The 72089-nt window shown below is 34.1% G+C and overlaps 1 long non-coding RNA gene across 1 annotated transcript; it reads right to left on the reverse strand.

Annotated features, from left to right (window-relative positions):
• Window positions 1-39765: 39765 nt before the first annotated feature.
• On the reverse strand, window positions 39766-56785 carry LOC116666304. The gene is made up of 3 exons (XR_004323067.1): window positions 56482-56785; window positions 45303-45307; window positions 39766-39776 (listed from the first exon to the last, which is right to left on the reverse strand). It is a non-coding gene; the product is annotated as an uncharacterized LOC116666304 (long non-coding RNA).
• Between the last annotated feature and the right edge of the window lie 15304 nt (window positions 56786-72089).

Raw genomic sequence — 72089 nt, forward strand, 5'->3', positions numbered from 1 at the left:
TCCCATAAATGAAAAAGTTACATCTTTTCTGTTATTACATCTCTTTGATGTCTTTCATCACACTTTGAATGTTCAGCATACAAATCATGATGTGTTTTGTTAGATTTAGAACTATTTCATTTTCTTTAGCTACTAATTGAGATTTCTTAGCTTCCATAATGTGAGCCAATTTCTTATAATTTCTCTGTATCTATATAATTATATAGATATATCTATATAGATATATATTTCCTATTGGTTCTATTTCTCTAAAAAACCCTGGCTAATACAACAGTCAGCAAATACTAACTTTTCTTATATTCTTTATACTGTGCCGCTCCCTCTAAGTACGTTATGAGAACTAAATGTGTGCTCACTGGTGAGCTAACTGATTTGTGCCTATTTCAGTTTGCTTTACTCACATAAACTCTGCTTCTTAAAGAGCAGTATCTAAAATGCATTATCCCTCAACATTAGAGTAGATATGGCTTCATGAAGCCAAGGTTCTTGATATTATCCATCTATTTGCAACTCATTCCAATACTTAAAAAAGTAAGCTATTGATATTTCCAATCCCCAACCCATTTCCACAAGCAGATCACAATTTGATTATATTCTTAGCACAATACCTACATAATAATCTGCCACCATAATTCTACATTGTATAAATAGCATATTGAATTTATATGTGTTCAACTATACATGTTTTAATAGCTAATGATTTCAGAATGTGATGATTCAGAATATTTTGGAAAATTTTAAAAATCTGAATTGTATTCACTTTATTTATTTTATATTGTATATACTAAAGCAACAGTAAATATATATTATTTATATAGGCTCATTTTGCATTGATATTTTTTTGACCATTGTGACTGGCTCATACAATTTTTGAAATGTTCCCGGTCTCTGAGAAATGTTATAGCAGATAAAGAATGTAAATCTAGCAAAGTCAGAGCACAACTGAATTTGATATTAGACACACAAATAGGTGCAATGGTCAACATGACCATCCATCAGGAAGACCCACTTGACAGATACCTTGAAAAATTTCCAGAAGCATATTACAAAAAATAGAAGGTACAAGAAATAGGTAACCATTGTAAAAACTGGGCAGTGATCTAAATATAAGGTACGCCATATATATTCTTGCTGTTCCTTTGGTATTGCTCAATTGCAGGATTTACTTTATTCCCAAAGTCTAAGAACTATATACTTCAACTTTTGAATGCTGAGAAATACGATTCTGTAGAATCAAGCTGAGGTTGTAACTGCGTGGGAAAGAAAACTAGTTAAAGTTGCAAGGGAAATTCCAGATTGAAAGAATTCTATTCCTGGAATTTATAACACAGAATAAAGATTTCAAATCCTGGAAGAGTTTAAATAGGAGTGACCAAATATGGCATATCAGACATGTCTCACATGAGGCAGTCAGTTGCATGGGGATCTGGTGGGCTTTCTGTGGCAACAGGGGAGATATGTTGGCATGTAGTGGTAAAGGACAGGGAAGCCGGTTAATATCATAAATTTCATAGAACAGCCCTCCACAACAAAGAATTACTGGGCCAAAATTTCAATAGTGCTAATACTAAGAAATCGTAACCGAGACTTCATCATATCTGATCACAATTTGAGGGTCTCCCCACTCAATCTTTCTTCCTCTTCCCTTTCTTTTCAGAGCTGCTTTGTGGTCCAAGGGCTTTCCTAATACATGGTGCTCCATTTCCTCTTTGTCTTTCCAAATGTTAACTCCTCTTTGCATTTCTGATTCAGTCTCTTAAGTGTCTCATTTCTGGAAGGTCCAACTGACACCCTTTAATAAACATTTATTACTTATTAATAGTCCTGTGCTACATGTTAGTATAGAAATGCAAATAAGATATGAGCTATACATCAAGGAACTCATGATTTAGCAGGCAGAAAATTTTATAATGTAAAATACAATAAAATATTATGTAAAAATGGCAGTGGGAGTTCCACATTAGATCATGCAGGCATGTGTGCAGGGCACATCAGGGAATTCGGTCAAGCAGTTCATTCTTGATATGTACTGCTTAGATCTTCCAGTTTAGGGACAGAGTTTTCCCTAGAGCATGGACTCTTTAGATGGGATCAGGAAGCACCTGTGAGCAGATGAGGGGTAAAGGCCTAAGAAGGTGTGGGTGGGGATCCTGACATAGAGTTACACATAAATAGGCATTGCTTTTGCTTAAAAGCAAAACTGATTTTTTTTTTCCAGTAGATTTACTGGCACTCTCTGGGCTAAAGAATGAAATTTCTCCTGCTTCTTGTGCTTTTCAGGATCCTTCCAAATCAGCTATAATCTGTCCTTCTAGATTTGCTTTACATATCTCCCACAAACGTCCTAGATTTCCATTCATTCTTACCTGAGCACCTGAGCATCTGTCATACACCAAGGTTCTGTGCTAGGCAGTGTTGATTTAATAGTTAGCAAGATGGACACGGCCACGCCATTAAGGTTGCTTATTGCCACTGAGCATCATTTGCCTCTATCCAAGTTACCACGCTTTATGTTTCTTCTTTGTCTATGACCTTTCCCATGACTAAACTTCCTTTAGATCTCCTTAGTTGATTATTTTTCTCTATATTTCAAGTCTCATATCTTTCAAAAATGTTTCCTTGACCTCCACTTTAATCAAACCCTTTGTTGTGCTTCTGTTGCTCTTTGTTTGTATCCCAGGTCTCACCTATGTTATAACAGTCTAGTAACTGTGCTTTTGTCTGCTGATTGAAACTTTTGTATACCTTGAAGATATAAGCTGTATTTTGTCTGTACTTGCTTCCCAGGCACCCAGAAAAGGGTCTGATATAGTTAAGCACTCAATAAAAAATCACTTCTGATATATTTATCATCAAATAGTCAACAAAGCAAATAACAGCAAAATTTTAATGTCAAACATGCATTGTATGAACTTTGTTTTTCTTTTTTCTTTGGAGTCTTGACAATTCAACACATGTTTAATCATCATTAGTTCTAGAGCATTTCTCTGTGCTGTGCTTATTCCTTTATTTGCCTAATATAGAATCTTCCCATTCTACAGACATGCTGTCTCTGTAACTTATTATTTCCTAACATCCATCAAAGCAGGCCATCTCAGTCAAAGATAAAGCATGCTGAGGAGGAGAGTGCTTGTGGGACTGGCTCACTTTTTCTCAGATGAACTGGGAGAATGAAGAATCTGTAACCAAGGCAAATTCTCCAGCTTTGAATATACTGTGTGTAATTACTTCAACACTTTTACAAAAAAGAGCATCTAAGATTTAAGATATATTAAAAAATGAGAATACTGGATCAAAGTAGAGTCATCCTTTGGTATCCACAACCCACACATACATCAAAATCTGTAAATAGTCAAGTCCCATAATCTGCCATCTGTATCCACGGTTTTGTGTCTGTGGACTCAACCAACTTCAGGTTGTGTAGCACTGTAGTATTTATTGAAAAAAAAATGAACATTTAAGTGGACTTACACAGTTCAAACCCATGTTATTCACATCTCAGCTGTACTAAATTCATAAACTTAGTTAATGATTAGAACAATAGGACTGTAAGTGAGAAAAATGATAGACATGTATGATGCAAACAACTCTTTTATGTTGAAGCACATTTCCGACAAGATTTTAGGAAGTTTTTAATATTTTCTGTAAAGTGACTATAGCATAGGAGGCATTTGTAATAAAAAAAAAAACATGACATTTTACAACAACAGACACGTGTTTGTGCCTAGTTAGTTGCGTGATACTGTTCAAAACTTTTACCCACTCTGAAATTTAGCTTCTATAAATGAAAGACAGTAACTGGTAATAATAGATACTGCATACACGTGCATAATACTTAAATGAGATAAATGAAAAAAGTTAGCAATATAATAAGCATTTAATAAGTGTTAATTGATCCTAATCTAGCTGTTTTTCAATGTAAGGCTTAAGTGTCAACAGTTAGTAATGTTTAAAGAGGACTTAGGCAAACAGCTCAAAACCAATACAGGATACAACCATGATCTGGGGCTACAAGGGAGAAAATAAACACTTGGTCTCTAATTACATTTCAAATGTAATGTTTCAGTTTAGGAGATATATATAGTCTTAGAATATTGCTCTTTTAATTTTACCAAACGATGTTTAACAGAAAAGTATATCATTAACAGTCTCATAATAACATTTAATCTTAACTAGTAACATAAAATTGTTTCACTTTGCAATAAACTATAACATTGTGATAAAACTTAATTTAAAATTTCTCAATTTTAGAATTGGTGATTATTTAGACTAGACCTGGCATAAAGTTTAACTTATCAATGAGTAAATCTACCATATATCCTAATTCTCTTTATGTGGTGCTAGAAAATTCATGAGACATTCTCACCTCTAAAATGGCATCATACCCGAACATAAGATTATTGGCAAGATTAAATAAAACTATGTATGTGACAGTGCTTTGAAAGTAAAGCACGTTTGAAAGTCTGTATTATATTCAGAAAGTTGGGGTTAAAGGAAAGAGAGGAAAGTTGATTCCCAGATGAGGTTCAAGGGAAAGAGGACAGTGATTCCTGACTGTACACCTCATCCTGACAGTCTATCAGTGAGGTTAGCTGTCTGGAACCTGTGCTGTAGGGTGTGTGGCCTTCCCCAGGGCCCACAGGACATCCCAAAAGGACTCTTTTGGGTTAACCTGTATTTACCTGCTGCGGGAGATTTATCAAACAGTATATTTCTGAAAGTAAATAAATCACTCCCTTGGCATCAGGAAAATTTAGACACATTAATATTTCCTTTACAAATTATGTTTGCAACTATAACTTTCTGAAGTTACATTAATTTTATTCTGAAGTCGTGTACTTCTAGAACAAGATTAATTGTTCTTAGGAACAAGGGGTACAATGAAATAGGCAAACAGTTAACTTTACAATGTGACTGCAGAGCAAAACAGCTATTGCTGCAGTCACTGAGAGTAGCACTCACTATTCTGAAACAGTTATGGTGGTTTAAATGGTGATAATTTTGTTCTTAGCCATTTTCCACTTGAATTACTCCAATACGTTTTTAAAACTGCCACCCTGAATGATATTAATGGTGCAACAAATTGACTAGTATTATAGGAATGTATCTATTATTTTTATGGGCATATTTAATTGTACGTGTTCCTTTAGGTTTCTAATTAAAACCGGCAGTAAAAGTGATGCCTCTGTGTTTAAGTCTGCATTTTTAGACTTAAACGTACCTCATAATTAGCACTAATATACAGATAGTTCAGAAAGATATAATGCTAACATATTAAAGTGGATTGGAAATCCTATTATTAGTCCTATTATTAATACAGACCCTTGTTAGCAAGAAAAAATAAAATAATTATTATACATGGAATATGTGATGCTTCAGTTTCTTTCACAACTTTCTGATGTTATAGGCTGAGTGTCAGAAAGATCAGGGCATAAATGGTGGCAAGATCCCAAAGGGAAGAGTTTATCAGCTCCACTGTATTTAATATTACATTGAACACTGCACATTTTAAATACTGTCTCAAGAATTTACTAAGATTCAAAGTAAAAATCCATACCATTCTGCAGACTGGTGTGACAATTCATCAAATAATGATCTTTAACTATTTTTACTCAGTATTAAGCAGATACCAATTAGAAGACCGAGTTCTCAGAGTCTCTAAGGACGGTTCCACACTTCACATTTTCAGCTGCAAATTGTATTTGACATTTAATTTAAAACCCAAGACACCATAACATGAAATCTTCTAGGCCATTAATGACAAAACATTAGGGTATTCTCCTACCTCCCTGTTGCCTGAGGCTACCTCTGCTATTTCCCAGAAGGCTGTGTCATCACTGTAGCATCATGCCCATGGGTTAGTGTATTCTAAGCGCATAAGTATAATCTGAATACTGGGCACAGTTCTTAGATGCTTAGTTACACACCTCATATCCCGCTTATCAGCAGAAAACCTAGGACAACATGAGCCCTGTAGGCAATAGCTATTAACTGAAATTTTGTTATTGTGCTGGTAGTGATTACATCTTAAGTTTAAAGAAAATGAAAACACCTATTTGTGATAAAAACTCTTACCAAAGTGGGTAAAGAGGGAACATATCTCAACATAATAAAAGCTATTTATGATAAATCTACAGCCAGCATACTATCCAACAGTGAAAAACTTAAAGACTTCCCACTAAAATCTGGAAAAAGACAAGGATGCCCACTCTCACGACTTCTATTCATCATAGTCTTAGAAGTCCTAGCCACAGCAACCAGGCAAGAAGAAGAAATAAATGGGATCCAAGTTAGAAGAGAAGAGGTAAAATTGTCACTATATGCAAATGACAAGATATCATATATAGAAAACCCTAAAGGATCCACACAAAAATACTAGAGCTGATAAAAGAATTTGACAAGGTTACAGGACACAAGATTAAAATACAAAAATCAGTTGCATTTCTTTACACTAGTAATGAATTACCAGGAAAAGAAAGTAAAGAAACAATCCCTTTTAAAATTGCATCCTAAGTAAAATACTTAGGAATAAATCTGACCAAGGAGGTGAAAGACTTATACATGGAGATCTACAAAACATTGATTAAGGAAATTAAAGATGAGTTAAAGAAATAGAAAGATAGCCCATGTTCTTGGATTGGAAGAATCAATATTGTTAAAATAGCCTTACTGCCCAAGGCAATGATGTACAGATTTAATATGATCCCTATCAAATTACCCAGGACGTTCTTCACAGAACTAGAACAAACAATCCTAAAATTTATATCAAATCACAAAAGAATCAGAATTGCCAAAGCAATATTGAAGAAAAAGAATGAAGCTCAAAGAATAACCCTCCCAGACTTCAGACAATACTGCAGAGCTAAAGTAATCAAAACACCATAGTACTGGAATAAAAACAGACATATGGCTCAATGGAACAGAATACAGAGCCCAGAAATAAACCCACAGACCTATGGTCAATCTTCGACAAAGGAGGCAAGAACATACAATGGAGAAAAGACAGTCTCTTCAGCAACTGGTGTTGGGAAAGCTGGTCAGCAGCATGTAAATCAATGAAGTTAGAACACGTCCTCACTCCATACACAAAAATAAACTCAAAACGGCTTAAAGACTTAAACATAAGACAAGACATAATAAATCTCTTAGAAGAAAGTATATGTAAAACATTCTCTGACATAAATCTTAGCAATGTTCTCCTAGGGCAGTCTACTCAGGCAATAGAAATAAGAACAAAAATAAACAAATGGGACCTAACTAAACTTATAACTTTTTGCAGAGCAAAGGAAACCATAAGCAAAACAAAACAACAACCTATGGAATGGGAGGGAATATTTGCAAATGATATGATTGACAAAGGTTTAATTTCCAGAATATACAAACAGCTCATACAACTTAATCACAAAAAATCAAACAACCCAATCCAAAAATGGGCAGAAGATCTAAAAAAGCAATTCTCCAATGAAGATATAAAATGGCCAATAGGCACATGAAAAAAATGTTCAATATCAGTAATTATCAAAGAAATGCAAATCAAAACTATAATGAGATATCACCTCACACCAGTCAAAATGCCCATCATTCAAAAGTCCATGAATGATAAATGCTGGAGAGGCTGTGGAAAAAAGGGAACCCTCCTACACTCTTGGTAGGAATGTAGTTCGGTGCAGCCATTATGGAAAACAGTATAGAGATTCCTCAAAAACTAAAACTAGACTTACAATATGACCCAGTAATTCCCTTTCTGGGTATATATCTGGAAGGAACTCTAATTTGAAAAGATACATGCACCTCAGTGTTCATAGCAGCACTATATACAATAGCCAAGACATGGAAACAACCTAAATGTCCATTAACAAATGACTGGATAAAGAACTTTTGGTATATTTATACAATCGTGTAGTACTTAGCCATAAAAAAGAATAAAATAATTCCATTTGCAGAAACATGGATGGACCTAGAGATGGTCATGCTAAATGAAGTAAGCAAGAAAGAGAAAGAAAAATACTATATGATATCATTCATATGTGGAATCTTAAAAAAAAAAAAAAAAAAGGACACTATGAACTCATCTACAAAACAGAAAGGCTCGCAGACATAGTAAACCATCTCACAGTTAGCTGGGAAAGGGGGTGGAAAGGGATAAATTTGGGAGTTTGAGATTTACAAATGTTAGGCATTATACATAAAAATAGATTTTAAAAAAGAGTCTGCTGTATAGCACAGGGAACTATGTTCACTATCTTATAATAATCTTTAATAAAAAAGAATATGAAAATGAATATACATACATTTATGTGTGACTGGGACATTGTGCTGTACACCAGAAACTGACACATTGTAACTGATGGTACTTCAATAAAATAAATAAATAAATACATAAGGAGAATGAAAAGGCTTAGACAATTAAAAAAATAAGAGTGGACTGCTTGTTCATAAAAACACCCTGCTTTGTTGGAATACTCCCAAATTTATTATATGAAGCCATCACTACCCTGATACCAAAACCAGAGAAAGACACTACAAAGAAAGAAAACTACAGGCCAATATCTCTGATTAATGTAGATGCAGTAATCATCAACAAAATATTAGCAAACCAAATACAACAAATATAAAAAAGGATTATACACTGATTTCAAGTGGGATTTATTCCAAAGTTGAAAGGATGATTCAACATTTGCAAATCAATCATTGTGATACACCACATTAACAAAAGGAAGAATAAAAATCACATGATCATCTCAACAGATTCAGAAAAAGCAATCAACAAAATTCAACACCTATTCATGATAAAAACTCTCATCAAAGTGGGTACAGAGGGAAGGTATATCAACACAATAAATGCCATTTATGATAAACCTAAAACTGACATCATACTCAGTGGTGAAAAGCTGAAAACCTTTCCTCTAAGTTCAGGAATAAGATAAGGATGCCCATTTTTGCCACTTCTTTTTAACATAGTATTGGAAGTCCTAGTCATAGCAATCAGACAAGAAAAGGAAATAAAAGGTATCCAAATTGGAAGGGAAGAAGTGAAACTGTTACTATTTGCAAATCATATGATACTTTATACAGTCTCTCTCTCTCTCTCTTTTTTTTTTTTTTACAATTTCTGAAAGCTGAGAATGCGATTTATGCTTCTTAGCATTTTCAGGACAGGGCTTGGTATTTTTAGTTGTTATGGAATAACTGTTATTTATATATTTATTGTTACAAATTTTATAATTGCTAAATATTTGCTGAAAGGAGCATTGGTGTTTAAAGTTAACCATACATGGTTACCAATTTCAGCATAAAGAGTTGCTTATGATTTGAAGGCTGATAGTCTACTTTATGTATTCAAATGATGCCCCAAAATACAGAGAATTAACTGATAAATGCCATCATTAACCTGAATAACGCTACTTTTGAATACTTAACTTCTGAGGTTAAAAAAGGCATTATAGAGTCATCCTAAATTTTTACCTATAAAATAATTCTTTTAGATTTTATCAATCTCTGTGTCACACACACACACACACACACTTCTCTGTTTTCCACATACTGTCTGATCTATAACTAATCTTAGAATGTGGTCAATAATACTATTTTTAAAGGTTTACTAACTGATAAACTACCATCCACAAGTATAGTAAAACTGGCCTAATTAGAATTCATTTAACTGATTCTTTTTCTCTTTTACACCCTAAAGAAAAAAAAAAAAATGAAGGCGGAATCAAATAAGATGCACAATTTTAGTGAATTAAAAGCAATTCTAAATGCTTTTTCGCTCACAGGATTTAATTCAGTCTCTCACATCTGGAAGGGTTTTTATTCGAAAAGAAAACTAAATATAATCTAGAGAGGCTGGGGTGGAAGAGGAGAAGGGGTAGAGGAGGAGGAAGAGGAGGGGTGACAGAGAGAGAAAAATAGTATTTTTACAAAGATTTTACAATATTTCTCCAACCTGCAAAATATATAATTTGCTGCCTATTTAATTTTTATTTCAACTTCCTAGTTCACTTCAATCTCACTTGTCACTAAATCAGTTGTTCTTACTCTAGCTGTACGTTAGATTTAGCCTGGGAACTTTTAAGACATTCTACATCGCTGAATCAGAATCTCTGAGGGAGGAGTTCTCTAGGTGACTGTAATAGGATTTGGAGTAGATTTTTGGCAATGATATTTTGAGGATCCCATTTTTTTTCTTCTATAGCACCCACAGAGGAGGAAATAGAATTAACATGTGACTCAGTATTAGTAACTCAAATTCAAAAGAGCTAAGACTGAACTTGAATTTGCCTATCCTATCTCCTTATCTGTCACCCTCTACACTCCACATATTTACAAATCCTCATATTAGTCCATCATTCCATTGATATTATAATAGCTTACTCTTATCTATCATTCTCTTTTGCCTGGACTGCTGAAAGTTCCTAATATCTGGTCTTCGAATATTGCCACCTTTCTCCCTCCAGTTTGTTGTTCACGGAACAATCAGCGTAGTATCTTCAAAATTCAAATACATTCATATTACCAAACTCCTAGAATTATTTTATTAGTTTCTGCACTAATACAGACCGTGTTCACCATTATGGCCTATGATGTTCTACATAGTATGACCCCCAGCTGCTTCCCAAGTGTCAACAATAACCGTTCTTTCTTTTATTCACTCCATGCCAGTGACCTAGCCTTCTTTTAGTTCTCTGAACACAGTCAGCTCTGTTTCAATATACTACCTTTTGCATGCCTTGCTTACATCTGGAATGCTCTTATTTCTACTCATCTTTATATTGTATTTAAATTGTCACTACTCAGGGAACCCTCCCAGACCACCCTGATATGGGAATGATTACTTTATTATATGTTCATAGAACTGTATTCTTCCCGTGTAGAATGATAATACCAAACTGGTATCATACATTTAATTATGTGATCACTGAGGTGATACTCCAAATACGTGATAACTTGGATAGTAATATAAAATAATATGTAATTAACACATAAATAAAAATTCAAATATATTCCTCATTCTCTAAAAAACTCACACATATATGTGTAAATGTGTGTGTTTATTTGTAAACTGCCATTTACTAAGTGATCATCTGTAGTACAAATTGTTCATCAAATTATTCTAACAATGCCCAAATTATTTGCTGATTTTTAGAAAATGTTTGTGATCTGTTTAAACTAGCCATCATGAGCTAAGTGAAGTTCCTTTCTAAGCGATGATTTAAACATAGGAATCATATAAAGATCTTTGAAAAATTCCATTAAAATTACAGTCAGTAGGTGACAATATCAATCAGCAGAGAGTTTATTTCCCTTTATATCAACAATACTATGCATGGTACTAAATCCTCTCAGCTACTGCCAAATTAACAGCAATTATATTTAATTTGTTTTTAGCCTTATAATACTATATGGCATTTAAAAGTATACAATTGATGTGTATATTATCGACTAAGTTATGAAAATCATTTATTGGAACACCTCACCAACCTAATCCTTCAGGCTAGATATGTGAGGTAGAGTGTAGCAGTTAGCTCTAATTTAAATTTACAAACTTATTTTGTTCTTGGCCAAAAAGGCAGGCATTTGATGGAATTTAACAAACTTGTTGCATTAAAAGGTAGAAATTAATAGAGATGGTGAAAAGAGGGACTTTTCAGCATTGCTAGGTCTAATGTCCTCTAAAGCAAACCCTGGGGGACTCTCAGCGCACACAGACCTTAGAGTGCTGCCTAGAGCTCCAGCCCCTCTCATTAACACCAGACGCCCGGCTCTCCTGATCTCTCTCAGGCCCTCTGAAAGCTAACATTCTAGTTTCCCTGCAATGAAGGGAGTGGTGAACACTCTGGCTGGCAGTGGCTGCCCACATGGTTGGGGCTACATGAGCTCTGACTTTCGGCCATTGGGGTGCTAGTGTCCTCCCCAGCCACCAGGGGTCTCTGTCTTGTTACCCCACCCCCGCCTCGCTGGCTTTGGTGTAAGTATGAGTGGAGCAGTGCCAGCTTTTAGACGGACAGGCACCAAGCTGCTCCAATGGTGACCCACTGCCTTCCCTTGGAACAAGGCAGGAGACTGGGGGGTGCGATATCTGTCTTCCATTCCCTCCCTTGGATAAAAAAATCAGAGCCCAGGAGATAAGATTTGGGGGGAACTGTGTGGCATTTCCACTGATCAATCAAAAATGATGGAGAACAACTGGAACTGGAGGCCTGATTGCGTGCCTGGTGTTAACCCTGCAGCGGCTGGATAGTGAAGGGGTAGGGAAGGAATAGGCAGTGCCCTGAGACTGCAGCTACTAATCCTCTTTACCAGTGCGTATGTAATTATCAATTACTTTTATCCTGATCGGCGTGGACCCCAGTCAAATATCAGAGCTACGTAATCATTCTTTTGTTTCCAACTTCCAACCGGAGTGTGCATTCCGTAAGTTTCAGGGCCATAACGAGTCTGGTTCCTCTTTTCTAACACGCTGCCTAGTTTAAAGCTGTATCATGCAGAAGGCCTTCAATAAATATTTTGCATTACATGAATCAACAAGAGAAAATCATAATCATTCCCATAAAATGTGGTCTTTCTTTCATGGTTTCATGCTAAAGTGACAAAATTATTTTGCCAGGTGAAATGAGACTGTCACTGGTCTACTGTCACTGGTCTACAGTGTTTCATTACAGATTGATTTCAAAAGGATGAGTAGAATAAATATGCCTGCAGTATTTCTATTATTTTAAGAGTGGGGAGTAAAACTATAAAGGTTCAAGTCAAGGAGTTGGTAAACCTGAGGCTTGTACAATTTCAAGAGCTTCTTTAGAAAAAGAATATACAATTATGACTCCATGATTAGGTGCAAAGTAAATATTTATATGGTTAGAGAAAAACACTTCAACACATTGCTAAATATGTGACAAATATCATAAACATAAAATTCAGAAAAATAACAATGCTTTTATTAAATGTCTAATCATTTTAAATATATTTAGGTATTTTCTTTTTGTTCTTATAGGAAAGCCCGATTATGTAAATATTGAACCTCTCTGCTTATTGTTTATGTGTGTAACATTCTCTAATCCTATTTTAGTTTTTTTTCTTTTCCTTTTCCTTTCTACTTCTATACTCCAGGGTCATTATGGTGTTTTCCACATTGTCTGTTTGACCTTGTTCTCTTTTACTGTTTTGATTTTTTTTCTACACTAAGGCCTACAAGTTCATTTTAATAAACTTCACCATCTTTCCCCTGAGTTCTTGAATTTCAAATTTTTTGATATGCCTCATTGAAACAATGGTTTATTTACCTTTTCTAGGCTGTGGTAAAATGTTTGGTTTGAATATTCTGCTTTATGGCATCATTATTCTAGGAAAAAAGTTTCCTTTAGTAATTTTTATATTGATTTTTTAACTTCTTCTATATTGCTCATCAAAGAATGAGCTGGATTTCCTGACTGGGTTATTTGTAGGAGCTTCCTCGGAGTAGTGTATGTTTTGTTGCCTTTTCTGCAATCTGTACCTCTGGGCTATCTGGTCATTTTTTGTGGGTCTTTGGGGCACCTTCTTCCTTTGCTATCCTGTAGATCTTGTTTGATGCAAGTTATGTCATTTTCCAGTTCTGGGTGTGTGTCATGCCTTCATAAAAGTGTATTTTTGTGGGCATTTCCCGGGCAGCTATATGGTCACTGTTCACTTCCCCTTTCTAGGCTTCTGTTGCCCTTCATCCTGCATAGGAATTGAGAGTGTCAGACCTGCTCTTAGTGGGCCAGTCTGTGAATGATATATGCCTTTAAATTTCCGTGAATACAGAAAATTGTTTTCCTTGTCCTTTTCCTATTTACCTTGCTGCTTTTGTATGATATGTAGAAAAAAGAGAACTTGCTATGTTTCTCTACCATGTTCAGACTGGAAGTCTTGGCATTAAATTTACATTCTTTTGTTATGTTAAATTTTTTGCACCTTATCAAAATGCATTTTTTAATTTCATAATGTTTAAATTATAAATCTATTTAATTATATATATTTTTTAAAGACTATACTTTAAGCACACAATGTCACTGATTTTTAAGATAGCAGGTGCATAAAGGAATTGGCAGGATATTTAAACCAGAGATAGCATTCATATCCCTTGTGCATATACTCTAGGAGTTTCTGGAAAGGAACACAATGTCAGTCAGAATTCGCTCAGGAAACCCAAAGGGTGAGGGGCATCAGCTCTGCTGAATAAATGTTAGATAAATTATAATCCTTGGGGGAAATCTCAGGGAAAAACGGTCAGAAACTAAAGTACAGTCAATAGGTAAACCAGTGAGCAGGAGAGGCGTTTAGCCCCAGAGCAAACAATCAGCTATTTCAGACATACTAGTCTTCCCCGGGGAGAGGCGGCTTTACTCTTAGTTAAAAGGGCAATAGATCTCAGGAGACATTTGACATGTTAACAGGCTTACAATGAGCACATAGGTAATTGGGTACTTTGTGTTTTCCGAGCCCATGCTTAATTACAAATGCACAGCCTGTTTGTTTAATCAGACCCAATTGTCTGATGTGGTGTAAGGGTGTAAGAGTTTCTCTCTGTGACTAAGACATCTGAGCAGTTTCATGATCGTAGAAACAGAAATTGCAGCAGCAGTGTGTTTCTCTGTATGTTGGCTGAATTTTACAGGCTGTGGATTCGTGCAGCATCGAGCTCATTTTAGAATGGGGATAATGAACCCACGATAAATATATTGGTATCTGTTGTGAAGAAACAACAGTAAATGCAGATTTACACTTTACCATATAAGATGCCATGCCCTGTATATACTAGGTGCTCAATAAATATTCATTGAGGTGCCTTAATAAAGTATCATTATATCTCAGAGAATCGATGATCATGACTTGAGACAATCTGCTGAAGTTTCTCGCTTGTTTACCAGCTCTAATCTAGGGAGATATAAATTCAAACTATCCATGCACCACTGTCTCTGAGGTCACAAGCAATCTAAAAACCTCTGCATTCCTTTTGAGCTATTCTTGCATAAACCATTTCATCTCTTTGAAAAGCCAGTTCCGGACTCCTTTGCTTTCAGATTTCAGTAAAAACCATGATTTCTGAAATGAAGTCATCTAATGAATTGAATAAGATATTTTGGGCAGTTCTAAGTATCAAAGGAGACCACATAGCGGCTGGCAGGTCTTGGTCCCAACAGTCTGACACATAAGTCAGTGGGAAGAACTCTATTTTGAAGCATTTGAAGGCAACCACATTATCTATTCTTATTCTTCTTTTATCACATTTCTGTTTTTCTATACATTTTTGTTTCTTATTATTAAACCAAGTTATGGGCATAGCAGAATCAGAAACCCTACTTAGTACCAGTAGACTGACAAACTCTAATGTAGCCTTACATTAGTTGCTTAAAGAGAATCAAAAGGTAAATTTGTTTAACTTTCAAAGCCAATGATACGAACTTTCACCTCAAAGGAAAAATGTTATTTACAGAAAAAATTTAAAAATAAAAATGCAATTGTTTTTAAAAGTAGCCTCCTTTAATTAATGAAGACTGATTCTTTTTGTTTTCCTCATTCCAGTGTGTGTGCGTGCCTTTCAGAGCATCAGATTAGTAATAGTAATCACCCTCTTTCTATTCTAGTTAAGGGATATATTTGTTGGGGAGATGGAGGGGAATAAGGAAAAAAAAAAAAACAGGCCAGTCATTGTGGTTTCTTATTAGAAATTTATACTCAAGTCTCCATTGACCTCATTTGCTCTTTTCCTGGCTACTAAAACCACATTCTTCCTTTTCCTCTCTTAAAGTGGACACTACTCCACACTAACAGGCTTTGATGTTACCACAAACATTTTTATCTTGTTGCTCTTACCTTAGTTCCCCTTATGCCAGTTCAAGAATATCCTCTGGCATCTCATTTGTTTCAACTCACACAAGTCTATTCATTCTTTAAATAGTCCAAGTGAATTTTACTGAAAACTCCCAACTACTTTTTGAACCATGTATTTGGTGTATCAATTGCACCCTTGTATATTTAATTATGCTTTCATATGAGCATTAAAAGACCCTTTAGATCTTTGAGACCTACCCTATGATCCAGTAGTCCCATTCCTGGGCATATATCCAGAGGAAACTCTAATTCAAAAAGATACATGCACCCCCCACAATGTTCACAGCAGCACTATTTACAATAGCCAGGACATGGAAGCAACTTAAATGTCCATCAACAGATGACTGGATGAAGAAATGTTGTGGTATATATATACACATAAATGAAAATATGTGTGTGTGTGTGTGCGTGTGTGTGTTTGTGTGTGTGTATGTATATACGGAATACTAGTCAGCCCTAAAAAAGAATGAAATAACGCCAATTACAACAATATGCATGGATCTGGAGATAGTCATACGAAGTGAAATAAGCCAGAAAGAGAAAGAAAAATACCCTATATCACTTCTATGTGGAATATAAAAAAATGACACCACTGAACTTATTTACAGAATAGAAACAGACTCACAAACATAGAAAACAAACTTATGGTTACCAGTAGGGAAAAGAGGATGGGAGGGATAAACTGGGAGTTTGAGATTTTCAGATACTAACTACTTCCATAAACAAGTTTCTACTGTATAAGCACAGAGAACTATATTCAATATCTTACAGTAACCTATAATGAAAAAGAATATGAAAACAAATATATGTATGTAAGTGTATGACTGAAACATCATGTTGTACACCAGAAATGGACACAATATTGTAAACTAACTATACCTCAATTAAAAAAAATCCTTGAGAATAGTGACTGTTGCACTTAGTAGATAATTTAACAATTATCAAAAATTCTAAAGATATAGCAACATTTGGAAGTCTCCCTAAACAAGTTGTGGTTTTGTGTGTGTGTATTCAACTTCCTATTTTTTTTAATTGAAGTACAGTTGATATACAATTGTGTGTTAGTTTCAAGTATACAGCCAAGTCAAAGTGGTTCAGTTATTTTGTTTTCAGGATTTTTAAAAATTATGAGTTGACCCACAAAGTCATTATTTGGTCTTAATTTACTGATTCACCAATTAGGGTTCTCTCTTTCAATTTCATTTTGTTATAATGTTTATAACATTTTGCTAACAGATAAACAAATTCTTTCTGATGCAAAAGGCATAAGCCTCCCTTATAAATCAACATTTTAATGATAAATGAGGAAAATCACACAGGAAAATACGGCATAATGCACATCTATTATACATAATGTTTATGAGGACTGAGTTATGTCAATTAGTGTTCCTTTCATGCTTGCCCTATACTCTGAATGACTCAAATGAGACTATTTCTTTGGAAGTTTTCATTTGTCATTCAGGAGGCCTGATTAATAACTTAGATAATCAGAACTGTTAGGAGCCTGGTCAGGGAACTGTCCCCCAAGTAACCCCTGACAAGCAGGTTAAAGCACAATCAGGGGTCATGCGGATCAAAGGATGTGGCTCACCATTTTCCACTGTTGAAATTGGTTGTGATGGCAGGTAGCATCATAAATTGTCTGCTATTAAAGGAGGGTTTAGAAAATTATTTTTACTCAATATTTTTAACATTGAAATTATTGAGAAGGGACAGTAACTGCCTTATTTTCTTTAATTTTTTTCTAAATTTCTTGTCATCTCTTTCAGTTCTAGCAAAACAAATTTCATCTTTGGCAGAACAGGGCTCTGGGAAAAAGGGGTTATGGCAGAAGTCCAGGCTATTCAGGGAACTTCGACCATCTGCAAATTAATGATTGCCCTTTATCTGTCTAACATTCAGACTAAACCCTGACAAACCATAGCATGCATCCAACAAAAAGTATGCAACATTTGTTGAGTTCATTTTACTCCACACCTATCCTGTTTTTGCAAAACTATACTTCCTAGATATATGCTAAGAAGCTTGTTGGCTAGGCATCGGGGATGCAAAAATAAACAGACAATTTGTTTTCAAAGACTTTTAATGTAGATAGTAATTTACCAATATGTGCAAATACTGTATAATAAGAGCAATAATTTGAGTAAGCCCAATGTGCATGAATAGTAATGCAGAAAGGAGGAGTGTCAATGTCGGAGGCTTTGAAAAACAAGAAAGACTTTGCAAGGCAAAGGAGGGAAAATTATTTCAGATATCGAAAAGAGAAAAAAATGAAAGTATGAAAGAATAAAGAAAGAATGTAGAAGAAAGTATGAATGAATTTCATATGATTTGGTATTGCTGGAACATAATGTGAAAGAAAAAAGGAGAGAAGTTTTGATTATGGCCAGATCATGAATGAGTGTCTTAGACTTCATTAGAACTTATTGTGTAAGCGGAAGAGGTCATTGAATGATCTTACGTGGGGCTGTGACTTAATCAGATTCATGCAGAAAGGTGATTCTTATAGCACATAAACTCTGGCATAGAAGGGGCAGGGAGCAGCAACAAGGTGAGGAGTTAAGATGCTATTACATAAGTACTCAAGTATTTTTTTAAAATGTCAACAAAGGAAGATATATGCTAGTCCTTAAAATATGAATGTCCCTAAAACTAGCAGCTAGAAAGTATAACTTTAAAAAACCTTTTCATCATTACTACAATAATCATATGATCTTTTGATTATAATAAAAGCAGAAAACCCAAAGAATTTGAAAAGATGGGTGATAGTATTATAAAATGTTAAATGAGTCACCTATATTTTTTAAATTATGTACATTTTTAAACTAAATTTCTCTAGAGAATTCCCTTTCTTACAAGAAGTGTCTTTTTATTTTCTTCTTCAAACTCCCTTCATATAAATTGGAATAAAACTTTTCTAGAATATTATTAGTTGTCCCAGTGGTATACTAGAAAAGCCCTTACCATATTTGAAGACAATGTTTAATATTTTATCTCCAGTCTTGTTATTAAAATAACCACTTTCTGATATTTCAAATCAGACTGGGTAGCAACCTCAATTCATGATGAAGATTCAGTAATTTGGTAAAAATAATCCATTTTAAATATCTGCTAATTCCATGATTATAAGAGCTATAACTTAGCAGGAAATGGCGTTTTGAGTATACTCAAAATGTCCCTATTAGATTTAATTCAAAAATTATTTATATAATTTCGTGAACGCTTATATGAGTTGGGCTGAGTACCCTAAGCAGTGATTAAAGTCCTAAGACAACAGAGTTGCTCTATTTAAAATAAGACAATGACCATCTATGCAGATGCTTCCTATGTGCAAGCATGTCTAAGACATGTAAGTCTACTGCAGGGAACAGTCATCCTTTGTTTAAGCATTATTTCTCTCTGCAGTGTTAATAACCTCCCCGCCTGCTGCCTCTAATTATCAAGATACAACAGGAAACAAACTCCTACACTATGTGTCAGTTTCCCCAAGGGTGATTTCTCATGATGCGACCTGGGTCTCAGTGGCCCCATAGTTGACAGTCTCGTGAAAGACTGTTTTCTCCTCCTTCTCTTCATCCAAATTCTAAATTCTCTTATGGTAGGTATCATGAGGCTACTCACAGAGGAAACATACTCAAAGAGGTGAAGAGATAGCAAATGTTTCTACATGTTGAGCACACTGCTTATCCTAGTAACGGAAACTCTTCCCAAGCTAATTAGTAGGGAAATATCCTGGAATGAATTTAGTTCTAAATTAACTGTTAGGTCCCAGGGAAAAAAAGGAAAATGCAAGGAGAAAACTGATTACTGACTCTTGCTGGAGCTCTTCTTGCATAAGTGAGGAAAGACTATTACCATCCACGGCCATCTATAGCAACAAGAGCAACAGATGCACGTGAAGAGCAAGACAGAAGACTACGCTGATCGTGGGGAATAGCAAGCCAATTTAAGGCAAGCTTTATCAATGAAAGGCACTCTGTTTTTGCTAGCTTGATTATTTTTTCTCTAAAAGAAGCAATGGCTCACCTTTTTATTCATCATTTGAATTTTTTTACTTATTGAATGGAATTAGTATTGCATTAATTTTTTGGAAAATGATAAATGTAAATAAATCACTTGAAATTTGCATAAATTTTCAGGGCTTACCAAATGTTTTCACATAGATTATTCTGTATCAAACTTAAAATGAGGACTTGTGACAGGTGTGAGAACATTTAGAAAGCTAATCTCCTAAAAGTTAGAGACGCATATTAGCAGGTTAGTGGAAAGCCCAATGTCTGGAAGCTAAGTGGACTTCGAAGGAAGGATGCCATCCACCCTCAACCATATCTTTTTTGCAGCTTGATTCATGCTATCATATCCAAATATAAATGCTGTGGTTGTCAGAAGGAGGAAGAGGAAGAGAAGATTCAGCATCCCATAGTTAGAAAGCTTACTGGACTTAGGTTACAAGATTTAAGCTCTATTTCTAGCTCTTCTACATTTTAATCACATAATCTTAAGTTGTGATGAGATTTAAAGGATATAATGCATTTGAAAGAGCTGTATAAATTGTATATAATTCTGCAACTGAAATTTATTATTCTGGTCATAAGTTATTTACCTTCTCAGTGCATCCTGCCTTAATTAATATTTATTTGATGATGATTTAAAGCAGTACAAGCAAAGGTCCCCAACTGGCATTTTGAACTACTCAGGCTATCTCCACATCTCCATGTTGTTGTTACACATTCTTTATTTTTGTCAAGGTGAATATTTTTTCTTCCTTTTGATTTCTAAATACGTACCGAAAAAGAGGGAAAAAGAAGGAGGGTATATGTATCCATACCTCTGCCTTCATTCGTGTCTCTTCCTCATGCCACCTCTTTATCAGTGAGATCCCACTCTCTTTTCTTCTTCTTTTAAAATCAATCAATTAAGAATTGCTGCTGCAGAACCAAATGGTTCCTCAGTATCAGATATTGTGACTGATGCAGAGAAGGAGTGGAAAACTTCAAATACTGCTTCAATGCTTCTTCAATCGCTGGAGGAAAGCTAGAGGTAGACTCACGTAACTTATTTGGCTTTAATAAAATATTTAACCAACATCTCTATATTATTTTCCTCAATCATTCTAGTAAGGAGTTCTCTATCTCTTCTGTGTAAGCATTTTGATTGTGCGGAGAGCACGAGAGTTCAACTCAGCACCACTGACAGGGGTTGGGTGGGTAGGAAAGGGAATTGAGATATAACAGTTTATTAAAACTGGTTATCTAGAAGAGATCAAATACATTTAGTTGTATTAATTTATTCTGCTGTATTTATATCTTCTAAGTTACATGGAAGTTTAGAGTTCTGACTTTACATTTATGGTATTTTAATATCTCTGTATAAATCCAAATGTAAATATTCTGTAAGAGAATCTAACATAAATGCCTTAATTTTCAATTCACCAGATATTTTTCTGGTTGTATTGAATTTTCACATGCTGTAAAAGCCAGGGAAAGCATAAAATAAATGCTATCTGGAAACATTTAAATATTCTGGTTCAGTGAACTGGCACAAAAGGTTGCTGCAGAAATGGCAGATATATAATCTACAGCAGCTAAGGGAGCATGAATGTGGAAAGAAAAATAGAGTAAATTATTTATTGACTACCTACTTACAGTTTTGAATTCTTCTGGTACTTTGGGGGTAAAACGTATTAAATGCATGATCTCTGACAGAGAAACTTGCAGTATAGTTAGGGTGAGAATCAGGGCACATCAACTCTGTTGACAGTACGAAGTGCCTTTTTTTTTTCCCATGTAAACTCTAGGAATAGTCACTGAATGGGAAATGTGTATTTTCATTTGGTCAAATCAGCAGAAGTTTATCTACTCATGAATGAAGCCCACATTAAAACAGATTTATCAATCAATACCTGTATTTAATAGATATAAAAAGTAGAAGTATTACTGTGAATATATCTTACAAACGAGAACATAATTTTAAAAAAAGATACATTTAAATCTTCTTAAAAACAGCCTTTCCTTTATTTTTGTTTATTTAAAAAAATTGGGTAGTAAATCATAATACTTCAATAAAAATAAAAATAAATAAATCATATAAAATACAGAGACCATAAAAAATGAAGTAAAAACCTGCTATTCAGAGATCTATAACATTTTAGTGAATAGTCGTTCATTTATAAATGCATCCAACAAGTACTTATTGTTGCTAAGTGGTCAGCACCTTAGAAACAAACACACACACATGCACACACACGTGCGCGCACACACACATGCACACACACACACACCCACCCCTGCCTTCAAAGGCCTTAAAGTATAGTGTAGTAAAGAGATATTAATCCAAACATCACATTTAAAAATTAAAACTGGTTCTGTGACACATTCTTGGGAGAGCTGCATGATACTAAGAATGAGAGTAGTGAGTTAGAATAAGTATAGCATCAGGATTTGACCAAGCAGAGAGATCAAGGAAGGATTCCCTAAGGAAATTAGCTTGAACTGAAGACATAAGGATGAGTAGAGATTCATTAAGTCAAACAGTGATGAAAAAGAATTCCAGATGCAGAGAACAACACCTACAATAAGGAGAGAGCCCAAGTACAAAGGGCAAACCACAAGACCAGCTTGACTTGGTAGAGCCAGGCGTTAGATGAAGCTGGAGATAGGGTACTGGTGCACTGAGGTATGAGGTTCTATTTTCATTCTAGGAGATATGGGACACCACTGAAAGGCTTCAGGTGTGATAGGGACATGCTTCAATTTGTGTTTTCATAAGTTCCCTCTAAATGAGGTATGTAGAGAAATCTGAAAAGGAGGAGATTGGCAGAGTGGACGCATTTAAGCCAGTAATTTATAAGTTAGGAGGCTAGTTCACTGCTGTAGATGAAAAGTAATGGTAATTTGAAGTAAAGTGTTGCAGTGGAGGTGGGCAAAGCAGAAATTTTTAGACATTAAATACCATAATTATTAGGATTGGGTGAGAAAGTAAATATGACATGGAGGAAGAGAAAAGACACCAAGAACTTTGTATTTCTCAATTATAAACAAAATGGAAGCCAGTGCCATTCACTTTAATTGAAAAAACAATGGAAGAAGACCAAAAGCCCATAGTATATTTGACTAAATACTTAATATATCCATTGTTGCCATATAGCCCTGGAGGAAGATTGTAATTGCAATGAAAAATATTTACGTTATTGTTACTACTTGCCTTTGGAAGTAAACATTTTCCATAATTGTAGCCACTGCAATTACATGCATAACTTAGGGTCAAGGAGTTCTGAAAATATTCTGAAGACCTTGTTGATGATTTGTCTCTAGCTGTTGTGGCTATTAAAGTCTCAGATGCTTTAGTGGTTTAATACTTCTGGATTTACCATTTTTCTGCTGGTAAACATCTGTGAGCCTGCTCTTTTTCCTGCTAACCGCTACCTAGTCAGCAAAAATACCTGAATGCTCTAACAGACATTAAGTGGTAGCCTGGCTCTCAGCAAACCTCCCTCAGGTGTGAATGGCACCTTTCAGTCACATTCGCTACATTAACCTAAGTTACGGTTATTAGTTCAGTTGTACATGCCTGATTTAATTTAAGCAAACCAGATTTAGTCCACTGGAAGTTTTAACCCTATAGTACACACACACACACACACACACACACACACACACACACACACACACACACACACACGGACCAATGAGAGCTGAGTCACATTAATTACAAAACTCTAAACGAACGACCATAATTGATAACTGCCGGGAAACTCTCAATTGATTCCTAATCCATTCCCTTCTAGATTGTTGGCGACTATTCAGTCTTCCCTGTGATATGATGTACTACTCTTTCCTCCAACAATATTCCTTTACAACAAAAATAATAATTGCTTTTTATGTCACAAGAAATGTGTGGTTTATCAGAGTTGCATACAAAATATAACCTGGTTCCTGCCCTCAGGGAAATCACAGTTTAATAAGCAGAGAAAATTATGTTAGTTAAAACATCCCAAATTTAGGTGTCCTCAACAGAAATATTTGTGTCATAGGAATTGTCAATTGATGTGTAAGAGAGATCAGAGACAAGGGATAACCGGTGAGAAAATGCTTCACGTAGAAAGTGATGCTATCACTAGCTTACAGGAGACAATTCGGTGAAAACTGGGACCCAGGGGCTGGAGAGCTTAAGTCAGAGGGAGACAGGTGAGAAAATACTTAGATGTAAAGCAGCAGAAAATAGTTTCGAAACTGCAATTATCTTGGGATGACTGGAAGAGTCTGGTAGAGAAACAGAATGAGAGTGCTGTGAAAATAAACCTTGAGTGATGAGCAGGGACCAGACAGAATCTTACAGAGCTTGCCAAGAGTTTCAGACTATGAAAAATGGAGACACACTGAAGGGTATTAAGCAAAGGATTCATGTGATTAGATTTACACTGTAGGAAAAGAGAGGCAGAAGATCTCCTGCAATTTCTGGGGACTACTGCAGGGATGCAGACAGAGGTGACTAAGGTCAAAGACAATAATAGAGGAGATATAGAAAAAGGAAAAATGCTGAGAAGAAAAATTTGATAGAGCTTGGTGAATGATTGTATTTGCAGTGAAGAGAAGAGTGTGGGATACCTCTCATATTTCTAACTTTATACTTAACCTCCCTGAATTTGATTACTTTATCTTTAAAATGGAGATTAAAAACTGCCTATAGGTGTTATAAGGAATAAATTTAGATAGCATTTGCAGAGAACTTACCACTGTGAATAGCATGAAGGAGAATTTCAAACAGATTTAGCTCCTACCCCACTTTTCTTCTACTTATCAGATTATTTAAAATAATCAAAGAAATACTCTTAATGTTGATTACAATTAGTGCCAATTTATTTTTCATTGTATAAACTGATAATTGTTTCACTTGTTGGGATTAAAACAAATCCCCTACAAAATATCATCTAACATAGGTATCTCACAGATTAATAATACTTCATGCATTGCAAATAAGTGGAAAAATTAAACAGGTCCTTACTTCTATTGATATCAAAAAATTTTGAACGTGGGATTCAATTTTATTAAGAAGTAAAATCACCTACCAGGAATTTTCTTAAATCCAAGACTGAGTTAAAACTGGAACTGTTTAAGTAATTCTATTAAAAAAAAAAAAAGCATGTTTTAAAACTTACACTATCAACTACATCAACAGTAAAGACAAATACATTTTCAAGTCACCGTTTCAGTGGTGTCATTGATCTGATGTTATCAATTTGGATGAAGATCTGTGTGTTTGTGTTTGTGGATGTGTTTATGTATGTGAGTGTGCCATTTTAATTCTTTATTTTGTTGACCATTCCACTTTTCAAAAAGACACAAAACTGAAAAGACTAGAATATATCATTTACCACAGAACTAGAGTATCTGTATGGAGTTCACCTTCTTTTACCATACAATTTGAGTCAAATATTGATTTTAGTTGCCCAAGATTAGAAGAAAAATTTTCACCACTATAAAATAGGCTTTGCTACTTCGAAAAAATTCAATAGCTTAGAACATCGATATGAACATAGACCATTAGAATGGTAAAAAGTAAGTTTTTGCTGTTATGTCTTGCTGTTGACAATACTTCACTTTAACTTAAGAATACAAGTTGGACTTAACCATTTATGCATTGCTAAATCAGCCATTTTCTTAATAATTAATACCATCTTTTTATCCTGTCACTTATGGTACAGCATATTACATAGCAATTGCTCAGGTTACACCACAATCAATAAGTAATACGTGAGCCACTGTCTGCTGCAGAGAAAGTGACCAGAAAATTCTAGCTGACCAGAAAAGTTCAGTTTGGCAAGGGTATAGATATAATCTTGGAGTTTTTTTTTTAAAAACATATATAGATATAAATTTGTGTTGGCTTAAGATAAATGTATGATAATCTACAATACAGTTTAAAACTGCATCTTTTAAAGTAGCTACCAATTATGCATCTTAAATAAGGATGATGGCAATTGATACAAATAATATTTACTATATCACCAGCTACTTTTAAGGTTCCATACTTTGTTTATAGATCTTTTTAATAAAACATCATAAGATATAGAAAATGCACACACTTATGGCGAAATACTGATCCCCGATATGATTACAGGAGGGCAGATTAAGGTTAAGCTTTCACATTTTTTCAAAATGTTCTTCATTTGAATTTTATAAAATCCATGGTTTCTCTAAGTAAATTGTATGACCTGTTAATGATTTCCTATTATAAATAAAATATGAATGTCAACACAGGTAAGAAATACAATGGTGGAAAACCCAGACAACATCCTGGTCAGTTGAGTGAGCCTTTTTCCCCTCTAAATCCCAGAGCTCAAAATGTTTGAAGAAAACAAGGCTATTTTTCTCAAAGAATTCAACTAAATTCATTCAGGCTGTGAATATCAATTCTAATTTTGCATATATTTTATCAAAAATCATTATAAACCACAAGACTTTTACTGCTGTTAAATTTTTGACTTTGGGCTCACATTTAGCATGTTATCTCTTCTCATTGCTTCTTTTATGAAAAATACACCAAATAATTTGCTCCACAGTATGTATAAACAGAAGAATTAAACCAAAAGTGCTTTTAAAATAGGTAGAGCTTTCTAAATGTCCTTTATCTTCAGTTACCTGGTTTCTATTCTGCTTTGTCTGTGTGATGATAATTTGTGGTTGAAATGTGATATTATAAAAAATGTAAACATTTTTACTATAAAAATAACAGATGTTCATGTTTTTAAAGAGGTACAAAATGAAATGTCACCACAGCTGGTTCCACCCTCCATAGACCGACTTATTACAAGGAATCATTATCAAAAATGTTTAGTTTATCTTTCCAGTAAGTTTCACTACATATATAGACATATACACATGCACACATATTATGCATGAGTGTATATATGTACTTTTCTGAAGCACATGCAATTCATACTGTAACTGTTGTATTACCTCCGTTAGCTTCTCCATTAACAATACCATAGACATACTTTAAGTATCAGTAATCTTATAAGTGAAATGTCTAGGTCAAAAGATAGGTGCATTTTAGTTTGATGGCTATTTCTAAATTACCCTCAGAAGGATTATACCAATTTACATTCTCACCAAGAGTGTGAGAGTCCCTTTTTTTTCCTGTGCTTGAGAAAACTTTAAATTTAACCTGTCAAAAATTTATCTCATTGTTGCAGTTGTTTGTTTATAAGCCTGGATAGCTAGACTTAACATACTTGTTTCCTCTATATATTTCCTTTTTGTGAGTGAGTAATCTCTGTTCACGTCTTTTGACTGTTTTCCTTTAACAATTACAAAAGCTACAGTCAAAATTTCTGGGACATGATGCTATCTTATCACTTTTTGAGGTTTCAAAAATTCAATCAATATTTTATTTTATCAGAATCTAAAAATTGTTTTCATCAGTTATGCTTTAAAATGAATTCAAAACACTTTTTTTTCCCTTTTGCTGGTTTAACCAATATCCTTAACTCTTCTCAATGAATATAAGCCACAATTTGTCACTTCTATCTTGAATGTGCATAGACATCGGTATTAATCTTAATTTATTATTTCATTAAATGCTACCTCTTTGACATTGATTCACAGAATTTCTTAGAGTTTCTTAGCAAAATCTGAAAAAGAACAAATAAACAAACAAAAAACAATAGTAACAACAGCCCTACTTCTTAAATGAGGCTCATAGGGAATGTAGGGTTGAGTTCACGCAACACTTCCTACTTCTGTGACCCAAAACTTCTGAAATGTACATGAGTGCTCACTTGTCGTAACTGAAATACCATGCGATGACTTACACTCAGATTTCTGCTTTGGGTTCTAAAATACTTTGTACCTCACATCTTATAACTGTGAATGTTTCCCACATATTTTTCTAGTAGATTGTGTTTTTTGAGGGTTTTTTTTTTTGCCATTTTATTTTTACACTTTATGTGTTTATATTAAACATTTCACTTTGTGCATTGCTGAACCTAAGTCATGGGTTGACATAAAAATATGCATTAAAAATGCGATTTTATGTATTTTAAAACTGAATTTTTTCAGCTTTTATATTTAAAAATATCTAAATACCTGGGGAAGAGGGAAAAAAAAGAACTTAATATACATGGTATGCGTGCACCTAGGTATTTTGCATGAATTAATTTAATTAATTATTCAAAAAGATTATGAAACTCATCTTATTCTCATTTTACAACAAAGGAAGCAAAAGCTCAATGAGATCAGCAGCCCCCGATGACACACTGAGGCTGTCACACAGCCAGGATTTCACACTGTTCTGCTTTGATGCCAATGGCTATGTTTTTTCTACAACTATATGGCATTTTCTACATTAGCTCAAAAAACATTACTCTGTCTTAACACTGAACACAGATTTTGGACAATAGTTTGTGTTGAATATAAAAATTTCATTATATGTGGCTACATTAACTTCCATTTCAGTAGAATATGTGTTGCTTTGTATAAGCTGAATAAAAGAAGAAAATCTAAAATTTACCTCACAAAAATACAGCTGGGTTACATTCTATAAGCCATTCATATATCTACCCACTCATTCATTTATGTGATCGCTATTACCTTGAATTTCCTATGTCCAAGAAAATACTATGGGATTTAAGACCTAGCCCCTACTGTACTGAAAACTGGAAGGAAGTTGGAAGGAAACACTTGAAATGTAAAACACATTTACACCTGATAAAAAAATACAACTATAAAATGAGTCGTGGTTGTAATATTAAAACATGTCATTGCCAATATTTTAAAAAATTCAGGTCAGAATAATGAAAAATTAAAATATCCCAAATCCAAGTGCTCAGATATAAAAATATTAATGTGGTGTTGCATTTCCTTCTAGAATAATCTCAAAATATATTATCTACATAGTTTAGATCACTGGTTATCTACATGTCACAACTCATTTGTTGGTCAAGAAATCACTTTAAGGGGGAGAGTATAGCTCAGTGGGTAGAGTGAACGCTTAGCATGCACGAGGTCCTGGGTTCAAAGCCCAGTACCTCCATTAAAATAAATAAATAAATAAATAAATAAATAAATAAATAAATAAATAAATAAATAAACAAACAAACAAACAAACAAACCTATTAACTTAGCCCAAAACCACCAAAAAACTCAAAAATAAAAAATAGATATATATATAAAAAAAAGAAATCCCTTTAGTCACTTAAATTTAAAAAAAAAATTGAGGAAAAAAGGTATCAGTATACATTATATGTAGTAGGATGACTGTTACTTTGAAACTTTTTTTATTTGTATATTTATTTATGTATATATGAGGGTCATATGAACAAAATGCTTCTTACTGAAGGTGATCAAAACATTTGAATAACACTGATTTACATCATTTCCTATGTTGAATGTTAGATCCTGCTTTTCAATATAAATAACAGTTTTCATTTCCTTAGACAATATTAATAAATGGAATATTTCCTCAGATTCCTCCACTATGGTGTTATCAATTACTCCATGCTTGGGCATTTTTTTCTTGTCATTTTCACTGTAATGTATATCCAATAATTTTGCTTGATATTTTAATATTCTTCAAATAGACTCCTAGAATTACTATCATGAAGTGAACAGATAGTAACTTTAAAATGTCATTTATAACTATTGTTTATCTAATTATATTTGCATTTATTCTCTACATTAAAATTCGTAGTTTTACAAATAAAGTATATTACAGGAAATCTTGATGAGAAAATACTTTTAATTGTCCTATGCTTTTACCAGCTTCATCTTTTATGTATTTACTTACATTTTCAATGACTATTATAAAACACAAATTATCCATCTAAAACATACAGCAACACAGATATTAAGAATAAGCTGGAGGCAGTGGTACCTGGAAAGGTGGTTGCAAGAGAGCCGTGTAAACCAGCCTTCATTTCAACCAGATGAAGATTTATGTCTAAAAATCTGCGTGGCACACACATTTTAAAAGGAGACAATATGCTTACAAGATTGGAGAATAACTGCCTGTGCCACTACACCTAAGGAAGCATTCTTCCTTTTTAAACACAATCAGAAACATTGAGATATTTATTCTGTGTAATCTCTGATTCTTTGCTCAGATCCTGAACAAGACTCCCAGTCTGCTTTGCTGACCGAGGCATGGTGAGCATGAGGGCAAGCCACGCCACTAAGTCATGGATCAAAAAGTCCAAGATCAACCACCAGTTGGAAATGTTAAAACTGTCAAAAATACTCAGAGCAACAAGCCAGAATGCATAATGCAGTAGCCTAAGGTGAGGGATTACCTCCTGCTTAGTCAAGCAGATCAAACATGGAAGCAGAAGCCACTGTACCTGATCCGCTATGACTTTGAAAAGTTAAAAGAACACACACTAGTAAACACACACAGAATTCGGACTTGGCAATTAGCTGGCCCTTAGCCTGGAGGGTGTCATTCATTTATGGACCGATGACCAGGCTCCTTGCTGACTAGGTTCAGAAAATTCTAAGTGGTGAAAAGAAGTGGATCCTTCAGCAGTGTAATGAGGCCTGCATTTTCACTGACTTGAAGAAATATAAGGGCTTTATATTATTGAAAAAGCAAAGGAAGTCTGAATAATTTAGGGAGGAGAGGAACAAATAATTGTGCTATCTGCCAGCTTCTAAGTCTTGCATTTATAAAGAAACAGACAGGCAGCTAGGAGGACCACAAAATCTCCCAAAGGCTGGATTTATCCTGTGTAGGAAACTCTCTCCCAGCTTTTTAACATCACTGCTTGGACCGAGGGCCTAAATGACCACAGTGAATTATTCAAGTTATATTGAAAAAATCCCGTAAGCTGTCAAAAACTCTATCCTCTCCACATTATTCTAGCTTCTAAAATTAGTCAGCACACTCTTTCTCCGTTCTGCAGATATTAATCAGAGCAGGTTAGTGAGAAACACTGATAATCAGTGCCCTAATATCCCCAAATTACACAGCTAATTCCTACAATTAGAGATTAGTATGCTTCACTGAACGTTTGTGTTCCCCGCCCCACAATGCATATGTCGAAATCCTAACCCTTTAAGTGAGGAGGTGAGGCTTTTGGGAGGTGATTAAGGCAGAACCTTCATATTGGGATGAATGTCTTTAAAAAAGAGACCTCACAAAACTCAACAGACCCTTCCACACCTTTGGGGGATACAAGGAGAAGTCGGCAACCTGCAGCCCAGAACTGGACCATGCTGGCACTCTTATCTTGGACTTCCAGCCTCCAGAACTCTGAGCAATAAATTTTTGCTGTTTATTAGCCACTCAGTCTACAATATTTTGTTACACTAGCTTGACTGAACAAACACAGAGATTCACGCTTTGTTTTAGCATGCCTTTTTTTAAAAACATTAAATCCTTAATGGATATCACATAAAAACAGCTTAATAGTTATTCAATTCTAAATGTGAATGAATTAAATGAAATACTTCTTTCCAAACAGCTAATTCACAGAGCTGCTTTAGGGAAACGGGTGACACAATGGGAGAAAAGAAAGAAAAAACACTGGACATCAGATTAGTCTGGATAGTATCCTGCTAGACACAGAGCCAATCAGAATTCAGTAAAGGAAGAAATAGGATCTAAGAATTTATTAAGTGGCCACAAAATATTCAGACACTATTTTATTTGCCTCCTTCCATGCTTCCTACATTCTCTCCTTCTTTCCTTTTTTACTTAAAATTTTGAGAGCAATGAACTATGCTCTCTACACTCAAGGAATTCACGGTTAAGGAAAAACAGCATCTAAGGCAAAGGACTATAATTCAATCTCGATTCAAGGGAGCCCTTAGCAACAAGTGGTTAAGTTTATGGAGTTGGCAAAGAAAGGCACCACAAAGCAGAGACTATTTCATTTTGAGTTTGAAGAATGCCTTCCTAACAATTTATTTGATCTACTTAAAATTCAAAGTTGTATTCAAAATATAGATGCCCATATAAAACAAAAAGAGTAGAAATATTAAAGCAGGCTACTGAATTGCTAATGGGTCCCAAATTGCTTAACCATCTTTGAGTTTCTTTTGGTCCACAAGAAAGGAAAAGAACTTATCTAAACCCATGAGTACTATGATCATTAGCAAATCACTGAGTTATGGCAACAATCTGGTTTTTCCATAAAAATAGTACTTTAAACCTGTTTAGGCCCTGTTCACTACATATTTATCTTTCAAACACATTGACCTGAATGTGAATGAAGAAAAACTTGTAAGTCAAACTACCAATAGAGCAATTAACACATAAAGAATGAATACAGAAAAGAAACACACAAGTCATCCTATTAAGCTAAAATTTTTGTTACAAATACACTGTAATTCGAACCATATTTCTTAGCTAATTTAACTCAATTCAGTTCATATTTAATAAACACTTACTAACTAAAATGGATCATGCCATGTAGAAAACAATTTTTAAAGGATGACTAAAGCACAATTCCCTGCCATCATAAGACAGAGTGTACATAAAGGATATACATTACATAAAAGATAGATGTATGTTATATGTCATATATTATAAATACATAAATATATATGCATATATAGTAATAGGTATATCTGGATCTATTTATCTGTCTATTTGTTAGTTATCTAACATATGCCAGGTAAAGTAATTATCAGAGGCTGGGAATAAGAAAATAATCTTTTACTTGAGTAAATCATTGTCTTTTCTGAGAACAAACTTACTCATGCTTATGTAGCAATGAATAAGACTTAATCAGAAATTTCTGGCAATCCAAAGGGGTGATGGGTTCAGGTTGTCCTCTTTCTCATACTCACTGTGTGCAAACATTGTAGACACGGAATAACAAAATACACTGAGGAACTGAAGGGTATGAGAGAAGAAGGATGAAGAGTTACACAGGGGAAACATCATGAAGGAATATGGACATCGTAACTCTGGCAAGAACCGTATATGAAATTCCAGGCAAAAATTAAAGAGGATTTAAATTGCTAAAAGTAAAGACACAGGGGACACCATAAATAACAAACGTGAAACTGACAATGTTAAGTCATTTTTCAATATAAAATATTAGGGAAAGGGAACCCAACGTTGACTCTCAATTTCCCATGTTTGCTGACAGAGTGCACTCCAGCGTCATCTGCTGAAATTTAGACTGAAGTTCAAGGAAATCATTCTGGGAAGCAGATGATGTGCTGAATAAAGGGCAAATGAGTCTGAAGTGCCTTTGGCAAATATAGGTACAGATACAAAGTAGGACATATATATGTTTTTTGTTCACCTCTAGGAGGGTGTATGGCTTGAGGAGGTCAGGGACCTAGAGCAGAATTGTGTTTTGTTAAATAGAAATAACTCAGAGGACATTAAAGATACAAGAAAATGGCAATATTTGAAAAAGCAAGGTTCTCAAGAAATAAAAATGAAACAAAACTAAAAATTAGTACAGCCTGTACTATTTTTACTCTCTGCAACGTGGACTGCTTGTGAAAACCATCCAACTTGGTTGTTAGCAATGGACAACAAAATATCACTGAGTCGCCTGCTGCATACAGAGAAAATATAGAGGTAAGGTTAATTAAAGTGTTTAGGGAGTACATTGTTACAAGAGGGGAAAAGTAGCCACATATGCAGTTTGTGTATTAAACAATGCATGGGTAATTTCAAAATAGACATTAGTATTGTACTTATGGATACTTTTAAACCAGGAATCCTTAGCTGATGACCAGATTATCAGAATAATCATTTATACTGATGAACGATGATGAATGATGGAAAGGATGAGAACAGAGTAATTACTAAATGCCTATTCATCAGGTCTTATACATGTTTCCTAGTTAAATACTGCAAGTACTTCAAGAGAGGGACCATTTGTCTCCATTTATAGATGAGTGTTACCTCTGAGAACCTGAAAGACATACCCAAAGTCAAAGGAAGAATGACAGCATACTCTTAAAAATAACACATTAAAATTGGTTGCTGAGTGGGTGATCAAATGAATGACTGAATCACTGATCCCTTTGGTAATCAGCAAATCTCTCACCTGCCTATACAATTGAGAACAACTTGTTGATTTAGAAATGGGCTCCTTGCTGTTGAAGATGCAAATCAGTTATTCTGCATCCACAGCATTTTGCTGGATGCCAGGAAAGAGTGTTGCTGCTTTCTTGAAGGCTGCATCTACATTTCAGGTTTACTTAGTTGGAAAAGGACTCACTGAGGAATTAAGATTTCAAGCATTCTATAAATTAAGTGTTACTTAAACAAATCTAGGGTTATGTAAACCTACTCTGAGAGATCTGCATTAATTTCAATGTTTTCTCCCTTCATAATTGACTTGACCTGGACCTCATTCATTTCAAGAAGAAGCAGGAGAACAATCATTACTCAAAAAGTAAATTGCCAAGGAGAAACTTGTCACTGAGTGCTCGCAACAGATTCCCTCTGAATAACAGATTCAAGATGGAACTTCCGCTTCCAATTATATAAACAGTTTGGGAGAATAGTATATAATATATACACACAAAAATACATGCACACACACAATGAAGAATATATTACATATATATGCATGTCTAACACATATATAAAACATTTTAATAGTGCACAAAAGTCTCTCAAGTAATTTTCTTCCTACGGGAACAGAGATTAGCATATAGAAAAAGACACTAAAATATGGCTTTGTTACAATCACAAATTTATGCAACACTTTGGTGAGAATTTATTAATATCTACAACATTTAAATGAACATACTTTTGACAATCAATTTTAGTTCAATAATCTACACAAAAATAGAACAGCATAAGTGTAAAAGATACTTGCAAATGGGAATATATTCACTGATGTTATGTTTACATAAACACAACTCTGGAAATAGCAAAAATAAGCTTAAATAAATAATGAATAATTTGCAGTACATACCATGGAATACTATGTTGCTATTATAGGTAATGACATGCACTGATACTACATAATACTTGAAGTACTGCAAGACAAAGGACAATGAAAACACAGCCATACAAAATCAGTGGGATGCAGCAAAAGCAGTCCTAAAAGGGAAGTTCATAGCAATAAAGATCTTCCTTAAAAAACAAGAAAAATCTCAAGTAAACAACCTAATTTACCACCTAAGATAATTAGAAAGAAAAAAAAGAACAAACAAACCTAAAGCTAGCAAAAGGAAGGATATAACAAAGATCAGAGAGTAAATAAATGAAATAGAAATAAAACAGAAAGAAAAAAAATCAGTAAAACCAAGTGCTGGTTTTTGAAAGGATAAACAAAATTGAAAAACCTGTAGCCAGCCTTAACATGAAGAAAATAGAGAGGACTCAAATAAATAAAATAAATTAAAAATGAGAAAAAAAAATCACTACCACAGAAATGAAAAATACAAGAAAATATTACAGTTATATGCTTAGAAGAAATGGATAAGTTTCTAGAAACATACAGCTTGCCAAAGCTGAATCAAGAAGAAACATAATCTGAGCAGACAGGTACTACAACTGAAATAGAACCTGTTTAAAAACAAACAAACAAATAAAAACTCCTTTAAAACAAAAGTCCAAGACCAGATGGCTTCACTGTCTCACTGGGAAATTCTACTAACCCTACAAAGAAGCACTTGTACCTGTCTATCTCAGAGTCTTCCAAAAGTGGCTTCATTTTATGAAGCCACCATTAATTACCCTGATACCAAAACCAAACAAAGATACTACCAAAAAAGAAAATTGCTGGCCAGTAATCTTTGATGAATATCAATGCAAAAATTTTCAACAAAATATTAGCAAACAGAATCCAACAACACATGAAAAGGACCATAAGCCATGATCAAGTTGGATTAATTCTAGAGTCACAAGGATGTTTCAACATACACAAATCTATCAGTGTGAAACACCACATCAACAAAATAAAAGACAAAAAACATATGAACGTCTCAATAGGCAAAGAAAAAGCATTTGACAAAATGCAACCTCCATTCATGATAAAAACTCTCACCAAAGTGGGTACAGAGGAAATATACCTCAATAAAATAAAAGCTATTTATGACAAGCCCACAACTAACATAATGCTCAAAATGGTGAAAAGCTTCCAGCCAAAATCTGGAAAAAGACAAGGATACCCATTTTCACCACTTCTATGCAAAATAATACTGGAAGTCCTAGCTGTAATAAACAGACAAGAAAAATAAATAAAAGATATCCGAATTGAAGGGAAGAGGTAGTTATCGTTATATACAGATGCCATGATACTCTACATAGAAAGCCCTAAAGACTCCACACGAAAACTATTAGAATTAATAAATGAATTCAGCAAGGTAGCAGAAAACAAGACTAATATACAGAAATATGTTGCATTTCTTTATACTAACAATGAAATATCAGATAGAATAAAAAAAATCCCATTTAAAATCACCTTAAAAAATATACCTAAGAATAAACCTAACCAAGGAAGTAAAAGACCTATATGGTGAGAACTATGAAACATTGATAAAGGAAATACAAGATGATTCAAAGAAACAGAAAGATATCCCATGCTTTTGGATTGGAAGAATCAACATTGTTAAATGGCCATCCTTGCCAAAGCAATCTAGAGATTTAGCGCAATCCCTATCAAATTACATGACATATTTTAAAGAACTAAACAAATAATCCTAAAATTTATATGGAATCACTAAAGGCTCAGAATTGTCAAAGTAATACTGAGGGAAAAACCAAAGCTAGAGGCATAAGTCTCCCAGACTTCAGCCAATACTACAAAGCCACAGTAATCAAAACAGCAAGTTATTGGCACAAAAACAGACAACAGACAGTTCAATGGAACAGAATAGAGAGACCAGAAATAAACCCACACACCTACGGTCAATTAATCTTCGACAAAGGAGGCAAGAACATAAAATGGAGAAAACACAGTCTGTTCAGCAAGTAGTGATGGGAATGTGGCACAGCTTCATGTAATACAATGAAAGCAAAACACTCCTTCACATCATACACAAAAATAAACTCAAAATGGCTTACAGACTTAAATGAAAGACCTGAAACTATACAACTCCTAGACGAGAAGACAGGCAAAATCTTCTCCCAATTAAATCGTAGAAATATTATCTTACGTCCATCTCCCAAGGCAAAAGAAATATAAGCAAAAATAAACAAATAGAACCCAATCAAATTTAGAAGATTTTGCAGAGCAGAGGAAACCATAAACAAAATGAAAAGACAACCCATTAGACTGGGAGAAAATATTTGGAAATGATGTGACTGACATGGGCTTAATTTCCACAATACACAAACAGCTCATACAACTCAATATCAAGAAAACAAACCCACTCAAAAAATAGGCAGAAGACCTAAATAGACATATCTCCAAAAAAGACATACAAATGGCCAAAAGGCACATAAAAAGATGCTCAACACTGCTAATTATTAGAAAAATGCAGATCAAAACTACAGTGGGTTTTTACTTCACACCAGTCAGAATGGCCATCATTAAAATATCTACAAATAATTAATGCTAGGAAGTGTGGGGAGAAAAGGGAACCCTCCTACACTGTTGGTTGGAATGTAAATTGGTGCAGCCACTATGGAAATCAGTATGGAGGTTCCTTCAAAAACTAAAAGTAGAATTACCATATGACTCAGCAATCTTTCTCCTGGGCATATATCCAGAAAAATAGAAAACTCTAATTTGAAAGGTAAATGCACCTCAATGTTCACAGCAGCACTATTTATAATAGCCAAGACATGGAAGCAACCTGTGTCCATCAACAAATGAATGGCTAAAGAAGTGATACACAAATGCGCATGCACACATGCACACGCACACACACACACACACACACACACACACACACACACACACAATGGAATACTACTCAGTCATAAAAAAGAAAGAATTTGCTGCAATGAGAATGAACTTAGAAGATATCATACAAAGTGAAATAAGACAGAGAAAGACAAATAAATAGTATATGATATCATTTATATGTGGAATCTAAAAGATAATACAAATGAACTTATTTACAAAACAGAAACAGACTCAAAGACATAGAAAACAAATCTATGTCTACCAAAGGGGAAAAGGGGGGAGAGGGATAAAGTGGAAGTATGAGATTAATAAACATACATCATTATATGTAAAATAGATAACCAATAAGGAGTTACTATATAGCACAGGGAACTATATTTAATATCTTGCAATAATCTATATGGAAAATAATATATATTTAAGTAAATCATTTTGCTCTATACTTGAAACTAACAGAATATTGTAATCAACTATAGTTCAACAAAATTTTTTTAAAAATTCATAAATATTGCTCTGTTTTTGATACTATTATAAATGTTACTGTTTTTGAAATCATTTATTCTGTGTAGAATGCTACTGATTTTTAGAAGAAGACACAGGGGGAAAAAGCCCCTTGACACTGGTCCTGGAAATGATTTTTGGATATGACACATAAAGCACAAGCAACAAAAGCAAATATGAAAGTGGCTTTACATCAAACTAAAAAGCTTCTGCACGACAGAAGAAATGATGAACAAAATGAAAAGTCAACCTATGAAAACAGAGAAAATATATGCAAACAACATACCTGATAAAGGGTTAAATATCTAAAATATATAGGAACTCATACAAATCAATGGTAAAAAAAACAAATAATTCAATTTAAAAAATGGGCAAAGGAACCAAACAGACATTTTCCCAAAGAAGATTTATGGGTGGCCAACAGGTACATGAAAAGTTTCTTAATATCACTAATCATCAGAGAAATGCAAACCAAAACCACAATGAGATACTACTTAAACAGTCAGAATGACTATTATTGAAAAAAAAAAGGGGGGTAAGTTACAACAATTGCTAATGAGGATGTGGAGAAAAGGGAAACCTTGTACAGTGTTGGTGGGAATTTAAAGTGGTGCAGCAGGAAAACAGTATAGTTGTTCCTCAAAAAATTGTAATGAGAATTACCATATAATCCAGTGATTCTACTTTTGGGTATACATTTGAAAATAATAAAATATAATTACTATCTTGAAGAGATATCTCCACCTCCATATTTATTGCAGCATTATTTATAATAGCCAAGCCTTGAAAACACCCAAGTGTTTCTGAAAAATGGAGCAAGAAATGTGGTATATATATATATAGTTATATAGTTATATATCTATACTTATATCTATATCTATTATTCTGCCATAAAGAGAAGTAACATGGATGACAGCATGGATGAAACCTGAGGGCATTATACTAATTAAAATAAGTCATAAAGAGAAAGACAAATACTGCATGATCTCATTTTTATATGGAAACTTTAAAAAAACAAACAAACTTACAGAGAACCAACTGATGGTTGCTGGAGGGGGTGGGGGATAGAGACTGGGGAGATGGGTGAAGATAAAAAGTACAAACTTCCAATTATAAGATAAGTTCTGGGGAAGTAATTACAGCATGGTGACTATAGTTAATGATACTACATTATATATTTCAGAGTTTCTAAGAGAATAAATCTTAAATGTTCTGATTGCATTAAAAAATTATAGCTATATGAGGTGATGAATATTAACTAAACCTACTGTGGTAATCATTTCATGATATATACGCCTATCAATCATTATGTTGTACACCCTAAACTTAAACAATGGTATGTATCAGTTATATCTCAGTAAAACTGGAAAAAATCTCATTTTCAACTAAAGGAAATATGACAAATGTGGCAAATAACTATCAAAATTGAGTTGTTTTAACTTTTTCAACAGGGATTAATTAGCTGCTAGAATAAAAAACACTTTTTGTCAATGACTCATGTAGGAATCTGATATAAGACAACATTGATACTAACTAGGTTTAATTATTAGGTAGCAGTCCAAGTTCAAATTTTGGAATATTGGGTGTTAACTATCTTAGTAGAAGTAGAATTCAAACAAGAATTGAAAAATTTTAGATGTGATATTATTAACTGAAGTATCTTCTATCTGACAAAATATTTTTGATAGGGAAAGAGGGCAGAAGGTCAATACTCCTTTGTCAACAAGGGAATTTATTGGCTTCTGTGAATGCAAACATCAGACATGGGACTGGCTTTAATTATGACATCACTGGAGCTGCTTTAACAATTGAAGCCCCATCTCTTAGCCCTTACTCACTCCAACATGCAGTTTCATCCTAAAATTAGTTCCCTTGATAACAAAAATGTCTGCACTGGTTTCAGAACTCATACACTCTCAGAGTAATGTTCACAGAAAGGGAAATCATTCTTCTTTTATCTCTTAAAGGGGAGAAAAAAAAATTCCCCCAAAGTCCTAAAAAACTTCTGACGCCTCATCATTCCTACTGCATTATGTGTTCATTTTAAACCCATCACTGGAGAGAGAGGTATGAATTACAATGGGTGGCTTCAAAATATCAGAGCCTACTTTTATGTCTTTGGCAGGAAGTCACATGTATTTAGATCTCATGTCTGAATACTGTGAAGTGGAGGTCTTCCGAAAGAAAATCTGTGAAAAGGGGAGACTGCTGCTGGTTAGAAGGAAGATGGTAGAGGTTAACATGAGACTTGCTTAAGAAAGATGCCCTGTGAGTAAAATGAATTAGAATGAGGAAAGTTAGGTAAGAAACAAATACAATAACTCAGACTCAAGACAGTAAATGCTTTGCCCACAGTTAGCTGTGGTAATGAAGAGATACACAGATACAGGAGGCTGAAAACTATAACAATACATGGCACACTGACTCAGCTCTGAACTGAAATGATGCTATTAAGCTATATAAAGAAAATGCAGTATGATTTTTATACATTATACCTTATTATAAAAATTGATCCTGTTTAGAAAGCACAATTTTAAGACGAACTACAGAAAAGCAACAAAAATGGCAAAAGGATATGAAAAGTGTGACCTGTTGTTTCAACTCTAAACCCACCATGGCTCTTCAAGGACGCATTGGGCAATGAGAAAGATATTACAATGGCAGCAAGTATAAAATGGCCAAGAGCGTGAACCTCAATGCACAGTAGCTAGTAATGCAGGAAATGAAATCTCTGGTCAAAGTCAACTCTAGGAAAATTTGTCAAAAGAATAGAGTTTGATTGTCTTTAGGACCATTTGGAATATATCCCAAACAGAAATCTAAGCAGGGACTTATTTTTTTTCTTTTTCTTTTTTTTTTTTTTTTTTTGCCAACTTTCCTAAGTAAGTTTCCTAAGTAAGTTTCTGAAGTTATCACTAGAGAATTTTTTAAAAAAGGAGTTTTTATTTTTGCTTTTGCTGCAAAACTTGAATATGCCTAATATGTTCCCATTTTCATTTAGTAATATATACTTTCCTCTTCTTTTCACTGTAGCTGTAACTTGTCAGGTGTATCCCACTTTTTTATAGCTGTGTAAAGAAATCTCTGATTCAAACAATGAATATTTAGTCAAGTTTATTCCCAAGCTTACAGTCTCATGAGTATAGACTGGGTGAGCTATATGCATGTCACTCCAATACTTTTAGGATATTCTGGGGTTTTATTTGTTTGTTCCCTCCTTCTGCATTAGCTTGTTTTGTTTTCTCTCCCTGGCTCATGTCATTATTACCTTCTCGTGGAAAGCTAGGATTCAGCTCTTTCTGTATTTCGCTACTACTAAGCCCAAGGAGAAAAGGGGTAATTTTTTATTTGTGTTCACTAGCTTTTTCCTTGGCTTCAACTAAAATCATTTTTCCTCTTAACAGCCAGCACTTCCGTCAAAGACAGTGTTCCCTTGCATTTTTTTTCACAAATGGCTTCTTACCAATCTTTCCCAGATATCTAATTCAGTTTTTCTAAATCTATTTTTATCAACATATTAATTTCTCCTTAATTTTATCTATTTTTAAGAAACTGTATATGTTTATTAAAAGATAATTTCCACAGAAATTAACTGACCAGCATTAAGTTAATTTCTTTCTGACTGGAATCATTATAATCTTCTCTAGTGAGTCTCTAATTATTGTTATATTTGAGTTTTTTTTTAATTGAAGTATAGTCGGTTATAATGTGTCAATTTCTGGTGTACAGCATAATGTTTCAGTCATACATATATGCACATATATTCATTTTTGTATTCTTTTTCATTATAGGTTACTACAAGAGATTGGATATAGTTATATAACTCTTTTTCGAGTGCCATGCTCTGTGTAAGGCATTTTACAAATACTCTCTTTCACTGCTCAAGTCTGTGATGTAAAGAGTACTAACATTCATATTTTGTAGATGAATAAATCAAGCCCCATAAGGGTAAAATAAGCAAAATCAAACAATTAGGACTTGTTGGTATCTATACTTGAATTCTAGTCTCTCAGTCTACAAACATGATATATTTAATCATTATATTTTGCTTCTCTGTTTTTTTGTTTTAATATGATCATCAGAATCTACATTTAGGGCTCATGTTTTGAATTTAGACAGAATGAAAATACATCAAAATCTGTAGTTATTTATGAAGAGGGAACGTTTTCACTGCCTCTGGTCTCAGTTATTTATGACATTTTCCAAACAACTTCACAGAGATTGTTGCAAATCCATCATTCAAATATCTCATCTGGAGCATCTGTACGATGGCATACAGGGAGGGAGCATGCTTCATGCTTGCATTTCACAGGCTCAGCATCTTGCTAGTTAGCCATTGGTTTGCTCTGCAGAATTATCCCTGTATTTACAAATGATAATCTACTTCCTGTTCCCATATAACTCTTAGGAAATCTCCATTGAGAAACACATGACTGCTGAAGCTGGATTTCTTCTTTCAAGACATATGGGAATTTTTTTTAATGTATCAGGCAAAATACTAAATATTAGGAATGAGAAGATGAAAAGAAACATTTTCTTCCTTTGATTTATTGGAGATCAAATTCCACCTTTCATCCTATCTCTCTTAAAAGTCATTTTCTTGGATTGTTCGTCTGCTACAAATCTCTTAAATGTTAACCTTCACAGAGTTTGACCTTAGTCTTCTTTTCTTCTCTCAAAAAATAGCTGCATGAACATTCCTATTGTGATTTAATAACCTTACATAAATAATCACTGACAACCAAACTCTATCTCAGCCTATTTGTAGTCTAATATATCAAGTAGTCCACAAAATGTTTACACTTGGATATACTACAGACATTCCCAACTAGCAGGGCTAAGGGAGAACTCTTAACCTCTTTCACATTGCTCTTCCTCTTCCCCATGTCAATGCATGGAGCATTTAGTCTACTGATTCACTCAAGCTAACAAAACTAATCTCCTTTGTTCTTATTCCTCCAATCTAGTCACCGAATCCTATGAGTATGTCTTCTTACTCTCCTCTCAAGTCTCCCTCCACACTTCTTACTGCCATAGATCAAACCTTTGTTAATTCTTTCCTAGATGTGTACATTATTCTCTCAATTGCTCCCCCAAATTTAATACTACCCTTTTCCCAATCATTCTACACTCTCCTGTCAGGATGGTCTTTTCTAAAGAATTAATGAACTAACTCTTTAATGGCGGAAGTCCTTCATTGCCTTCAGGACAAAATCCAAACTTCACAGCATAATATAACATGGTCTTTGTATTCTGGCTATCATATCTCTCTCTCTGACCTACTGGGTGAATAAGACATACAGGATACTTGCTAACTCCAGAAAGCATCATATCTTACGAGATAGGTACATGGCTAATGGCTTATCTATAGAATAAATGAAATATATGAAGTCATGAGTTATATAAGAAGGATTATATCTATATATCATGTTTAAACATGTGATACTTCTAATATACTAAGAACCTGGATCAATCAATAATTTTGCATTTTTATTACATCTATAAGATTTTAAACTATAAGATGCTTAACTGTGTACTAATCAGAATTTATTATAACATAAAATACAAGCAAAAGGCTTGTTTTTCTAAACGTATGAAAAAATGATCAATTATTTGTTCTTTCACTTTTAAAAATGTGTTTACTTAACAATCCCTAGGTCCCTAATGTCAAGATGAATATCACGGGAAGAAAAGATAAATAAGAAGAACCAGAAAATTAAGTAACATCTTTACTTGGTGATGGAAGTGGGAACAGGCCTATCTACTCTGTTAATCTGCACTGGTTCAATCATAAAAAGACTTTTGTGGCTTCACCACAGTCATCTGTGGTAACTTACTCCCCACAGACTCTCTCAGATACACAGACTGGAAAATTTTTGTATAAAACTTCTGTTTTCCACATCTACCTTCCCCACCCCCTCCAGAATACATGAAGTGTTTTTCTTTAAGCTATTAAAGTTACATCAGCCTCTTGGACCCCATTACCAGAAAGTAACAAGATTTTCTACACCTTTTAAACTCAAGATCTAAAAGAATGTTAGTATATTGTAAAGCAATTATTTATTCCAATTAAGATAAAAGGTCTACAGTTCAAAGGATTCAGCATTGCCATTAAATATGTTACAAAATGGATATATTTTAGGATTAAATCTATTTAAGCTCTATTTACATGATATAACCTGGCAGGAAAGTGAAAGGGTACTGCAATTCCATTATTTCGGACTTAAGCCTTAACTACTGAGCACATACATTCTTCTAAAGATTAAGAAGCACTTCATTAATCCTTGGTTTGCCACATAGAGTTGATTACTTCTAAATTTGATAGAGAGTGAGTCTCATGATTCCAGGGGAGAATTCTAAAACTCTGACTTGAATGTCTCAGAATGGTGCTACACTAAAATTAAATGGATGTGTACTCACCTCCATAGAATTTATTTCTCAGGAAAATAATTTCTTGCAATGTATCATTTTTCTGTAATGAATGACTGCTAGGAAATTTATAACAATCTGTAGCTACCAAAATCACAATCAGTATAAAATTTAATACGACTGTATACATTGTTTTTGAAGCTTAATATATTTAGTGAATCTTACTGAAATCTTACAGAAATTTAAATATTGTATTATGATGCATGATCACAGTAACTAGAGGTACAGAGCATATGTAAGAAAAGTAAAACCTTTATATTCCTATTTGTTAAAAAATATATAGGCCAAACACTCACTCAACTTTTATTTTCTCACAGGGAATTTCCTTGAATTCACCAATCCCTTCCTTTGTCATCATCTATCCCTTTACCTTGTCTTAATTTTCTTCTCAACACTTATTTTTACTGATATTATACATTAATTTGCTTATTCTGAGTCTCACTAGAATAAGACTTTGAGGCACTGCTGTATCCCTAACACTTAAGGGTGTCAATATTTGTTAACTGAATGCATAAACTTAAGATAATATATTTTTAAGAGCTGTGGATCTGGAGTTAGACAGCATTGGTTGGAATTGCTGTTCATGATAACAAAAGGTAAAGATTATTGATATTCAATAACCTCATCCATTAAAAAAATTCTAATAATGCCACTTGCTAGGGTTCTTGGTTGAATGCATCGAATGGGTCCAAATTAAAGTACTTTATACAAAGCTCTAGCATTTACTAAGATTAACTGTTATCATTACCATTGCTCTGACTTAAACTAACTTTGAATTCTATCACATTTTTTAAACAATTTTTTCTTCTGAAAGGAAGAAACGCATCTAACCATCCAGATAATTTTGACTCAACTCATATATCTAAATTATGTAACTAAAAATATAAACAAAAAGTCAAACTGAAAAAAAAATGGACTCTATCATAGTTGTTGCACTAATCACCTACTAGACACATATCTTTTCAAAAGATACACATATATATGTAACTTTTATATATATATAAAATATATATATATATATATATAATGTTAATCATCAAAAGTAGCCAGAAAAGAACAGACTGCTGAAGTAGGTATGAACATGAATTTCTGAGTGACCTAGTGGCCACACTGCTATGAGGAGCTAGGTTTGCAGCTCTGCAGACAGGACAGTACCAGTAGGGAAGAGAATGTCTGAAACCCAGGGGCTTCACTGGGGTAACTCCCGGCCCCATGGCCCTGGATGTGGGAACTGCAGCAACCGTGACCTGGTAAAGGCGGGGCAACTAAAGGCTCAGACCTCTCAAGAATAAAGGACTGGGGTCACTCCACTAGTAAAGTATAGACTGGCCAAAGAACTAGAGGAAGGTGAGAGAATCTAGAAAGGCAGTAGAACACAGAGACAATGATATTGATAAAGATGTCAGGACAGACCCGGTGAAGCAGCAGAGGCATAGCTTGCTTCGGTGATCCTTGTTCCTTAAATCTTTTGTAGACTGACGTGACCTAACGCCCTGAGGGAGACTAAGAATAACTGAAATTTACCTCTGCCCTTCCCTAGTCCGCTCAAAAAAGAAATGAGGGTATATACTGTTCTCACAGTTACGGAGGCCCCGTACTGCAGAGCAAAAGGGAGACACAAAAGGGCGGGAAGTGTATCTGAGGTGCTGGGATGCGTGACTCTTTCACGTTGACCCCTTCAGACCTCCCAGGGCTTACCAGTGGTTTGTGAGAGCTGTCACTGTGCAGATTTGATCTGGGTGGGGTCCACATGCTCCATGCGGGACAACTTCACAGCGTCTTGCCTTGTACCTTCCTCTCCTACGCAGGGGAATCCCTAAGGATGGCCCCATGGGACTCTGCTTGGTGCTCACGTATGCACAACCTAGAGCTAGTCACATGTTACCAGCCAGTGGAGCCAAACTTTTATCGGTGAGAGACAGGAAACTATGGATAAATTCTTCTACTCTTCTCACCACTCAGTAGGCAGCCCTATCTAAACTGAGAAGCAGACACTTCAATTCTATGGGGGATGGAACAACCAGTTAGCAGCCACTACAGAGTGCAACGAAGCACTCTCTCTCAGACTACACTTTCTGGGGAACCCAGGCTAAGATAAAAATCTCTTTCTGAATTGTATGATAGTTCTAAAGGAAGAAGAGTACACTGAAAGTATAATTTGAAGATACAAGAACTGTGAGTAGAAATTGAACTGGTTTCTCTACTAAATGACTGTCTATACACTCTGTGTTCAGAATAACATTCTGCTTGTAGATAGATTATTTTTACTTCTCTTATTTTAAGAATTTATGTAATAACTTAAGGCCCAAATGTTGGATATCTAAATTATACTTCTGTTGATCTTTATCTGTAAATGTTGGTCAAATTTAGCACCTAATTTTAATAATAATTTTAAGATTAATTAACATCACAGAATGACTTACCACTAATTGAAAAGTTATGAGAATACTAAATATAATTTCCCAATATACTTTTGAAAGAAAATTATCTTCCTGCGCAACCTATTATATTTCCAAGTGAGAAATCTAAGAAGTGAAATGCGTCTAAATTCTGGGAGTGAATATGTCCACATATAATAAAAGATTTAAATGCAGGTTAAACTTGGAAACGTAATAGCAAGACTCTTGTTTCAGTCCCCTCATACCATACTAAATCATCTGTCTTCCTTGTTTTTAGGTTCTCTCTGGCTAAGGACCTGCAGGGGAAATGTGACCACACCAGAATCTTCCTGAATTCCTTGTGTGGTTGTTTCACCTTCTGGGGAGACTCCATGTGCCAGAATAGATGTCTCGCTCCGTAACTCATATACATGTTACCTTCGTTGTATCCCTGTGTTAAAAGAGTATGTCATCAAGTATGTATAGACTCTGTAATATTGTAGGGACTTCAAGTGGGAGCAAACAATCTCAGGTGATGAGCCTCCATTAATCATAGGCGTCAGCATTAGTAACTAAAGCAACGCTGAGGTTCCCTAAAGGCAGGAACCACTAGAGAGAATGAGAAGTTAAAATACATATATGACAAAATCAGATACTCTTAAGAGTAAGCCAGATGCTGTAATATTAAATTGTGTTCTAAATCTTTAGAGGGATAATATTTCATTGTTTTAACAGCTTCACTTTGTCATGTTTACACGCTTACACACCAGAATAAATAATGCTGTATTGCATTTGAGGGCTGATTTTTATCCAGTTACATGACTCTCCAGAGTAATGAAAACTCACCTAAACGTCATTTAACCTATTTTTTGGCTGAGTTACCTGTATTTTAGCACACAGCATACAAGGAATAGCTATTTGATTGGTGCCTATATGCTCCAAGAGGCATATCTCTAAATTCAGAGAAACCCAACCTAAAAGAAAGTAGTCAATTGTACCAATGCATTAAAGAAGAAAGAAAAAAGGAAAAGCAGTGGCATTTGTTGTTGTTTTTTTTTTTAGAAAAAGAGTAACTAAAATATTTTTTATCTTTGGTAAGTCATAGAATAGGCTTTTTATAGCTTCCTCTCTGTTTGACAAAGTCTGTATCATATGGTATTCTATTGACATTTACAAATAGTATTCTAACATTTTTGTTTGTTTTCTATAATAAAGCACTTTTAGACTTATAGTCTTCATAAAAATGTTCATTTTCTCTTGCTTTTCAATATTTTTCAACCAGTTTCCATACACTTTTTTTTTTGTTAATTATTATTGCCTCTCCAAGGAGAAGCACTCTATCCTGACATGGCATTTAGCAACAGCCAGAACATAAAAGTTTTGGTAACATGACTGAATATATTCTCATCAATCATGTTTCTCCTTGCAATGCACACAGAGAGACTGTATTTTCTACAATTCTGTGTAATTAAAAACTGGCACCCTGTGACTAGTTTTGGAAAATAGAATGTGGAAGGTAGTGATGTACTCTGCTTTGTCCTGTTCCCTAAAATTCCCTGCAAGGTCCTTGGCTAGGGACCTAACTTTCATCCTTATGACTATAAGTAAAGGATCTGAGATGTCGAAATCACACAATAGAAGGACCTTGAAGTCCAGAATTACTAGATGACAGGTTCCCAGGAGAGATCCTTCACCAGCATCAGACAGTTACATAACAAAATATATTTAAGAAGTGTTTCATTTAGTTAATCCACTGAATTTTGGAAACTGTTCATTGTAGCAGTCAATGGTAAATACCTTCATATATAGGGTCAAACACAGTGATCCTGAAGGTCAAATATAGTTGTCAGGTCTAGAGTAGGAGGGAGGGCAAATTCATGTAATTTTGATCATCTCATAAACATTCACCTAATGAAGCTCCGCTGAACAGAGACAGGACATTTGACTCTGATTGGTGGGTCCTTTAACAACCTGAACTTGAACTATGGAAAATTATAATCCTTACTGGGACCTAAAACCAAGTTTTTTCTTTGCTAATCTCCAACCATAGAAATGCACTTGAAGTTACTTTACTTCCCAGGAGATATATAACCTCTGTATTCCACTACCATTCTGCCAGTCGTCCTCCTAGAGCTTCAATGCCCAGTTGTTTGTGAAAATAGAAATATTGATTATTGTGGGAAGAGCTATTTTTCAGCAAACAGTATGATGATACACTGAAAATACTAATGATATCCTGAAAACAGGCTATAAATTTATCAATTAAAAATAAGAAAGAAAATCAATGAGATAATCTGGAGGAAGTGTGTGTGGAGATAACACATAAGAAATTTATAGAAAACATACCTGAAGCAAAGTAAAATATGTAATGATTATAATAATTCATGGAATTTAGAGGGAAGCCGTTTGATGGAAAAACTATAAATATTATACACAGAATGGTAGGGAGAGGGACATTGGACCTATAGAAAAAAAATAAAATCTTAGCCACTACTTGCTCTATGGTAAAATGACTGAGTAAATAAATAAATAAAGTTTATGTAAATCTTGTTTTTGTTTTTCACCTTTTAGAATTAATCTATAATATAACACACAGACGACAAGAATATTATCAGAGCACACATAGGCAGTTTTAACCTGGATGATATCTAAAGATACAGTTGCAAAAGTTGAGAAGAGGGATGAGTACAGATAAATACAAGAGTAGCAATGCTAATATCTTCATGTTTATATAGAGAAGAATCAAGTACCACTGTGGAGAATTAAGAGGACAATAGTTGTAGAGCACATTCGTAAAAGGATATTGGAAAAAAGATAAGGGGTTTATAGCTTCATGTCTCATAGCTAAGAATCAAGATAATGTCTAGAATTAATGCAAGAAATAGGGACATAAGCATGCTATTCACCATTAGTGAGGTAACTAAGAAGAGAAAATAAACACTTAGATATGTTTACTTCTAGAAATAAAAATGCTTGTAAGGGAGGTTTGGCAATAACAGAGTGACTTTTTATTACTGCTTTTGGTACTTTTAAAAAACTATATGCATATTCTACTCTTTTCTTTCTATCTTTCCTTTTTTTTTTTTTTTTTTTTTAATGAGACAGAAACAGTAAGAGAAAAGAGAAAGAAAACAGGCTAGAAGAAAGCAATATTCATAAAGTACTGACCAGAAAGCAGGCTGCCTGACAAGACAAAACAAGGCAAATTTAGAGGCCTCCAACTACTTCTGAGTGTAGACGGAAAGAGATGGACAGGGAGCCAGTATGAGCTAGACCTTCTCAATTCTTTCATATCATTTGAGTTCGTCTTCTTGATTAATGGGTGAATGGAAGAACAGAATTTGTTTTAAACTTAAGAAAGTTGCCTTCTCATACGTATTTTGATATAAGGAGCTAGTTTTTGGAAAGCAGTAGGCAAATTCTCATAGGAGCTAAGGAACCTCCTAGTTAGAAAGAGACTAAGACATTCTTGTTGTTTCATGTTATTCAATTTTGTTTTTCTGAAGGTTGGAGATGATCCTAGTGATGTCTATTGGGAGGGAGTGTACTAGGAACCTAAAAAAGGAAAAGGGGCATGAAGGAAGAAGAAGAAATCTTCATGAAGATACATTTGGCAAAGAATTTCATCCCCCTTTCAAAAGCATAAGAGTTTTATAAACTCTTCTACAGGGACACCTGGCTTCCTAAGTTATGAGTGAATATTTGCCTTATCCCTACAATCATCCAATGCCTTTCTCAGAATATCATATATTTGGAATCATATAGCATGTAGTTTTTCAAGATTGGCTCAACTACATATACCATAGTTTACTTATCCATCTATTTACTGGAGGGCATCCAGGTTTCTTCCAAATTTTGAAAACTATGAATAAAGCTGCTATAAGTGTTTGTGTGAAGGTTTTTGTGTGAGCATAACTTTTCAGTTCATTTGAGCAGATACCAAGGAGCATGGTCACTGGATTGTATAGTTAAAGGGTGTGTAGTCTTGTAAGAAACTGCTACACTGTTTTCTAAAATGGTAGTAATGTTTTGCATTTCCACTAGCAACGAATGAGGGTTCCTGCTGGGCCACATCCTTGTCAGCATTTGGTATAGTCAGTGTTATAAACCTGAGCCATTTAGTTGTACAGTGATACCTTATGTTGTTTTAATTTGCAATTCCCTTATGATATAGATGCTGAACATTTTTTTAATATGCTCACTTGTCATCTATTTATCTTTGGTGAGGTTCAGGTCTTCTGTTGATTTTAAAATTGTGTTGTATATTTTCTTATTATTTAGTTTTCAGAGTTCTTTGTATATTTTGGATACAGTCCTTTATAGGATATGTCTTTTGAAAATTTTCTCTCCATCTGTAGCTTGTCTTCTCATTCTCTTCTCATCGCCTTTTTGCAAACCAGAAGTTTAATTTTAATTAAGTACAGTTTACCCATTGACTATGGTCAATAATACCACATTGTATACTGGAAATTTGATAAGAGAGTAGATCTCAGGTCCTCCAACCACAAAAGCAGGTAAGAGTGAGAAGATGGATATATTAATTAGCCTGGCTACAATAATCTTTTGCTATGTATATAAAAACATCATGTTTTATACCTTATATATATAAAAACATCATGTTTTATACCTTATATATATAAAAACTATATTTAAAAATAAATAAAGTAACTTCTCTGTTTTCCAAAACTTATATTTACATATATCTGTTAAGAGTCATCATAGAACTACACAATAGGTAGAGATTTTAAATGACACTGATCATTGAGAAGCTAACATTTAAAAACTCGCTAGAATTTATTTATCATTCAAGCAACACAGAATTGCTTTACTGTTCTTCACAGTTTTATAAATGTATACCTTGTGAGAAACTATGAAACTTTTCATTAAAAATGGCATTTTTGTTAACTTCCTTACTTATGTGCTTAATAGTAAACACATTTTATTGTATCATTCTGCTCAGTATCTAAAGGAAAGGAAAAGGAGTACTGTAATAATTCAAATTTGAATTAAATTTCATAACATAATTTTTATAATTCATATTTAGATTAAATCTTACTATACTTTCAGTTCAAATGGAAATTAGCAGTACTTTTAAATTGCTTTTATTCTCCTTAAAATCTTTCAAATTTTTATTTTCCCTTACATGTGATCATCTAGAATTTCTGACTCAAAATATTATCTCAAGGATGTAAAACCTTACCAATATATCAGTTTATTCAGTTATTCCTGACTTAGTCACATAACATTTATTGAGCACTGTTTGTGTTCTCAACACATAAGATTTAAGGAAATGGAATCTCTTCCCTATATAAATGATCACTCCAGGGGAGACACAGAATTACAACGATACAATGTCAGTATAGAGAACTGCGGCTATAATTGAGTTAGCTATAGATTATACTTGTGGCACAGAGAAAATAATTAGCTGTTGGAAGAGTTAAGAAGCTAAGCATTTGAGCTGAAATACTTGAAAAACAAATACAGTCATTCAAGGGGAGAAGAGGTGAGATAGGCTGTCAACACTTAGAGGAGGAAATCATTGGGGAGCTTGGGAAAATAACCAGAGCCAGCTCATGGAGACTTTTATGCCAACATAATAAATTTGTAAGCAACACTGACTGATTAAATTGTTTAAATATTTTACACAGTGGAATAACAACATAAGCTTTGCATTTTAAAATATTTCTCACATAATAACCTAAATACATTCATTTAAATTCTACGCATTTCAGTGTTCACTAGTGCCGGACGCTAGGGATACAACAGTGAAAATGTCTAAGGGGCTAAAATTGGAGGAAAAACAGAACATGTGCAGAAAGATTAGACAGCTCAGAAGATGGAGCAATCTAAGATATTCTGTGTAAAATCTGGTCATCTAAGAAAGATGTCCAAGACAAAAAGAGACAAATATTTAGAAATTAATGCTGGCAGGGACTGCCTAGCATTGGAAGATGTTGATATAACGTACAAGGGTATAATTGTGATATAATAAACAAGAATAAAGAAAACAACATTCTATAGGTGGAAATCAATATTCAAAAAGAACACAAGAGAGTACTGATGTCAGCAAGATAGTGGGATAGAAACTTTTAGCTCTTGTCTCCACAGAAACATCCATTTCATAACCATGGAATGAGGAAAATACCTTCACAAGAGTTCTGGAATCCAGAAGAAAAGTTGTAGAAGCACAATGACTCAAAGAAACAAGAAAAGAAGCATTGAAAAGAATAAGGATAGTTTTTGACCCACAATGTCTCTCACCTAAGTTGGTACAGTGTAGCACCAAGAGATATCCCCTCAGCCTGCAAATTCTACTGTGGGAGAAAGGGAGAGTGAAGTGAGCATCTGACTTCCCCAGGCATTTGGGTTGCTGCCTGAGAGCCTGGCTTTTGTCCTTCCCACTGAGGGAACTGGTATGGTTAAATTGTGTGGAGATAATTAAGGACTAGAAAAGGAGCAGAGGCTTTCAATTATCAGTCCACAGATCTGAATAGCTGGTCCACTGTCCCCCGTAGTTGGCTCACACACAGACACCAGAAGCAGGCTGGTTGGATCACCCATGGATCCCACCAACTGGCCCACCAAGAATCTCTGGCCATGATGACTGCTGAAGGGCTTTCCTTGCAATAGTCTGTGAAGACTAAAAGAGCTGTTTCCATGAAAATGGGAACAAAACTTTCCAAATCTAATAGAGTTGTTAGTCGGAGTTTCTATTGTGCTCCTCCAGTCCCAATCTCCAAATCAATGTTTCATCAGTGAAGTAGCAGGCAGGAGGTGACAACTGTTAAGTTTCAAGTAACAGCAAGGGGGTTGGCACATTCAACACTACTGGGTTTCCTTGGAAGATGTCAACTCTAATATTCTCTTCACTGGGTAGCAATGTTGTTATTACAATCTTCTTCTTCAAGAAGAATAATATACTTCAAATATTTATACTCTGATGATCACAATACAAGTTGGGACCAGTAAGAATCATCTACAGTAGTGAAAACCTGGGTGAGCTAGTGTTTCTTCCAGAGGATATCAATATAATGTTTATTCATGCCAGTTAAAAAACCAAAGAATTTTACTTGAAACTTTTGGCTAACTTGTGGAGTACTTTGCAAATGTGAAAAAAAGAAACGAAAGGGAAAAACCCTCCCTTTTTCCCTTGCTAGTGTAGTGTGTCTTTCATTTTCCCACTGATCATAATAGAAACTTGTATTATTCTACAGTCCCACTAACAGAGTATGAGAATTCCAGTCTCCCTTTTTTTAAGATTCAATGTCCTACGTTGCTTGATATCTAACATCTGAAAACCACTGGTTTATATTTTTGTATAGCTTTTCTTAGATAAGAGACTAGGAGAGTAAATCCTGCCAGTAACTACCTCTTGGCCAGAAATAGGTATTTTTCACTTTACCTTTTATCTCTTCATCCTAAGTATTTCAAACTTAATGTATTTTATCTAATCTCTTGATTTAGACTTCATAAAAATATTCTTTGCCTTTATGTTCATTATGTGTTTATTTACAAAAATATTTCTATTTTCAATGTTTGAAGAGAGTAAGTACGTCTTTCCTGAGAAGAGTAGAAGGGAGAATAGAATGTCTGAAGAATACAAAGAAACAATACTTACCAAAAATTCACGGGAGATATGCTTTCTACTACAAAATACGCATTTTACTGTAAATGTATTTTTATGTAATTTGCATCACTTTACATTAAAATTTTTATATTTCTCCTGAGATTTGCATATTCTGGTTTTGCACTACATCTTTTAATTTGGAATACAGCTACACTCTGTATTTTTAAGTTCTAGCCCCACATAAGCAACAATATAATGAGTATTTCTATTCTGATGCACTAACATCACTTCACATAGAACAAAAAGCTCGATTGTTTTTCCCTTTAAAATAACCCTCTAACTCAAATTTCCCTATTTCTAGTAATACTACCACACTCTTTTTTAAAATACGATTTAAGAAAACTTTGAGCCTATATCTCATTCCACATATTTCATCAATCAGCTTCCTTAATTGCTCTTCTCACTTCCCCCAAATACTTGCTTCTGTCTTTTTATCAGTTCTCATGAAAACCTTTATTAATAATTCTTCCCTAAGACACATCATCAGTATAAATAATACACACATACATTTCATCGATTCCTTCTCTACTAGACCTTAAACTCAGTTAGGGTACATACTGTTTTGTATTTATTACTCTTTCTGAACACAATGACCAGCACATAATTTAGATAGAAAAAAAATTACTGAAAGGTTGAATTAATCATATTATTTCATGTTTTATTTTGTGACACATCTCGAATCAAAACTATCTTTTGTATTCCCTTTATCTACCACAGTTCAGGCTAGTACCACTCAGAATATACCCACTTCATCACATATTCTTTTAGTTCAATTTTAACTGCATTTTCCAATAATATTCATGTTCCCAAATGCCATTTCTATCATATTACTCTTATTGCTTAAAAAGTTTAAAATGTTTCCAAATACCTAGGGAATAGTTTCCATTTATTCCATGTGCATCCCCCAACTTCATAATCTAGTTTAAGTTTCATTGTAACTTCCCTAAAATACTTAGTGACACATATACATTTTCCTCTGCTACAGTTAATTGTCAATTTTGATCAATTTTATATCCTTAATATCTCTCAAATTTGATTGTTTCCCTCCATCTCTTTTGCTATCAGCTCATTTTAAGAAATCATCATTTATTCCTTGATCACCCCAAGCACCTGCTAAGTTACCTCCCTGCTACTTTATATTCACTTTGATGTATTTTCCTTATTGCCCCTAGAAGGTCTTAAAAACAAATAGACCAAAAAAAAAAAAAAAAAAAAAAGCAGATATACTTTCCCTGTTACAAACCCACTGGTAGCTCACCACTGTCCTGAGGGCATCTGTATGCCACAGTTTGACTTAGAAGACTTACCATCTTCTGGTCTCCAAATAGCTCTCTAGCAGTATTATTCAACAACCTCTGTCTCACATATTCTAACTTAGATGACACAGGACTTCTTACATTTCCTTCTAACAGTACATTATGTTCTCATTCAGTTCCTACACTTGCAAATGCAGTCATCACTGCCTAATAAGTTACCCACCCCCCAATTCAAACTATTTGGGTTATCATGCTAATAATTTCTCAATTCATAAATAGTAACATTTAGTGTCTAATGGTCGTAAGAAATTTAAATGAAAAGTTATTGAGAACAAAGATAAGATAGTCAAAAGAATAATAAAAAATCAAATGTTACATTCAACTAAGTGAAAATTTGAGTTCAAGGAATTTCTGAATCTTATCTTTAGATAAGCTTGATCATGTATTTTTTGTAATAGATAAGTGATTATAAAGTTGCTAACATATTTAAATTCCATTAGCCATATTTACTAATAGCAATATTTATAATCTCTTGAAGTTCTTGAAGATTTTTAAACTTTTGATAAAAATATTTCATTTTAAACACATTAAGTGCATACTTTTATGAAATTTTTAGTAGACTTGTTTAATTTTTGCCTCCTTCACCTAATGGTAAGACTAGGGGACAGAGGTAATGAATTTTTATTTCTCTGCTGTTTTTCCCTCATACAGTTCTTTTTTCTCCAAGTTCTCAAATTATAACCATTCTTAAAGAGACACTTCATACCCTGCTTCTCTTTTAAACCACCTCTGATCACCCCAGGTAACATAATAGTGTCCTCCTTTAGCCTCTGTTGGTTACTACCACTTGTGTTACTCTTGCATACTGTACCTATTATGTCTCACCACATCTGCATTTTCCACTATCTGTATACATATTGACATACACATGCATTCATTCATTCTCTCACACTGTTAAAATTATCCACTAATATCAATTAACTTTGTAAATTACAGAAAATTTATTATCTCATATTGATTAGAATATAAGTTCCATTTGAACATGGGCCTTGCCTGTCCTCTTTTCCATCTAACTAAAGGTACCTGTCACACTGCCTGACACATGAGAGATATGCAAACATTTTTTGAATATATAAAATAAGTTGATTACTATATTTATTAAAATATTAAAATTTAAATGTCTAGCAATGTTTTTAAGAACATGTCCTACAATCTAGTTTTCTCAACTTTAAAATAATAAGAAATTCTGACTTAATACTGCCAGACCCTAATAATTAGGTGTATTGATTCATTCATTGATGTGGTTTAGCACCCTGAGAAATTTTATTTCTCTCAGTAGGGATTAAACAAAACTTAGGTCTTCAATCTCAAATGCTAAAAGAACAACCATTTGGAAAGGCAGCGTAAGAAAATGTAAGTGCCAGATAAATCTACTTTTTTTTTTTTTTTGAGATAAACCCTTCTGTCACCATATTCAATTAAAACTGTCATTTTGTCTCCTGAATTGCTTGCTTAGAAACATGACAGAAAGGTTTCTGCTTAGTCCTGGAGATGGATTTAGATAGCTCTGAGCAAAAGGGAATAACTTATCCTCTAGTAATTCTCTACAAGGTGTCCTTAGTGTCTCAAAGGCACTTCACTTTTGGATATTTAACATTCCTTCTTATTCCAGACATTATATTCAAATATAATAGACTTGCAATTTTTTTTTCTTCATTTTTCATCAAGAAGAACCACATAAAACTACCTTGTGGTTCCTCTGAGGAGCACCTATTTGCAGGTGGTTTGATGATCCTTAAAAGGGTACTCTCAGTTGATTTTTCATAGTCATTTTTTTTTTTAGTTTTAGAAAAGTTTGCATTCCACCTAACACAATGGTTTCATTTCATGAGTTTTGAAGTAAAAGATTTCCAGAAATTATCTGAATGGGAAAAGGTTAAGAAGAATAATAGGTAATGGGGAAGTTCAATGAAAGTTGGTCTTAGAAACTACAGAATTGATTTTCTGCATTAAATGGATTTCTAAAACAAAGAGTTCTGCTGACAGAGTCCTTGGTCGTCATGGCAACTGCTCTGGCTATGACCAGTGGGCAGAGCCAAAAACCATTCTTTGAGAATTAAAAATACATATTTACTGATCTTGGAAAGAAGCTATAAGATAAATAGAGAAAAATTATATGTTTGCAAAGTAAAGCATATGATTTCTAAAATGATTTCTAAAACATCAAAATTTCCTCTAATGACTTGAAACAATGCATTTATTTGGATATTTCATATTTTTCATGTTTTACTCTTATCAATAATTTTGAAGAGGAAAATTCAATGTTCCCACACCCCCATCTTTTCCTCTGTGGCTGCTTTTATTGGCACATACAGGAGTCTGCAGAAAGTCAGTCAGAGAGGAGAAGAAGGCTAAATTGACTTCAGTATTAAATCCAGTGGTCTCTCTGTGTTCTTGAATTCCTGCCTTCCCTCCTGGAATTTGCCCCTTGGTTTCAGCAATACCACACTCTCTTCATTATTTCCCCAGTTTCTGCCCCAGCCTTACTTGTTTGTTCCCCCCTTTTTGGAACCATTTATTTATTATGTTTTTCTTTAAAGTCTGGATATTTTCCAGGAAAATAAAAATGTTTATTACTCACACCATCTTCCCTCCAAGATTATTACCTTTTATTTTTAGTTGCCTATTGGAAATGGAAGCTTTATATACTATTTCAGTTATTCCAATGTCTTTTGGATTGGGAACTAAGACTTTAGAACTATTATTCCTGGTGGTATGCTCTCTTGAGGGCCAAGGGAACTTTTGTGATTTTGAGGTCATATTTTTTTTATCTTTATTTGTGCAAAAACTTTAGGGCCAAATTTGGAGTTATTTTTTTTCACTCTAAATGATTTGCACTTCCTTCTGCCTGAGCCTAAGAATACTGTTATCTTGACATCATTTGATCACTTTCCAGGTTACTGGTGTACCCTGAAGTGTCTCAAGTTCAGCAAATCCACCCATCGCTTACTTGATAAGATGTAGATTCTATGTACTGCATATTTGCCCTCAAAAAACAATCAAAGACACAAAATGGCACTGTTTGCTTAATGCTTACAACTCTCTCCTATGATGCCAACTCTGTTTTTGTTTGTATTATGGGAAGGGGAGGAGAGAATCTGGCCTCCCTGTCAGGGCGCAGATATGTTTTACTACACAAGGTACAGTTTCGTTTCAGAGTAACCTCCGGAGTAGTCAGTCAACCAGTGCCAAATGGAAGTCTTGTAATTTTATTCTTCAATATCTCACATATATTTTAATTTTTAACTTTATCAGTATAGAGTAAAGCAACTGTGGTAACTTTCCTTTGTCAGTTTGTTTTTTCCCCCAAGCCTGGAATCTTTATTTTTTTATATTCTAGTTTTATTTTTGTCCACCTCTCTCAACTCAAAATATTTGCCTGCTCGATACAGTTTCCTTTCATTATGCTATCCTCAGAAACTGTGTTCAGACATCGCTCTGGGAGGTATTCTGTGGGTAATTTCTTGTATTATCTATATATCATAGCCCTATAAGCTAAGTTTTAGAGCTGGGTATTTCATATTATCTATTTTTCTATAGCCTGAATAAAGGTGAGGGTACTAAATCAAGTGAAGAAATAAACTTTAATAGAATAATTAGGCTTTCTTACCTCTGAGAAGTTCCTAGGAGTCACACCACTTGAAGGTGTACCCCGTTCCCCAGTGGGAGCACTGAAGGTCTATTCAATTCACTGCTAACCCTGCAATCTTCACTTATGTCAGAGGTAGTCATTCCCTTTGCTCACTCTCCCTATTTCTCTCACTTCTTCCCCACAGCCATTCCTATTAAGCTCCACTATAAAAGAAGGAACCTAAGGACATCAACTTAGCTTCTTTCCAGGTTTTGGGTAGTAAACATAATTTACAAAATTTAATTGCTTCATTTTGCTTCAGATCTTCTGTTTCTTCCTTTGCTCACAAGTTTTGTGATTTTTTTGCATCTGGGTTAGATTATAATTGTATTAGGTACTGTTACTAGATTTTTTCACTTGTTTTTACTTTTTGTTTATTCATTTTTTAAGACATTGGATAAAATGAATTTTGTAATGAAGATTCAGTATTCCATTCCTTGAATCAAATATACATCTTAATAAATTGCCTCTACCATTGGAAATTTACAGAAGTGATTTCATGATGAATTAAAAGAACTGCTTCAAGTATTTTCTCAATTACTACTTCAGGTCTCTATCTGAGTTTCCTGTCTTTTTCAAAGGCTTTCCATTTCCACATTGTTCCACAATTTCTTTTTGCTGCTATTTTTATATGTTCTAATCCAAATAAGGAAAAACATTAGTGATAAAATGTTTTGAATTTGTGAAGTGCTATACAAACTTACTGACAGCACAGCACCCCAACTTCATACCCAGGCCCTGACACTTAGCTTCATTGTATCAGCAACGTTACATGTTATTTCTTATTTTTCTTTGTAAAATAGGAAAATTAATAATTATCTTTCAGGATTGATTTATAAATTACATTATGAAATATATGGATATTTTCTAGCAACTCTACTTGGTGTAAAACATGTGCTTAATGTAAAAAAAAAAAAATTAAAAACCAGAAACCTCACTTACAATTGGGAGACCAGACCAGGGAGTTCTCACAGCCTGCAATGACAGCAGAGCCCAGGTGGAAGAAGAGAGCTCCTCTTTCCTGGCAAGGACTCAGCCAGTGAAAAGCCATGGAATCTTTATTTAGTATAGCCCTCCCCACTTCTTTTTCCTGTCTATAAATGCATCTGTCCCTCCCTTGAATTGTGGGGACTTGCATGTGGCTCTCCCTGGTTGCAGACCCTTAAATGTAATTCTCTGCTGGTCGAGAATAAACCATCTTTGCTGGAGAAATATCTAACAATCTGTTTGTTTCAGGTCAACACTAATAATTTATTATTTCTATTCCTAGTCTTTTTTTTCTTTTTTTAATTTTCCCCTAATTATCATTCATTTCAGTGACTGCTATCAGCATGATTTATTGGGATCCATTACTACAACAATCTACCATAATACCTGAGGAAGTTCTATAATCTGTAATTACTTTAAAACTTGTTTCAGTATAAACTTAAGTTTTGTTTGTTTGTTTGTTTTAGCAGAGAAGATTCAGTCTGGCATAGGACTAAGGACTCTGGACTGAGAGTTGACAAATTTGTATTGGTCCTGACAGCCATTGCCTATTTGGGTGAATTTCAAAAATAATAATTGTATTATTTCAGCTTTATTAGTATTTTACAGTTTACAACTGGTTTTCTAATCTATGCCATATCAATTACTTAAGTTAATAAATGCCTCTGGTCTTTGCTTTCAGTATTTGAAATTTAAGCGATTTTGAATTGCATAATCTCATTGCATTAAAACTTTACTGTGAAATTTTAGCTCATGGCAATTTTTACTTTGAAGCAAATTCTGCAGATAAATAAACTGCATATTTGAAGGAAATTGATTCTGTTTGTCTGGCAGGGTGCCATTTATAGAATAACTCTCTAAAGTAATACAGAAACAGTCTAATGACAAGTGATGTGTGATCCAAATTGCAAAATTTATTACACAGAATGATCAAAACATAGGAAGATCATGGAATCAAAACTAAGTTCAAATTTAAAAATTGAGTATTACATTATGTTAGGCTTTTATCTAGGTACTGTATCTAAAAGGTGAATATAATATTATTCACGAATATCTTGCATCAAGCGCAAGCCTGATTTTCCTTCTTGTATCTATCACCTAGTCCTTCAGACATAAGAACAAGATGATTATGCCATTATGATGTTTCATAATATACAAAATAATTTCAATTAAGAAAAGAAAAATCCTGCTCTATGACAAAATCTGATTTTTAGTAGTCACTAACATATTTGCCATTTGATAGAATTTAATTGGAATTTTTGAGATTTGAGGATCTACTTAACATAAATTTCTAAATAGAACTGTTTACCATTGTATAGGCTAAGAATTTTACATTTAAAATATTTTGCTGGATTATTTGTAGATTTTTAGGCCCTCCTTAATTTCTTAGTGTCATGCTAACCTGAATTCTACCTTACAATATGTTATAATGTAACACGGAATCACCTTTATTTACTTTATTTTGTTTAAATGCTATACTCTGGCTCAGTTTTATTCTAAGTTTATTCAGTTTTATTTTAAATACTGGTGTGGAAACAATTAGGAATGGTTTCAGGCCATTGACATTAGATGGTAATTAACTTACTTTTTCATTTTCTTATCATTTCCCTTGCTTTTAAGCTATGATCTCAGGTGTCACTGGGAAGAGTATAATTTCTTCTTTTCCTACAAGCAACTGGTTTCATAAATTAATACTACCTTACTGACTGGGTAGGGAAAACAGAGACAACTGTCTAAGACTATGTTTGAACTTAGTGCATACTTAGGATTTCCCTGTCATATTCTTTTCACACTTATTAGCTCTGCTCTATCAAGTTCATTCAGGACAGAAAAACCCTTATTATCTAGATATAGTCAATCCTCCTTATTTGCAGATTCTGTATTCGAGAATTTGCCTACTAATCAAAATTTATTTGTAACCCTAAAATCAACACTCAGAGTACTTTCCTGATCATTTACAGATGTGTGCAGAGTGGGAAAAAACTCAATCACTCCACGAGCACATTCCCAGGTAAGACTAAAGGAGGTGACCTTTGCCTCTTGTTTCAATTCTGATACAGAGATGGCCAGAGGACGGAGAGTGCAGGGCAGTGTAAGAAGCTCGGGGCCTGGGGTCGGTAGAATGGTACATGAATCCAAACTCTGGCACCTGCTAGCAGGGTGGACTTGGGCAGGTCACCTAAAACTTCTGAACTGTGCTTTCTCTTTGAAAAATAGAGAAATAAAATCTGCTAGGATGAGCTGTTTGTAGAATTTAAGATTATAATATGTGAGATCATCTGTCTATCTATCCATCTACCTTTCCAACAATAATACTTTTTGACAGACAGTGAGAAATATTCATTCTCTGATTTTCTGCAAGAATCACTGTCCAATAATGTGTTAAGAAAAAATTAAAGCTATCCTAAGTATAGGATATATCCTATATCCTAAGTATAACATTGCAAGTTTTGTATCATCTGCCTTGGTTTCTCTCCTAGGATCATCTCGTAATTCTGACTACCTACAGGACATCTTACCTGAATGTCTTATTCTATGATTTTCATATCTAAAATTAGACTTCATATCCTGCCAAATTTTTAAGCATTGTTTATTCTTCAACAAGATTAATAATTTAGTCTCTACCTAGAGATATCTAAACTACAAAATTTAGCACAGTGCCTAGTATCATGGAAACTAGGGATGGGCATAAACAGCCTTGAAAATGTCTTGGCCCTTCCACTTACCAGCATTATGACTTTCAACCAGCTCCATAAACTCTCTGATCATTAATATCCTCATCTGTATCTACAGCACAAATAACAGAAGAGCCAAATTTAGAGTTTTGTTTTGTGTGATTGTATGTGTATGTATTAATGTAATAATATGCATAAGTAACTACAGAGTGTCAAAGACATACTGAATCTCATTATTATTTTTAAATATGCTGTTGATGGAAATGTAAATTGGTACAACACTGTGGAGAACAATATGGAAGTTTCCCAAAAAATTAAAGATAAAACTACCATATACTTCAGCAATTCCACCTCTGGGTATTTATTTGAAGACAATGAAAACGCTAATTTGAAAATATATATGCACCCCCATGTTCACTGCAGCATTATTTACAATAGCCAAGATATGGAAATGTCAGCAAAGTGTCTATCAACAAATGAAAGGATAAAGAAATTACGGTCTACATATATTAGGAATACTACTCAGCTATAAAAAAAAGAATGAAATGTTGCAATTTGTGATGACATGGATGGACTTCAAGGACATTATGCTAAGTGAAATAAATCAAACAGAGAAAGAAAGAGAAAAATGTTCTGTACCATATGATCTCTCTTACACGTGGAATATTAAAACAACAACAACAAACACAAAGATACAGAGAACAGATTGGTGGCTGTAAGGCAGGTGTAGGGTGAGAGAAATGTGTGAACTGGTTTGTTTGTTTTGTTTTGCTTTTAGTTCAAATAAATTGAATAATTGTTTTTTAAAGTCCTTTATCTCCCTAAAAGTCTCTGTACACCAGTCTACATTTCACTTCAGTTTAATACACAGTTTCTCTTAGAAATACTTGCTTCTACTGTCATTAGGACATAATAGAACAAGAACTTCTGTATAACAACACAGCAATGGAATCAAGAGATTTGGACTTAACCCTGGCTTACCTTCTGCTATCTGTGATGTTTAACATTATCTACATTACACACAATGTCTACAACATTGCATATACTCAGACGTCATTGACTAAGTGGGTAAAGTTAATTTTCCGTCTGTCTGTTTCTTAATCTGTCAGAAGCAGATTGTGTTTGAGGGTTACTGAGTGAGTAAGTTAGATAATAAATATAAATGAAATGTCTAGAGTGGCTCAGGGTAAAGAGTCATTAACTATTCTTCTTATTGTTGTTATTATCTACATTTTCATGAACAGTGTTGATGATTTACTCAAGTACCACTTGGAATGGGAGCAGGTATAAGGATAGAAAAAAGGAGAGACTTCTCAGGATGCTACATTTGGAGACAGTCGAGCTAAATTAAAAATACACGAGTTAACTGCTAATACCTCATGCTGAAATCGATCGGTATTCAAACCAATGGACAATCTTCATCTTGAATCACTAGCCTTCATTACTCACTCTCAGTTAATTTATTTCCTAGTTAATTTATTGTGCAATTATTTATTGAGCACCTGCTCTGTTCTTGATTTTATACTGGTGCTGAGAATAGAGTTTGGAACAAATTAGTCAGGGTTCCTATCCTCAGGGATCTTACCACCTAGTAGGAAACAGAGATATTTAACAATGAATCAACTAATTAAATGTAAAATTTCAGGGTGTGCTAAGCACTTCATGGGTACAACATACAGGGTCTATGAAAGGGTACAGTCACAAATAAGAGAGGTTATTTTGCTCAAGGACATACAGCAAGTGAGTAATGGGAATTTTACTCTCAGTGCTATGATTCTAGCAGTGACATTCTTTCTGCCACCCTAGGCTCCCTCCCTTTATAATCTGAAATTGTATTTTTTACATACACTTTTTAAATATACAAGTGTTTTCTTTATATTGACAATGTTATTTTATCTTGATTTATCTTCTAATACTTGTTTGTATGATAGGATTCATTTTAAAATCAAATAATATTTTAAAAGGCAATTCTACACCCACTCTATCAGATAAAAAGGTTTTCATAAATAATTTTACTCAAAAGTAAACACATTAATGAAGTTAATTACCAAAAAGACAACAGCTGCCATTAAAAGACACGGAGAAACATTAAATGCTTATTACTAAGTGAAAGAAGGTGATCTGAAAGTGTTATGTACCATACGATTCCAACTAGGTGACATTCTGGAAAAGGAAACGCTATGAAAACAGTAAAAAGTTCTGTGGTTGCCAGAGATTGGGGGTGGGAGGGAGGAATAAATGGGTGGAGTGCAGAGGATTTTTAGGACTGTGAAAATAATCTTTAATGATGGATACATGTCATCATACATTTGTCCAAAGCCTCATAATGTACAACACCAAATGCAATCTCTAATACAAACGTGGACTTTGAATGACAGCGATGTGTCAATATAGGTTCATCAGTCATAACAAATGTACCACTCTGGTGGGGCATGTTGATCACAGGGAAACCGATGCGTGTGTCAGGGCAGCGTGTCTATGGAAAATCTTTGTACCTTCTTCTTAATCTTGCTATGAACCTAAAACTGCAGTAAATATAAAGTCTTAAAAAAGAAAGCAATAATTTTTAGTAGTTAAATATACAAAAAATTATTACTTCCAATTTTGAACATTTCTAAAGCAAATCTCCACTTTGTTAATCAAAGCAGCATGACTAATTCTTTTGAGCAATTGTTCTTCCCCGGGCAGTAAGGAATAGCCCTAAAAGTGTTTTAGAATACTCTTGACAAACTTTACAAGCTGATTTAAATACATTATCATGAGGTTGTACATTTATTTGAAATATTGTACTACAATTAATGATTTCTGACAATAACTTTAAATATATATATAGGAAAATGTATTGAATTAGAAGCCATTATAATATAATTGACCTAATATTAAATCTATCTCTCTCTCTAACTGGACTTTTAACCTTGGTCAATTTTTTTATCTGCATCAACTATTTGATTAATAAAATACTAATGATTCTCAGAATCCCTTACAGATTTCTTATCTTAAAATCTTGAAATTTGGCCAATATCTTTGTCTGCAGCAAAAAAAAAAAAAAAAAGATATAGGTCTAGATTCTTGTGTAAGCCTCATTTACACTGACTCTGGGCCTGATCACATGACTTGCTCTGGGCAATTGGACATGAGCCCAAATGACACCAGTACAGGCAGGAGAAATGCTTGGGAGATTGCCTTATGGAGTGCTGCTGCTGCCTCAGGAGGAAGCCTGGTGTGGCCACCTTGAGAGAGAGACAGACCCAGATAGACCAGCTTTCCCAGATAAGCCACTCCTTAACTGACCACAAAGCTGAAGACATCACATGCATGAGTCCATGTGGGAACTGCAGAAGTACTTAAACTAATCCAAAGAATTGTGAGAAATAATAATTTATTGTTTTAAGCCGCTAAATGTTGTAGTAATTCATTATACAGGAAAGGCTAACTGAAATAATTACACAGAAATTTAGCAAATCCCTCAAATATTATTTGATCATATTGCAAAGGGCATTTTTAATAGTTACTAATTTTCAAGCCATACAAATATTATAAGTTTTGAGGAAGCAATTAAAGTTCTTTAACATTTTCTTTTTTTTCTGGGAAACCGATTGCAGAAGAAGACCCAAATTCAATAATTCCTATTTAGCTAATGGTTTCTATTTAAGTCAGCATTAAAATTAATGTTCAAGATCATTATCCATGAACTTTCAGTGCAGTTAGGAAAATTTACAAATGTTCAACATAATTCTGAAAACTGTAAAACTCATTAAAAAGTCTGCTGAGCAGCTGGAAGCTCCTTGTAAGAACTGGCAATTTTTTGTTCCTTTTTGTGTCCACTAGTATAATGACATGCTCACTTTAGGTAGTGAGGAATTTCTGTATAAAAGTTCCTAGGAACTTTCATGTGCAGAACTTCATGAAACCAAAGAATGCAGGTTCCTAAGGAAGAATCTCACTCTTGTTAGTCACAAAAAGTGAAGTTATATTAGATTTTAGGATGATTATCTTTAACTAGATAAATGATATAATGTTTATAAAACTGAAAGGTTTTTAGGCTCTAAATGGTTTTTCTTTTCTCTTTCTTTCCTTCTTTCCTTCTTGCTCTCTTTCTTTCCTTCTTGCTCTCTTTCTTTCCTTCTTTCTCTCTTCTTTCTTTCTTTCTTTCTTTCTTTCTTTCTTTCTTTCTTTCTTTCTTTCTTTCTTTCTTTCTTTCTTTCTTTCTTTCTTTCTCTTTTCTTTCTTACTATTTCTCTACAAGTTCCTTCAAAAACTTGTGATAAATTGTGCATATGCATGATGCATTCATCAGCTGTTAGCAGTAGAACACATTTACATATTTTAGCCCCTCACAGTTTATGTCAACTAAACGTCTTGTTTATTAATGTAGCCAAACAAAGTCCTGCTTGTTCTGTAGGTGATGTACAGAGAAATTTATTTATCATTTCTTGGGTCTCTATTAGTAATACATTATAGGATTATGCCTGACATTTTCCAGTTATATCTTTCTAACAAAGGCAGCTCGTCATTCTTTGCATATTTACCACTGCTCTAATACATTTAACCATACATTTTACAAATTTCATAAAGTATCTAAAATGTGACTTTATTATTATAAAACTATTTTCTCAATAAATGTATAAAACTATTATAAAGTAATTCACTCACGTTGCTCATGCTGATTGCCTCTGTGATGGGCTGATACTTACATTGCAATTCCCACATAATCACTATTTTATCAGTGCTTTACTCATGATGATTGTAAGTAAACATAATCACAACAACCCTTGAGTTAGGAAGTTCATTATTCTTGTTTTACAAATGTAGAAACTGTGGAGCAGGGATTTATTTATGTGATCTCCTCAAAGTTATATGGATGTTAAGCAGTGAGCTAGAAAATTGAACACAGGCAACTTAAGTTGTATTTCCTTTTGTTTTCAGCATTATGCTAAAATACTCAGAGAGACAGAAGAGGATTCCAAGATACAATTTTTTAAGTTTAAAGAGTCAAGGAGACAAACAGCTGAGAAGTGCTTAATAAATATGTAATATGACATTCATAGAAGAAAGCATTACATTTCATGTCGAGCTGTGTGATAGAGAATAATCATAGCAAATTATTCATATCAGAATTAAGCAACATATATTCTTTTACATATATGGACGTTAATACCTACAACAATCCTATGAGATAGATGCCAACATTACGTTTTAATAAGTGAAGATATTGAAGTTCAGAGTGGAAGTAATCTGCCCAGAACTAATGAGTCAGTAAATGATGATGCTGATGCCTAACCCTGTATCTGTGTGGCTCGAAGTTCACGATCCCTTTGTTACAGAGCACAGAACAGAGCATTAACAACAGTGGGCCTGGGAAAGCAGGGCTGGGGCTTTCCCTTGGCTTTAAAACACAGGGAAATTTGTAATAGATTCAAAAGAGAGAGACGGGCACTCCAGAAAAATAGAGGGAGACTTCCTGGATAAATTTGGCTTTTGAAAGCCAGGCTGATGAGTAGAGATGGTACTGGTAATTTTTGAAGAGATGGATGAGTCTCAATTAGATTTGTAGAGAGTAGACGATCCTACATTATATTGACTTGTATTTGAGCAATGGAAGGAGTTGAGACTGTAGCCTAGCAAATTAAGAGGCAAGACACTTCTGGTGACAGAAACAGAAATGTAAAGGAAGACTCAGACATAATAAATTATATTCATCCTGATAAAACCTTACTTCAACAAAGCACTTTTCAAATGATATTCATATTGTATATAGACCAGATTGGCTGACTGAACGTAAAAGTGAAAGGGAATAATAAAACTCAGATTATTTCAATGTTAGTTTTAAATCTTTATTGCATACAAGCTGGTAGTTTCACTGACTGAAACAGAAAAAAATAGGAGAAAATCTGTGGGTGAAAGTTATAATGAAATCAGTGGTAAATATATTGAAATTGAGGTGATACTGAGAAAGCCAAGTGAAAAATACCTTACGAAGATAGGTAATAACGTTTGACCAGATCCAGGGAGATCTAGGAAAGCAGACAGTAGTTAAATAATGTGATCAACAGCACATTCTCCAAAACTGAGGTTTTATGAATAAATGCCACAGAGCAGAGTAGTAAGTACACCTTCAGAAATGCCCATAGCTAAAATGTGGGAAGAAGAGAAGTCCGCAGAGGAAACTGAATAGGAGCCTTGTGAATGGAAGGGAGGAAACCTGGATGGGGTACCGTCCCAGGAAGTGGGAACACAAGGCTTCTACAAATCCAAGGAAGTGTATTCAAAAGAGGAAAAATTACTCAAACTGCATCTTAACTAAGTAACAATACTTCCTCTAAAAGTGGGAAAAGAAAGGATTGAATGGTGAAGAATGGAGAATTCTGCACATTTCCTTAGTTAACGTGTCTCCTGGCTCATCCAGCAACATTCTAATTATTTGAAAGTAGGAGAGAGGACAACAGATGTAATACAGAGGATCAAAGCAAAATTATCATGTACATTTGGGAAATATAGATGAATATGTTAAGATGTACACACATTCCCAGCACTAAGTGCTTAGTAAATGTTTGCAATTAAAGATGTAACATAAAGTGAAGAACCCTGAGCCACCCTTTGGGCAGACTGGGATGTATTTATTACGAAGTGAAGGAAATCAACCTTTATTGAGCTAGTACTATCTTCCAGGCACCATGAACACAAAATTTACCAGGAAAATACAAAGTCGTATTTATTATAAACTTACTGCCATTAATGTTATGAGCAACATCTTTCCTCATTAGCTGCAGGAAAATTGAACTCTTAATAGCAAAATAAAGGAAAGATAGTATACAGTAGTATCATCCTATAATATGCAAAACTAAGCCATAAACTGTAAAGCAAGTTAATTAATCTTTTCTGATTAAGTTTTTGATCACATTGATTCAGACACATGTATAAGATGACAGAAATCTATGCCAACCACCCAATATCAACGTGGTGATACTCTTGCTTTATGAATATTTATTGGAAAAAAAGAGGGACTAGATTTGACCATGTATAAAACAAAATGATTTAGAAGATTATATTAGAAGAGATCTCAGAGATATAACCTGAACTTTAAACATACACACACTCCTCTGGAAGGGGTAATACTGAATTTTACCCCACTTTAATTTAAGATACTCTAAGTTTCTAAGAAATTTATCAAAATTATTCAGAGGACCCAAACTGCTCACATTTCTTTTTCTGTATTCTTTAAATCTTGGATGTAAGTTCATCTTAAGTAAAGTTCATCTATATTTTAGGTTAAATATTCAATAAAATAGAAACTCAAATTGAAAGATTTAAATAAGAGTTCTTAATGAGCCTAATTTGTCAAATATAAATATTAAACAAAACAATATATATGTATATAGATACATATATGTACACAAAACAACTGGTGGATGGATGGATCTGTAAATCTACATTCAGCCTGTTGAAGAGTTTACACAGGTAGAATAAGGTAATGTGTTTAGACAGGCACACTTAAATCTCTTCTCCTAAAGTAACGTGGAGACAAGTAAACAGTAAATTTTATATCTGCTTGTAACAGAAACGTAGGATAGATAATGGATGAAGAATGTGTGTTAGTATGTTAGTTTTCACATACTTTTTCTTTCCTTACTAGCAAGTGCACAAAAAGTGTGAACATGGTCAAATTAGGTATTTTAGCTCTTCACTTTTTCCCACGTGTCATCCTATATAACTCTGAAAAGTGCTTGTTAATAAATCCTCACAATATAACTTAAGCCTGTGTATTCTGTTCCTATATTATTTTCTTCATTTTCCATACTGTTTTCTGACAAAGAGATAACTTCTGACTTGATATAACTTTACAGGACATTCTCCATATTGAATAAACAGTGTTTTCAATAAAGCTATTAAAAGTCAAAACAGAAAAGATTCTATATTGTTACTCTCTTTTATGTTCAAGTTGGATAAACTTTAATGTCACTGACCGTCCTATCTGCTTCAGACTGAAGAAAATTAATGATCCATAAACAAGTATCTGAGTACAATATTTAGGTCACCAGACAATGACTCACTTCCTAGAAAGCCACCTAATGTTACCTTGTTTGTAATTTTTTTAATCCATGTAGCATTGACTGAGGAAGGCTTCTCTCTATACACCACATGTGTAAAGAGATGTGAAGTGTAATGGGAAGAGCAAATTTCCGTTTGACCCATCCCTATTAAATATTTATAAATTCATAATTCTCAGGCCTCTTACAAATGAGAAGTCACATCTATTTGCATTTTCCTTGGAGTTCTGGTTTTGAGTGTCAGCAAAAACTGACTTGTGACACTTACTGCAAAGGTGTTGTCAAAATACCATCAAAATGTACACAGGCTACCCACTATAAAAAAAAAGTCAATGTTTAAATATTTGCATAATAAAGCATCAATAAGAATAATTTGTTTGAGACTGTGCAACATCTTTCTGAATAATTCACCACAATTACACACTGAGATAAAAAAGAAAAAGGGCAGCAGCTAATCATTCTTGGATAACTTGTATTCAGATCCACCTCTGCTAGGATCAAAGAAATATTTCCATGTCTTCACTTGTGTGAGCATTTTGATGAGTAGATGCAGACATTCTTTTATCCAACAAGCCAGTAGGGGCTTCAATCATTGTCTTACTTTCTTCCATCTTTGACCTTTGTCTATTTTTCTTTTTTTACTTTGAGAACACTTTCAAGCTCACACATTTTTTGTGAATTATTTTATCAGTTTATTCAACCGTTTTTGAATACTTAACTACATTAATGCCACAGTCCTAGACATCATAACAGAATAAAAACTGGGGAGGCTTTAACTTCACATATAGGCAGTGAAACATACCTAATACTGATCAACCATTATGCCGGCACATGGATCAACCCTTTCCCAAAAATGGCACCCTTTCACCGCCT

Source organism: Camelus ferus, chromosome 10 (assembly GCF_009834535.1).
Source record: "Camelus ferus isolate YT-003-E chromosome 10, BCGSAC_Cfer_1.0, whole genome shotgun sequence".
NCBI lineage: Eukaryota > Metazoa > Chordata > Mammalia > Artiodactyla > Camelidae > Camelus > Camelus ferus.